Raw genomic sequence first — 72089 nt, forward strand, 5'->3', positions numbered from 1 at the left:
CTGCTCAGATCTCATCTGTACTTCTCTGATGCTGCTGGGGGAGACCTTCAAAACTCTTGAGGACCTTTTTATTTAAGTGAAAGCCCTCAAGTAGCTCTCCTGGACTGATCTGGCTGCCAGCTATTGTGCTGCTCAGTGTGTGAAATGGTCTAAAAATCAGAAGATGATACCCTTCTTGCACTAATGATAATTCTCTCGCACACCAGTTGTCCCTTTTTATTTAACAGTGTGGATGTAGTGGTGGTGAGAGATGTCCTTTTGATAGTGCTGTGGAAGAATATTAAGTAGAAAAAGTGACTGTCATACATAAGTGTGCAAGCATGCCCAAACATGTGAGAGGTGGAAGTTTAAGGAATTTTCTTAGAAACAGAAATGAGTTTAATCTCCATGGTCCATGTAGGTCTGGTCTCCACACAGTGTGCTAACTACTGCCAAGTGCAATGATGAGTTAGTTTTGAGACAGAGAAACATATTGCATCCACATGCCACCACTTGGCCTAAATGGAAATAGAATTAAACCCTCACTGGCAGATAAAACACACACCATTGGCTCTGAGGTGGTGAGCTGTGCTCTTGGGACAAAGCCAGTAACTTTTCAAAGAATGTTGAAGTTCTATACTTGAACATGGAATGCAAGAGGAAAGGTTACTTCTGTCATCCTTATTCAAGCATGGATCAATTTTCATAGTCACGGCTGCAGTTTCAGGAGAAAGCAGGATGTGTTCCATGTCTAGCTGTCCCAGGCTTCCATCACTCGAGCTGGCATAACTAAGGTAACAGGCTGGGGTTTCACACTCTCATTTTTGATGTGCCTGCAGAGAATATATCACTAAAGTTTGGTTCCAAGGTTAGGGATTCTGGTAGCCAGCAGGTTTTCCCGCACTGTGCCTTGAACAGTAGCTTCACTTTCTGGCAAGGTGTAGAGTGGTGGCTGGAGCAGTGCTTACACACAGGTTCGCAGCGTATACAGCTCTGTAGGTGTGGCCTGTTTGTTCTGAAAGTAACATGGCAAAAGTCTTTAGGCTGGAGGCTCGTTTCAGTCTCCAGTGTGCCTGAAGTGTCTTTGGGCAACATTTCATTTCTCTGAGTGGGAAAATGCGGGATACCATTGCAGAGGGAAATGCAAACCCCACTACCCCATTGCTGTAGGTGCCCTGAGCAGAGGTGCCAGAGGCCTTTCTAGAGGTCTGTAGTGGGCAGCAATACATGGCATCCTCCCCAGAGTGGAGGCAGTTATTTGGGGAAATAATTTCAAACATTTCTGAAAAATGTAGTTTTCTTCCATTAAGTATTATGACTACTGAACCCTATAAACAAGTACTGATGAGGGCACGTTACCCAGGGTGAGCTCTTAAATTCCATCTGAAAGGGGGGCACTCCGGTACACATCATTATTGTAGAAACATTATATTTTTAACTGGTCGCCTTTTGCTTCCCAGAGCTGAACAGCATGTCGCATTGACACTTTCTTTGTGCTTTACTTGCTTCTCTGAAACCCTGTAAAAATATATTTATTACATATCCTTTGGCAAAAGGTTGATTTCCTGTGGCTTGTCCTGCCTTACAAAGATGTGTATCATTGTCCTGGAGCACTGGTCCTGTCACTGGGTTTTAAGTAGTGAGGTCTCAAGATTATTTGTTATGGCCCTGTGACTTCTAAAAGGAAGTGGAAGCTAACGATTTTCTAAATAGCTTTTACTCCACCCTTTAGATCCACTTCCACAAAACAAACCCTAGAACCCATTTCATAAAATTATTTGAATTGCAGGGTTTAACCATGTTGCTTGTGTGCCAGAGAGAGGTGGGGACTGGGGAGAAAAGGGTAGAGTAGATGTCTTGGGAAAATAAGATTCATTCTCTATTTGGAACAGCAATTACTCTAGCTATGAGTACAGAATCCGACAGGGTGGGCTAAAACAAAATTGAATATCAGTTCTCCATGGAGCTGGGTGATTGTTAAACTCTAGGAGCAATTTCTGGACTGCAACCACAACTACCAATGCAGGCTGTGAGTGCCTGTAACAGAAAGGTAGTGAGAATATTATGCACATACTTGTTTTGTTTTTTATGGGATGAAAACTTGGCTAAACCTTGGTTTTCTTTTAAAAACTAACCAAACACTGAACGAACCCTCAGTATTCAGACTGTTCATCTCGAGGAATTAATAGATTGTAACTGGCGCACGCATACGTAGCTGCCAACTAATTTCTGCTCGGTGTGAGCATTTCTCTTTGACAGCTGGAGAGCAGCAGTGCTCTGGGTGGAGACTGGCTATTCCTGCTGCAGGGCACTCTTGCCATTCTCCATAGCTCTGTGCAGATGTTGGATGCTGTCCCTCAGCTGTGGGAGAGCTTCCTCTAGCAGCTCTTCAGTCTCCTGTGGAATCTATCCAGTCTGAATAGAAAAAGAATGTGCATGTCCCCAGGCCTTGGATAGTCACATGCAGGTAGTAAACAGCATTACAAGCAGTTGTCTATATGTATGCAGTTTCCTTGAAACCTTAGCCTTAATTAGACACAGCCAAGTTGAATCTAATCACAGTCTGTGGGGCGTTTTATGACTCCTTCACTTTTATCTACAATGGACAATTAGTTAGGCTGGAGTTTTCCCATTCGCAATTTAATCCTTCCAATTGATATTTTTCTGATATTTGAATTTTAAGAAGTTCAGGTTTTTGTTTTGTGTTGTTTTGTTTTGTTTTTTAATTAGGAAAGCTTCCTCTATACTCTGTGTAAATCTAGACAAGGGTGAAATTTGAATAACTGCCATCTAAATCTCCTTGAAAATGACCTGTTCTTACTGTATTTTGAGGTTGTATCTTGATGAGATAAAGATAACTGAAACTGGTGGAGTCTAGGCATGAAGATGAATGGGACAGATAGGTGTGTCTTGGGCTGCTTTGGGGAGCATGAAGGTGCTGAGGATCTCAGCAGTGCACACAAAGCAGAAGGCTAAGGGCTGGCACTCGCTGGAGGCTGGAATGAGATCCTGTTATTAACCACCTGTTTTAACTCTTCCTGAGCTCCAGCCCATGGCACCTAGTCTCTCACTTTTCTGTTGGGCACCTTAGCAAGGAGGAGAGAAAGTAACTCACTTTTCAGTTTTGTGATTTCTCTAACAATTTCCATAATGCAGACCATGAAATCATAGAATATCCTGAGTTGGAAGGGACCCGCAAAGATTAAGTGCAACTCTTAGACCTGCACGTGGCCATCCCCCAAGAATCACCCTCTGGGTGAAAAACCTCTTCCTGATATCCAACCCAAACCTCCCTTTCCTCAGCTTCATTTCCTGGAGTCCTGTCCCTGGTCACAAGAGTGAAGAGACTGTTCCTGCCCCTCCACTCCCCCTCTCTGAGGATGTTGAACTCCACAATGTGGTCTATTATGGTCTCCTCTTCTCCAGGCTAAACAGGCCAAATTACCTCAGTCACTCCTCATAAGGCTGCCCATCCAGACCCTTCATCATCCTTGTGGCACTCCTTTAGATGCTCTCTAATCATTTAATATCTTTTTTATATTGTGGCACCCAAAACTGCCCCCAGCACTTGGGATGAGGCTCCTCCAGTGCAGAGCAGAGCAGGACAATCCCCTCCCTTCCCCGGTGATGCTGTACCTGATGCCCCCAGGACATGCTTGGCCCTCCTGGCTGCCAGGGCACCGCTGAATCTTGTTCAACTTGTCATTGATGAGGACCCCCAGGTCCCTTTCTGTGGTGCTTCTTTCCAACATCTTGTTCCCCAGAATCTGACACAGGCCCTTTTAAAGCATACTGGAAAGAGTCACTGTAGCACATTGCCTAGGACTGCTGTAGTAGAGGCAAGAGATTTAGTCTTATATAAGGCATGAGAATTAGGTCTGTGACCAAATTATTCTTGTATTTTTATCCTGATTCTAATATTGCTCTTCAAAGAGCTGAGCCAATCCTTTTCACTGCCTCGGTTTTGTTAATTTTAAAATAGGTGGGAGTTTATTGACTTGTGGAGGATTATAATGGCTTCATACTTGGAAGATTGTTATGTCATGCTCGGATCTCCTGCATACACTTTGAGAATGACATTGAAAAAGTGGAGAGAGGGTTGCAAAGCATGACTGGGAAACTGTAAGATACATCTTCTAGTGAAGGACTTACAGAACTCCATTTGTTTAGCTTCATTGCACAGAAAGGTGACTTGATGAGTGAATTCTGCAAGTACTTTTATGAGAAGAAAATGCTGGGTTCTTAAAAAGTCCTTTTATCTTGTGGAAAAAAGCATAACAAGAAGCAATGGCTGGGAGATAAAGCCAGACAAAATCTATTTGAAAGAGAAACTGTTGAGTTTGGGGGACAATAAACGTGATTTTAACAGAGGGAGAGTGGTTAACTGTTGGGATAAACCAACAAGCCCTAGAAATTTTCAACAAAAAATGTGATGCCTTGCTGCAAGATATACTGTAGCAAAATGTAAAAGTCTGGGTTTCAGCAGGCTTCACAGGTTTTTATTGTACTGAAGTAAATTATCTAGTAGTCATTTCTGATTTTAAAATGCAGAATTCTGTGCACATAACACTTCTCTTCATCCATACGTATGCATGCAGCAATTTTAAAATAATAAATATTGAACTATATGCGTAGATTATACCTCTAAAATATTTAACATCTTTTCCAAAATACATAGTACTAAGCAGACACATGCAATTTTTATTGATTTAATTTACATATATAATATTTTTTTAAAAATCACTTTTTGGTATAAAGGTAATTGTCAAAATGTAAATGTGATATTACTCAAAAATACCTAGGTTTCCAGTACCTGAAGTTACTTTAATTGATGTTTTTGCTGTAATTTTTCTTTATCAAAAATTAGGCTTCTCATGATAAAGTAAAAAACGAAGCCAAGCAAAAAATTAGTCACAAGTCAAAACGTATTTGAGTTTGAAGAAAGGGCATTTTTTCAGTGTCTCAACATGAACTCTGAAGGGCAGAGAGTGTATTCATTTTGGATTATGTGTGGTTTTTTTCTTTCAATATCAAAACATAATCTGAAAGTGTAATAAACAAAAGAATTAGTCAAATAAGCCCTGTAGTTTTATGACTTTGAGGATAATCTTCCTCTGGTTCACTTGTGCTTTTAATTAGTGTGACAGTTACTTTATTTTGTTGTCTTAAAAAAACCAACAAAGTAAAGGATCAAGATGGAGCACCCAGAGTTTATTTGCAGATATTTGGTTTAAGCTAAGAAACTGGGATTATTAGGATTGCAATAACCTGGTTCTGCTTTTGTTGTTACCAATGTATACTGACCACAGTGCTGTTACCTGTTGCCCAAAGGTTTCTCCATTGGGCCTGTGCTGCAGACATTTACTACTTTTCTGGCAGCAGCCAGTTGGTTCCTCAGTGTCATGAATGCAGTATAACTACCCCAACTACTGGAAATGTACTCTCCAGAACTGCCCTGCTCTTCATCCTGTCTGCATTTTAGGGCACACCCCAAGCAGTGGCGTTTTTTGCAGTTCCCAAACAATGCAGACTGCATGTATGGAGCAGGTTTTTTCAATCTTTTTCACTAAAGCAAGCAAGGTGTTTGTGTGGAGGCTGCTTTGGATATTTAGAATTTGGGTGGAGGACTTTGTGATAAAATACAAAATGTGCTAGGTTATGTCTACAGTGAAAAATTTGGGAGAAACCTGGTACTTTCCATGTCAGCTTTATTGCCTTCTTTATAACAGAAGAGTAGTGAAGAGATGTCTCCATTAACAGCAGCTGACACGGACATTTCAAGCAAAGGCATAAATAAATAAAGGAGGGGGAGGGAGAATTGGCTATGAATAAACAGGAATCCAAGAACAGATGATTGTGGGTGCATTTGTGGATACACGTACATGTGCATGCACAAGCACAGAGGTCAGTACAGTTGATGTCTTCTGCAAAATAACTTTTTACAACTGAAAAAGCAAAGAATGCTGGCACATGGGGGAAACCAGAGGTGAAAACAGAACATTATTTTCATTGTTAATGCAGACTTTTTTGAAGAAGAAAGAGCAGCAGGGAAGGTTTTGGCTTTGCAAGCAGACCTAGAAATGTCTGTCAGCTCATAATGAACCTGCTTTCGCCTGAGTTGTCAGTGTTTGTGTTTCCCTTTTTCCTTCCTCTCTCTGAACTTCTTCCTTGATCAAAGCTCCTATTTTATTTTTAAACTTTTCATTCCTGTAAATGACTGGAAGCTGTCCAGCTGAGCTTGGCTAAATCCAGAGGGGACTGGAAGCAGAGAGCAAGGACAGATGTGAGGACAAATTACAGACACTTGAGGGACACTCCTTTAAAGTGGCAAGAAGCAGCTCTCCTTCCTCTCCTTGCATTTTAGCTCTTTCCAGTTTTTTGTAAGGAGCAGAGAATTTTATTTTACATCCCAATGCAGGAAGAGATGTCAAGGAGACAGGGAAAGACCTTGGCAGTGCAAACAGCTTAGATGTTTTTAAAGGATGTGAATACTTATTTTTGGAAAGTTAAAATAATTCATTCATTATGATATGGGCAGCTGCACATAAGATTTAGACTGAAATGACAGGTTTGAATGCAAAAACATTAGGATACAGCCAAAGGGCACTGTCACCTGAACAATTTATGCCTAAATAACCGAGGATAGCATCTCAATATCTACCTGGCAAGAAATAACAGGCAGTAGTAGTTTTTTGCTGTGCGTGACTGGATGCTAAGAAAGGCAGTCTGCCCTGTAACCAATTCAGGCCCCTCTTTGCTCTTACCTGAGGCGTGGAGTGTACCAGGCAGATGGAGAACAGAGTGGGGAGGCAGAGTTGGGCTGTTTTTGTTGCTGATGCTGGCCTTGCATGACCTATGTGTCCAAGATTCTCCCTCTGTGAGGGATCATGGATGAAGGATGAATGCAATAGTTCCTAGGGATGATGGCAAAAAACTAAGAGAGTCTTTTAACATTAAAGCAACAAAAAAGTATTTCCTCTTCTTCAGGCACATTTAAACAATAACTGTATCTTAGTAATTTGGTGTGCCTGATCAGTCATATTTTCTCTTGCTCTTAAGCCACTTTTTAATTTACTTTTTCAACATTATTTTCCTGTGTACCACCTGAACTATCTCAATTTAAAGAATATTTTACTAGTATTTCTGCCAATATATTGGCAAGAGAGAAGGAGACAGTCATACCAATGCTAGGTGGAAAGCAGCTCCTTTTCATCATACCACTGAGATGCCCTTTAAAATGTGCTCCAGCTTATAGGGTTGCTCTCCATTTTTGTATCAGCTTTATAAAGGGACCTGATAACCTTCTCACAAAGGCTGTCAAAGTCAAGCTAGGCCTGGCGTGAAGAAGAAGTTCACATATTTATAGGAACGTTGAAATTTATTAGACTGTAGGATTAACCAGCCTTAACTTAAGGAGACATTGTCAGCTTAAATCTCACCCATCGTTAACATCTTGTATAAATAAGCTGTTAAAAATACTATGCCTGATAGGGGAAAAAAAATCTTCTCTTTAAAAAATAAACAAATGCAGGCTTTTCCCTGAACTGTGTGAAAACCCAACACACAAAGGACTGACCCTATGTTGACAGTAAGTGTCAAATAAAAGTGAAATGAATTTTGTGTCTGTGCTGAAAGAAATGCAGTTAGTTTAAAAAAAATAAATAAAAAAGAGACTACTTCCTTTTGGTGAATACCAGGCCTTGAACATCTCCGTTACTCTGCAGTAGTTTCACAGTCCTGCCACTCTGTATGGGTGTCAGAGAATATCAGATACGGCAGTTTATTGATAAAAATCTGTTTCCTGAAGTGTCCTATCCGTGGTGTAGGCCTCTCCCATACCCTGTGGTTTCGATAAGCCGGGTGCTGTGCACAAGCATCAGCATCAGCATCCCACAGTCAGCCCTGGTCTTGTTTCATCCTTGATGCAAGGACAACAGCAGGCTGTTGTTGTTGCAGCAACCCTGTGCTTGTTGCTCTTAGATCTGTGTTCTGCTGAGCAGCTGTGCCTGGTCATGGGATGAGAAATGGACCACAGGGCAGTTCCTGGACTAGGTATCTGCACTCCAGGATCCAGGGCCAAGGAGGTCCTTTGAGGATACAGTGCATCCCTTAGTCACCACTTACTAAGGTGTCCCTGCTACCATCTTGTGTCCTCACATGTACCCAAGTTTCTGTTTTCCTAGCAAATTGTCCCATGTCTTTTAGGTGAATAAAGCTTTGAAAAACATCAAGACTATAATTTTTTCATCCAAAGAGCTGAGAGAGTACCATTTGTTAATGGTACTATATCTGTATTATTACTGTGAGGGATGGCTACTCTTGATATCCTAGTGCTGTGACCCTTTTTTCAATTTTTCCATTTCATCAGTGTCTGCCTTCACCTCCAACTGACATTCAAAACAAAACTCTCTTATTTGACTGCCTTGTCAAAGGTACTAGCCTTGTAACTTGTCTGTCAGCTTCCTTATTCTTCCTTGGCATTTCATACACAGGAAAGGACCAGAGGCTTTCCTAGCAAGAAAGGCATTCCCAAATATACATGTTTCTGCCCAAATATATGTGAACTCTTACATTCAGCCAAGATGTTTGCAGGATATTTGAGCTATGCTGTTTGGTCTGTGAATTGTTTTCCAACAGTGCTGCCATTATTTGAATATGCTTACTGTCTTCAAAGCTGGATCAGTGAGTGCATCACAGTGTGAAGGGAAGAGTTTCGAGTTACCAAACGTCCTCTGCTGCTAAAGTGCCTAAGACTCCTGTCACCCTGGCAGTTGTAGAGAGGACATGATTTGTCCTGGCCTGGAACTGAATCTCAATGTGATTCATAGCATAGATTGATCCACCAAAACTACATCAGTGAAACGCTTGTTCTTCATTAAGAGTTAGAAAAATTGATGTTCTGGGTTTTTCCTCAACAGCAAAAAAAAGATATTTTTATTTGCAGAGTTCAGTTCTCAGCCCTGTCACAGACTGGACAGATGATTAGCTTGCCTGTAAAATACAGACATTGCTCCTGAAGAAAATATCCCTGGTGAAGTAGCTTATCCCTTTGGTTAGCCTTAGATCACTGGTGTTGAAAACTAGTGACAGATGGGACTACACTGATAATACCTTAGAAAGCTCTTCTTCTTTCTTTCACAAGTTACAGATTTGGCCCTTTTAGGTCTGATTTTCATATCAGATAAGCTGTTTCCTCAAAAGCTTTGTGGCAGATCACATTTTAAAATTCAATTTTATTCTTCTCTTCCCAAAATGAGAAGCCCCTGTGGCACATATGATGGGCCTTTTGTGCAGCACTTAGCAAGTTTAGGGTCAAATTCCAATGGCCTTGTAGGAAGCATCCAACTGTGAGGCTTGGCTGTATGGCCTTCAGAGGCATTTGCCAACTCATCTGAGTTCCCTACGGAGAACAAAGAGAAGAGCCTGAGTGGGTTGCCTTCTTAATAGACTCCCGAGTATTTCTTCAAGATATGTTCTTCGATGGGCTTCACCATTTTATGCCAAGAGCTGTGCCCAAACTCATTTTTCTCCATTTGAAAGCAAACTTGTGTATTCCCAGAAAACAACTTATCATACACTGAAATGTATCAGAGATGCCCAACATTCACCATAAGATATAATCCAGAAATGTGCCATCTTCCTTCTGGATAAGCTCTCATTAGATAGACGTGTGGTTCTGTTCCATAGATATCTGGTGCTGTATGTCTTGGTTTCTTAAGTAGGTGAGTTAGACGGAAGAAAATCTGCTGTTATTTTTCCAGGTTTTCCTTAGGTGTAGACGGAGTAAATGTTGAAAGCTAATGCTCGAATACTTTTGCTGTCATGTGATACTGGTTCAGAGTGACTACTCCATGAGGCATTTTGTTTCCTGTGACTGCAAAATCTTTGAACATCTAATTTTTATACTGTTTTCTTTAAGGGAAATCCATAAAAGCAAAATGACTGTATGCTGGTATTTTCCATGTAGTCACATTTGGTAATGATTACTTTTGGTTATCGCATTCCCTGCTCTTCAGATTTGCTGTTTAAGTCACACTGTGGCATTGCATTCCCCTCTCAGCCTCCTTCTGCTAATGAAGGAGAAGAGAAGCAGTCAGGTTGTTTCAGAGAGGATGAGCATGAATTCTAATTTAATTCTAGTGTAGCTGGCTTCCTACATTTTTATCATTACAGTGTGACCTCTCCCCTCTGAATACAAGGAGTAGAGAATTCAGAAGAGTTTTGCCACCCAGGCTCAGACTTTTCTTTCCTTGGTCTGCAGCAAAATGGAAAGAGAAGCCAAAACCAGAATTTACAACCAGAAAAGTCAAATGAACATTTCAAATTATGTATTTTAATAGAAGTACCCTAGATCTTAATATGATAAAGGCTTATCTCTGCAGGCATGACTGATTTCAGAGTGTCACTAATGTGGAAAGCACAAAACCTTGCTGGGAGGCAAAACTAGAATCATTCTGAACAAGTTTTTGTCTGTGCTGTGATTTCTTAAAGTCACTATGGAAACTGAGCTCAGACTGTACTCCTTCCCCTCTCCCAGCCAAACCTATATCCCACAATTAGAAGGAGTGCTTTAAAACCATATTTGCTCTCCTGTTCTGTAAAACACTTTTTGGGTTAAAAAGCCCAAATGGGCAAAATCTGTATAGCAAAAGATTACAAATGCATACTAAACACTGTTGCATGCTGCAGCATGAAGCTGCTGTGAAATAGTCCCACTCAATGACTGGCTGTTGCACTTTAGGGTAGAAATTACTAAATTATCTGCAACATGGGTAATATGCTGGTAGAAATATTTATGATCCCAAATGATTTTTTGATGAGTGCCAGAGCCTTCAAGTTCTTTCTTATTTTCTCTCTCACAATTTAGTGATGTAGCTGTCTTACATCCATGTACACAAACCCCTGGAAAAGTCATACAGCATTTAAATAGGTTTGGTTTGGTTAATTTTTTGGGGTTTCATCTTGTTGTTGTCCATTTGGGTGGCTTTTTTTTTTTTTTTTACGAAGTCCATCACACCATTATAACCTCAACAAAATGGAGGTTTGGAGTTTATTTCATCACAGATTCTTTTTGCTTTCATCATATCCATAAGTTCCTAAGCTTATGAACTGCTTCTGCCATAACACATGTATTATGATCTGCTAGTATAGTGCTAAAATCACAGATTTCCAGGAAATCCTTGCTTGCTGTAGCCTAACTGTCTAATTCCTCCTTCAGTGCTGAGTTCATCTCCTCGATGTAAACTCTTTGTGAGCTCATGTGAGCCTGCAAGCCTGCATCATCCAGAGCTGCAGTGAGGACTGGCAATGCCTGTGGCATACACTTGTGCTTTCTCACTATCTGTTACACCTTCAGAGTTCCCCACTGTGCCCCCACAGCCCTTCTGGCAATGTACTGAATTTTTTGGACTTGGCATACATATCCATGTTGTACCCTCTAATCCTTATCCTTTCAAGGCCTTAAATAACATTTTAACAACGAGTGTGATTAAAATGCAGAAGCAAGGTAAGATAGGTAATTTCCTTGTACTGTGGGTAAGCCAGTGTCAGGCAATTTCTCGTGGCCTTAATGATAATTGGTCTCCTTCGGTTTCTGTCAAGGCTGATATTTTAACATCTTCTAGCAAGGTAGATTGTCTTACTTCCTGTGGTTTTCCTGATCGCCTGCAGCCTTCTTGGTATCATGCCCTGGACATTTTGCATGTATCCTGTTGTTGAGGAGTGATTTTTCCCCTGTTTGTTATATTTGGCGGGAGGCCCTGGTGATACTTTATTTTAGCTAAGATTTTTTCCACCTTGTTCATGAAACCTCAGAAACATAGCACAGCCTTGGTGTTTTTTCTGTGTCAGGCATTTAATGAATTTTCTCTTACCCCTATATTAAATTTTTGTGACTCAGTCACTCCTCTCATTACCAACATATTGAAAATATATTTTTCTTATTTGAAAATATTGAAACCTTTCTGCCTTTTTTTGGGATAGTAATATTTATAGCTACTAATGATAGCTGGGAATTTATAAAATATGTAGTCATAAGAGAAAGTTATCTTTTTCCAGTTTTGTGTGCTTTTATTTTCCCTAATGATCCCATTGAGAACTGTTGCCAGAAGCCCTGTAGGTGTACAGTTCTGCATTCCAATTTCTTGCCGGGGTATAATCTAGTAGATAATCATAACCACCTTGCTAGGTGAAAGAGTCTGGATGATAAGGCAGTTAGGTTGTCTGTGTGCTACATCTTTTGAGGGTGCTGGTTGCAAAATAGAAACAATTTGTGAGATGGGGTCCATCTGTTTGAATTTTGGTTATCTGTTTCTGCCCCCTGTATTCTTAAGCATAGCTGGAATCCATGCTGTGACTCATGTGCTTGGACAGGGACTATTGAGCAATTCATTTGTGCTGATTTAGAAGAGCCACTATGGTGAAAAGTGGGAAATTAACTCATTTGTCCCATAAGCACTAATCAATGTGAAGTCTCCTTCCCCACGTCATTGTCATTTCTTATGTCTGGATCTGTTGTTTCTATAGGAGATATTCTTCTAGATAAATGATCAGACATCTTGCTTTTAATTTGCCCTTCTCTTGTTTCATTTTTGTGTGGATTTTTTGTCTGTTTTTTTGGTTTTGGTTTTGTTTTGGTTGGTTGGTTTTTGTTTGTTTGTGGGATTTTTTTGTGGGGAGAGGCGGGGGTGTTTGCTAATGAATAGATGACAGCCAGAGCAGCTTTGATTGTATGCAGTTTGGGCTCATAAAAGCAGAACTGAAAATAGCCTAGCTGAAGTAGCCATGGACTTTAACTAAATCATTAAACTTTCATTTTTGTTTTTCAGTCATGTCTTCCTAATTGAATATTCTGCTTGGAATCCTTTTTGAAGTGATTTGAGCAGAGGATTGAGACGTGCCAGACGGTAGATTAGAGGCATTATATTTGGAATGACTGAAAAACGCATGTGATAGAAGGAGAAACTCACCTCTAGTAGGAAAAAGCCCTTGTTAAATGAATGCAATGAGAAAATTCTTCCTTAAATATGTAAGATAGAAATAGAAGAATAATATAGGCAAACAGTATCTTGTCCCACCTTAGCACAAAGCAAAGTCAGCTCAACAATTGAGTGCTTTAATTAGGATCCAAACCAGTGATATTTGACAACAGCTGAAAGGGAAAAAAATTACTCAAATGTTCCAAGAAATGAAGCGGGAGGAAAAGACACCCCATGCTGAGAATCATTAAGACCCAAAAGTAATTAATCACAGGCACAACTAACCTTATTACGGGAGAGTTGCATTGTCTTCATGGTGCAGGCATTGATTCCATGCTAGGAAATGAACATAAAGGCGCCTTTAGTGGTAAAACCAAAAATATTAAATTGCTCCTGAAGATTGTAGATGTGCTGTTTACTCCATTAAGGAAGGATAATGAGACTGTTGAGGGAAGTCCAGCCAGCCAGCTTAAAGAATGTATTTTGTTAAATACTAATTAAAGACTAATTTCAGCTGAACACTGTCCAAGCAGTGAATTATTTATTGAAAAAAGGAAGGCTTGTGAAAAAAAAAGCAAATTTTTTCAGCTGTCAGAAGCCACCCAAAATTTTTGTGAGTTACTGTCCAGGTTAACTGTTTATTTACCACAATTACTTGCCTAGTAGCATAAAAGAGAGCTCATCTTTCTTCCTGCTGGGCTCTCTTGTTTGCTGTTAGTCAAGGGCTTCATCCACTGCCATTCACAGACTAATGGATCTTGCTAGAATGTAGAGAAGCTAAGACAGCCCTGTGGCTCGTGGAGTTAGTCCAGGTCTAAGAGGGTCAATGCCCAGCTCAAACTGGCTTGAGCAAAAGGTGGCTTTGTGTACAGTGTTGTAAGTGTCCGTGCCACGTTTTTCTTGGTGTTTCACATTTCCCAGGCTCTCCAGGTATTTTTGCTGTATTGAAGTGAGGTAAAACTGGAAACATCATCATTCACCCCAGCTCTGATCATTAATTAGCAGTTTAGTTCACAGACAACTTGGCCTCAGTTTGCTAGATCATGGACATGTGAACCTGCTGGGTAGATTAAACTAAATTCTTATGCAGAGAACAACAGCTGTTCCAAGTGATATCATGACAAATACATTGACAAAAAGAGCCTCGGCATACACTGACTTGGCTGGGATGTTTCTTCAAAATATATGTGGAAAAAATTATGAGGAACTCAGCATTGAGATCTGATGGTGAGTATGGACAAGAATAAACGGGATTTCCAGATGAAACGAAGTGAAGGAGCAGTTTGTGGAGCAATGGGAGCGGGCCAGGTGTCCCTTAGGATTCTGGTAGTTCAAAATGTTTGGAGCACTCTTGTTAAAACTTTATTTGATTTAGGAAGTGAAGTTTGTAGAAGTCTGGGATTTGATTACTAACCTAAGTAGAGAGCTCTCTGTTCTCCCACCGGCCAAAGTGGTGGGATGAAGTAGCTTTGAAAGTCAGTAGACATGTTAGATGTACTGTCCTGGACTGTCTGCTACTGTACAAGTAGTGTTGAACACAGATCCTCAGACATCCTTTGTGGGATCAGGGGAGAGATCTTGAAGTATACATGGCACATCCTTTGCTTATACCACTAAGGTCTTTCAAGGGATAGCAGGGAGTGGGAGGAAAGGACGTGCATCCTGGTCTCATCCTGATGTCCTATGTGGATATGGGCAGAGAACGCCGCTTCGAAAGTCAAAACCTGCTGGAAATACCTAAGGAATGCTCCTTTACTACAATTTTGAGACAATCATTTAAAGTCCCTAGTAATTTTGTATGCCTAAAAGCCCGGGTCCCTAAAAAAAAATATTTCAGTGGATGATAAGCTGAAGTGAGAGGATTTTAATTGAAGTGGAGGTTGACATGTGGATACTGGAGTTACTGTGAAGTCCTTGATCCTGCTACATCATTAAGAACATCATGCAGACAAGGGTCTTGTTCAGAGTCAGAGCTGTGATTGCTTCAGTGAAATAGGTAGTAGAATACTTTAAAAGTCTGGGCTTCTTCAGTGTCAGGAGACAGGTCCACCTGCAGTTTGACTCTTTCAAGCCTGGTCAATGGGATAGAATTAGGAGAGAAATCTTTTAAATAACTTCCTTCTGGCCTTAGCAGCAACTTCCAGATGTTGAGGGAAAGGCTGGGGCCTGGCCTACCGGTGAAGTATCTGATTCATTATTTGGCCCTTCCAAGTTTCCACTGCTCGCTCTTTCCTTTGCATAAAAGAGCTGTTCATTTAACCCTGGAACGTTTTGCATGCAGGTGTGCATACTGCTTATCATCAATGCTCCTGTGGTGTAATTTAATTTCAGAATGAGAACTATACATTTTTTAAAAGAACTTTGGAAGTCAAACTGCCTGGCAGTAAGGTTAGTCCATGACAGAAAAGAAAACTGATAAGCAATCACTATGCTTGGATAAAGTGGCAAGCAAATTGGTTGATAAACTAGGCAAGGAGGTGAAGCTGTGTTTTTTTGCAGCATGAAAACTGAGCAGGATCATCCAGTTCAGTGCTGGAGAAGCACAGATCATAAGGGCAAGTTCCTTTCAAAAATACATCCCATCAGAGATAGAAGTTTAAGCATATTTCCCCACACGTAGCTCCCTATTGGTGTGGCAGTTTTGGGGACCAAGATTTGGTTTTGAATTTTGCTCTCCCCAAGCTAGTTCTCTTAGCACCAAAGTCTCCTGACTCTGATAAAGGCTCAGAAAGGAGGCAGTCATTCTTTCATCTTTCAGAAGTTTAATCAGATCAAATAGATTTCAGTTAATGCTTGCTTAGAGAGAATCTTTCATGAGAAACAGATCCTTTCCAAAGCTGCAAAAGGGATGTGATGGTCCAGCTACACATCTTTTGTATTACAGCCTAATTGGCTAGAACACACGCTGAGAGAATGTGTGCCCAGGATAAATTCCTTTCTCAGTCTGAAGGAGTTTTATCTTTTGTTACTCACCTCCAAGAGCAGAGGAAGTGCTGAGTGGCAACTGTTTTCCTAGCCTGAATCAGGCTGCCTTCCAGTAAACAGGGTTAGTATAAAAATTGAACATTTCTTTGATCAAAAGAGAGAGAGCACAAGGAAGGGCATTATTGCAGTGATTAAGGCCTTCTCTGTGGTTTGGGTTATGCTTTTGTTTGCTTCAGTGACTTTACAAAGGAAGAAGCAGAACTCATGACCACCAGCAAGGCTTAACAGGCTGATTGTCACCCTCTCCTCTGCACTCTGGCCCACAGTACCCAGAAAGGTTCTCCCATTTAGCCAAGCGTGTAAGGTGGGTCTTGAGGAGGCAGAAAATAAAAATTTGAATCCCATCAGGCTCAGTTAAGCATTGACCTCGGGTCTCCTATTTGCTGGCTTACTGTTTTAAGAAGGAAATCATTAAAGGTAGCTCTCACTCCTCCAAAGAAGATCCTTGCTCAATGTTATTCTCTTTTTTTCTCAACATGTAGCTATATCTCATGGAAGGAGAGGATTTGGGACTTTAGATTGAGGAAAGCATGCTCACAACTCTTAATCCTGTTGCCTAATTTCATTCTAATTAATACTTTAGATGCTTTTATGTATTTATTCCAATTAACTGAAATTTATTTTACTTGGTTTTCCATTTCCCAAGGGAGTCATCATTTTGCTCATCACTTTGTGTAAGTTAGCTCCTTCAGCTCTTTGCACAAACTGTAGTGTGTGGGGAAGAGGTCTGGTAAATTCAGAAAGCATTAGGAGATAAGGAGGCAGTTGAATTTTGGTGTTATGGTGAGCTAGCATTGGCTGGCAGTGAAATGTCCTTCCACCTGCTCTCTCATTGCCCCATCCTCAGCAAGCTGGGGAAAAAATAGGTGGAGAAAGTCAATGGGTCAAGGTAAAGACAGGGAGACTGCTTACCGATTACAGCTGGAGGTGAAACAGACTCAAGCTGGGGAAAATTACTTTGATTAATTCTCATTAAAACAGATTTGAGTAGTGAAAAAAACCAAAAAATATTAAAACAACAACTTCTCCCTTTTTTTCACAAGCTCAGTTTCAACAATGCATTTCTGACTGCTCTCACTCACTCAACCCTGAACGGTGCAGGGGGCATGAGAGGCAGGGCATTGTGTCCAATGTATAACACTTTGCCTGATGCTCCCTCCTCATTCTGGTCCCTGGCTCCAACACTGGTCTTTCCATGGGCTGCAATTCTTCAGGAGAAATGGCCATTGCTTGTGTGTGCTGCTGCTAACCAGGCCTAGGTGCTGCTCTCCTGTTGTAAACACCCATGTTCACTATGTATGTCATCTGGCTGCTTGAAAACCAGTCTTGATTAATTTATTTGATTGAAGTACGTCAGGAAATAATACTGTGAAGTCCATCCTTCAGTCAAGTTTTTGAACATTAAACAGAGAAAAAAAATGAATGTACATGTATTTTGCTGACATTCTGTTATTTCAGGAGGGACTGCTTTATAGTTTCAGACCCCACTAAAAGAATAAATATGTTGGAAGTTACATAAGTGGATTTAAATTTGATTTTTAAACTCTCTAGTTTTGTTTTTTTTTTTTTTTTTTTTTTTTTTTTTTTTTTTTTTTTTTTTTGTAGCTGTGCAAAAAATGTCTGCTTTTGTGGTTCAGAGAAAGGGTGACTCTGTGGACATTCTTCATATATATGAATTAGTTGTGGAAGGAAGTAACCTCACCACTGCTGCTATGGGAAAAATCTGGGGAACAGCAATGGTATGAGAACAGAACCAACAGAGAAAAGCACTAAAATGCATTAAAGGAAAGGAGGGAAGGAGACCTGGAGAAACTTGACATAAAATGTCACACTGCTGAATATTTTTAAGGATAACATATAAAAGTCTCCAGAATGTAACAGCTCCAACCTTAATCCACAAACCAGAAAGTGATTTCTAAATTAATCTCCTTTCACTAAAGCCCATTAAGAAAATTTTTTTCCATTTTTCACTTAGTAGAATTTTCTTAGGAGTTAAATGATGTGTTTTTGAGAGATGGTGTTTTATTGATCACAATTTGCATGTTTCTGTTTGGGAGCATGTATATGCAGGTCAGGCATCAGATTCCTTTGTCTTCAGTTTTCTTTTAGGATGCTATTTTCTTTCCAAAAATCGGCTGCATATATCATATACATGAAGACAAGAATAGATTCCTTGATACATGCATGATTTTTTTTTAAAGAAAACAACCAAAAAACTAAAAAAAAATCCAAAAGGAGAAAAGACAAAGAGAAAAATATAAAAATTATAAATATTATAAAACCAATCCAAGCTGTAGTTATTTCTGGAAAATAAGTAATTTTATAAAACCTGGACATCTCCTTGAAATAGAAGAAAACTAGAGGAACAGAAATGTAATTGTAGATCATAGAACCATAGAAGAGATTGGGTTGGAAGGGACTTTAAAGATCATCTAATTCTGAGCCCCCTTGCATGGGTAGGGAAACCTTTCACTAGACCAGGTTGTTCATAGCCATCCAAACCAGCCTTTCTTCTCACATCTCCAAGGGCACTGGAGATTTTAGGTTGTCATTCCACATCCCTTGGGACAGCTCTTTGGGACAGGCCTTTGTCAATATTGTGTTTCCAGTCCTAATCCTTGGCCAAGGTCCCTGGCTTACTGGGACATGGACTTAAAGCCACTCCAATGCATTCTGTGTGCTCAGGATGGCCTCCAGCCCCTCCAGGCCTGTCAGCTCTGGCTGCCCAAGGCTGACAAATGAGTTCACCTGCCAGATGAGAAAAGAGAGAGAGCGGGGTGTTCTGTAGGAGTTCTTCCTCAGGCCTTGAGGAAAAACTTCTTTACACTGAGGGTGGCAGAGTTCTGGAAGGGACTGCCCCAGGGGGTCGTAAAATCTCCCTCTCTGCAGACATTCCAAATCCACCTGGATGCTTTCCTGTGTAACCTATCCTGTCCCAGGCCATGCCATCCTGTCCCTGGCACTCAGCTGCCTGGGTTGGTCACTGAGCCACCAAGACCATGCCAGGGAGGAAAGCTGCTCCTCTGCCTCCTGCTGCTGCAGCTCCTTCCCCTCCAGGCTGTCCAGCTGCTTTGGCAGAGTAGATTTTCTCCATGGAGCCCTGCACCTGGGGTGTGCCTGGCCACCCTTCTCCAGCCTCTGTGGATCCTTCATCTTGCTGGACATGATGGTTTGGTGATTCCCAGCATCCTGGGAGCTCTGTGGGCAGGGGAGTGGTGGCAGCCTGTGCCATGGGGTGCTGAGACCTGGCCCTGGCTGTCCTGAGGAGCTGCATGTCCTTCCCCTTGGCCCACACACAGGAAAGAAAGAGGAGGAGGAGGAGACATGGGATAAAGGCCTTGGAGGTTTCTGCTCGTGCCTTGAGGGGTACTTGTCTCTGCTTCATCCTTTGCCTTTGGCTGTACCCCTGGACAGACCTCACACCTGGTTTGCTCCCTCACCATGTCTGGGGCTGCCAGTAGAGCCTGTTCAACATCTGGATCTGCCTGCTGCCCTCTGGCTGCTGTTGATGCTTCCTGTGCTGGAGTCACCCTTGGCTTAGAGAGTGGTCAAGTTTTCTGCTTCCTGACCTTCTGTCCTGATAGGTTTTTGCTTTCTCCTTTTTGTCTTTGCAATTAGTGATAATGATGTGTGGGTAGTAGCATTGCCTTCCTGTTTTGTTTGGAAATCAAAGGAGATGGTGGTGGGAATTAATTTTTGTGTGACTGCAGTCACAGGTTCACTAATTATTTTGTGAGACTGGGTAGGATGTGTAGAATTGCGATTTTAGATTGCTGTAAAATCCTAGTGTCAGACTGCATCCTGCTGTCATTGCCCCTTTGGGAGCCAGGCACTAGCAGATTGCAACCTCTAGTCCACGCTCACTCAAACCCTTTATCAGATCCAGCCTCCATATTATGGATGTGAATAGCTGTTCTGTCTAAGTTTCCAAAATGTTTTTCTCCTTGTCAGCATCTTCTGTCCTCAGCCAGCTCTCTGACTGAGAATCTAATTATGGCTAGTCAAGGGTAAATTTGATCAGAGATGTTACTCTGCCTCTGAGCTCCAAAGGCAGGCCTTGCTGCTCCAACACTATTGATGCTGCAATGTTCCTCTGGCTGTCAGGATTCCCTTCATCTTCCAGTGGTTCTGTGTCTTTGCTAAACAATGCAGCACTACAGACTCACAATAAATATACTGCTCTTATTTCCAGTCATCAGCAGTTTGGTTTCATAGAGATTTTCCAGGTTGTAGGAGGAGATTCTGTGATTTATTCTGTTATTTTCTGCAGCCTCACACTTACTCAGTTTCAGTTCTCTGGGGTTTTTCTTTCCTTTGCCGTGTCAACAGAGCACATTAAAAAAAGTTCCTGCAGTTTGCATTGGAATACTTGGAGAGGCTACATTGAAAACTCTCCCATACTAGGTTAATTCAGGTCCTGCAGCAATTCCTTAAGCACACCTCACAAAAACCTGCCTGCTCTAAAGAAACATTAGGCTGGCTTGTGTATTGTCTTTATTGTACCAAATAATCTTTGGCTTGTGCTTCTCCTGTCTCTAGCTAAAGCTGCTGCATGTTCGGGCCATGAGAGTATGCAAACGACTGAAGAACCCGTGTCTGCTTCAAAAGTGCTCTTGAAAATTTCACTGATAATTTCCAGTTGTTTAACTGCCTGACCTGTGCTTGAGCTGTGTGAATCTACCATTCCTTTCAACACAGCTTGTTTTTATCTGACCTTGCTCAGGCATAATCTGGCTAACAAGTCAAATTCACTTTGATTTCACTTTTCATAGCTAGGGGAAGTATTTTTGCTGCAATTTTTTATTACTTTAGCATTAATACATCCCCCAATCTACTAAACATTTAATCTTCTACATTCATCCCTTAAAAAAATTGCCACCAAACACCTACAACACAATTTGCATGTGTGAACTTTCCTTCTCAGCCTCCAGAGACAGCACTTTTGATTCCTATATATCAGAACCAAGTAGTAACTTTGATCTTTTACTTTTGGGTATTTTTGGCATTATGTCAACCTTTGTTTTAAGAAACATGTTGTTGCTTGAGTAAATTTTGATTTTTTTTTCTCTTAATAAAGACTTTTTATTTTCTGTAAAAGGAGTTGGATGGTGAGCATCTTAGACTTGCATATCTGACTTTAATTGTTCAGATGTTTAACTTTTGCCCAATGTGGGCACCTAAAAAAGACAGGGACAGATAGATCCAACCAGAAAGTATTTGAAATGTAACTGGGAAGCAGAACAAAGCAGAATTCTGTGAGAAAAGAGACATATCATCCCAGTGTCTGTTCATTTGCCAAACTAGTGAAAGCACGTTTTCAAAGCTAAACAAGTACCTTTGAGCTGCTCATTCTCATCTTTTTATAGGAAATGGAAATAAAAGGCAATTTCCAGAGTAAAATTCATCTCAGCCAAAGGTAAGTGCCCATTCCCACCCTTCTCCTTAGCAGTCATGAAGTTATAACAGGTATGGGTAACACCTTATTTGGTTCTTCTGGAATCCAGTGGAGTTTCCTGTCTGGCTGTCAGTGAAACTCAGCTAGCAGTAATACTGCCTGCAAAAGAGAGTAGATGTTGCTAAAGAATTAGCCATACCAAAAAACTCCAAGCCAAACAAAAAATTAATATTTAAATTTTCAGTCAGATTAACTTCTAAGCAGAGACCCTGAAAACTGAAGTCCTGGCATTAGTTTGTCAGGGGCATGCATGTTCCTCAGCCTGGGGTAGAACAGGGCTGGTCCTTCTGGGGCTGCAGTAGTTTTGGGTCAGTTTGGCTGTTTGGAGTTTATGTGGGCTCAGTCATGGTGTTTAAAAAGGCTTGCCTCAATGTGGATTGATTTAAAAGTAAAAATATTCCTGATGTTTTAGGAGGAACCATCTTCTGAATGACTTTTTTATCAGCTTGATACCTTTGACATCTACAGTCAAATATGCTGCATAATTGCTGGAAATCCATTCTTATTATGTTCAGTAGAATGTACCCTCAGCAACCTTATCTGACACCAGTAATTGCATTGAGGAAGAATTTTTATATTTCCTCAGAGCACTGTCTCCATTTCTGTCATCTGCTTTTTTGGAAAAGGTGGTTTGGTTATTTTTTTATTTGCTTCACTCAGCTGATCACTTGAGAAACCATTCAGTGATGAAATGGTAAAAGATTTAATTTCATTTCCCAGTCCCTAACCCCCTGGCTTTTTTCCATTTATGAAAGGATAATGTGTACTGGGGGCTGATGTTGGCTGGTTTCAGTAGCTGTTTTGACACTGCAATTATTGTCAAAATTATTACAACAAATAGCCATTTAAAACTTTAAAACATGCGTGTAGCAGGTTTGAGTTCCAGGGCTTTTGGATCAGTTAAGTGCACCAGAAAGCTTGCTGCATCATAGAGAGATGAGCAGAACTTGCCAAGTGAGCTGTAAAAGAAACAATCTCTAAATGGGACTTAAATGTTCTAAAGGGTCTGCCTTAAGGTTCTATTATACAATTGCTTTGGAATGCCAGGACCTAATGAAGTGCCCCATTCTGCCAACCAGCAGCAATAATCTCTGCTTGAAGGCAAGGGTTGATTCCTGCTCTCTTGCAAAAGAATTGCTCATTTGTCATGGCAGAAAGGACTTTGAGACTTTTATGCAGTCTCTGTAAAATTGCATGAATAGTTGGTGTTGCTACACTTTTTCTCCTATGTAAAAGCACATAGGCTGCCAGTCCCTCATGGATGTATTTTGTGGCCTGTGCCTTCACTTTACTAAAAAAAAGCAATTTCTGAGATTAAATAGATCTAATGAAACATAACTTTCTTTGTTTCCTGATCAGGGGGTCAAGACCTGCAACATTCTGCTTAAGAGCGCATGTAACCAGTGGCAAATACATGTTCAGCTGACTGCTTACAGCTGTGAAGGACATGTCTTCCTGATGCTCAAACCGTGGTCTTCTCTTTAGGTCTTGGTACTTCTTTCCAGCTCTCTTGAGTGTTCATTCTGCCTCTCAAAAGGTAGTGGCCATTGGAGGCATTTTTTATAGGCAGTGCTTGCTGGTCACTGTAGAATTGCAAGTAAAAGGAAGATCTGGGACTCTGAAGATCTGTTTTCACATTTCTGTGTTTAGCTATTTAAACGTAGAACAAAATGCTTTTGCATCACTGTAGAAATGCATAGTAGATAATAAGTGGTTGAATATCTTCGGTCTATTGGTTTGGGATTTTTAAAGTTGTTTCTTAAAAGTCCTTTTTCACAGACAGTGGAAAAGAAAACAAGGATGAAAAGGGAATTTTTGAAGAAATACGGTCAGTTCTCATGGATTCCTGTGGGAAGCATTTGCTATTGGTGGAACAGCTTAGCAACATTATGCCTAATTTGCTTTAGCTTTTTCAATTTTTTTTTTCTTGCCTGGTTAGAGCCATAATAATTGCGGTGTCCTAATGTATGCTCTTTGAAGTGGCAATTATAAATTGATCCAGGTGCCTGTGAGGAGAGCTGTTGTGAGTCCTCTTAATTTTGTTGTGAAACTACTTCAGTGTGTGGTATGGCACTGGGAAAGTCAGTGTCACAAATTTTCGACAGAGCATGTTGTGATGGAGAGACCCAGGGCTACCATCATTTTTTCGAAATTTTCTTCCTAAACCACATTCAATACAGAGTCTTCTCTTTCTGTTGATCCTTTGTCTGGGATTTGAACCTCTTGCTACTATTCAAACTGAGTTCCCTACCTTGGAGCAGTTTGCCTTTTAGAGCACTGGTAAGATGCCTTTGGGACTTTTGCACAGATTTGTGATGAGATTTTAGACAACTCACTTTATTTTTTGCTGCAAGCCTATTAAAATCGAACCAGTTTCTTAAGGTTTATAAAAAATTTTTATATTCACAAACATGTACAATCTTTAAAACCATATTTTCCAGGCCTCTGTAGGTGCTGAAGTGAAATATGATTCTCAGGTAATAGTCACGTACTGAAGGTAATAGGGAGGATGATTTAAAAATACTCAAAACCCATCATGAGGGTTGGATATACTATTTAATCAGCCTTGTTACTTAATTTGTTTCACTGAAGAATGTGAGTGGTACAGGTAGAAGACAAAATTTTCTAGGTAGAGAAAATGCAGTAGACATTGTCAGAGGCCTGCTTAATCTCATTAAAACATTGTGGTAAAGCTAGAAATAGTTTGATCCCAAGATTCCCTATTAGCATCAGATGCCCTGCTCTGTTTCTCTGAAATTGAACTCGTTTGGTTTTGAACTCATTTTCTCTGAAATTGAACTCGTTTCTGTTTTAGGTCTCATGTGGGTTGCAGTTGGCAGAGGAAGGACAGTGTGCAGTTAAGCAGATTGAGTGATATGAACTTGTGTAACTCATGAATGGGCTGTGGAGGACCACCAGGAAAATAAACATTTCAAAGGAGTGCGACTGAATGTCGCATATTCCTTATGTCTGTTCCTGGTTTCGAAGTATTTTGAAACTCATTAGAGGACATTATAAAGAAAAAAATAAAGAGAAAAACAATCTTTGTAGCAACATGCAAGTTAAGGATTTTATTTCCTTACAAATCTTCCCTTTGAGACTAAGGCATACTTGGACTTGTGCTCTAATGAATAAGAAAAAAATATTCTAGTGATAGGGTTAAAGAGCAGTCTTCCTAACTGTTGAAATTTCTATTTAAAGCACTAGACATTGCTTGAATGTTTTCAGCTGAGCATTCTTATTCTATTTTTCCTCCTTCACCTGGACTCTGAAGCACTTTATGTGAAAACATTTTAAAAGAAACAGCCTTACAAAAACTGACTTTCATCATGATAAGATCAATGTAATTTGCTTTGAGCAACTGGCTGCTATCATCATAGTGGAGACCTTGAAGCAGAGCTGGAAAAAAATAGTTGGAAGATGGAAATCTTTTGGAAGAAAATGGAAATCTTTTGATGGAAACCTTTTGAAGGAAATCTTTTGAGATGCTGTGAAGTAGTAGCACAGGAAGAATCCTTCTGTTCATGGTCTTTGTTTCTGGGTGGTGCCATCACTGTCTGATCTTCACAAAGTAAGGTGGTTCAGTGGTTGTTCTCAGAAGTTTTATGCCATTCTTTCAGTCACTTACTGTTTATGTCTTCTGCCTTTAGATAGCTGAAAACTACATGGCAACAAAGCCACTAACTACGCTCACCTGCATTTACTGTCATTGGAGAAAAACCCGGCAGCTCCAGGGAGGTGTTCCTCTAACCTGCTTTAGAAAGTAGTTTCAGGATGAAATTACCTGCCTTCTTTAGATCCCTTTTTATCTACTTTGACTTTAAGGTGTGGCTTGGAAAGAGCTCATGCCTACATGCCCTTTAGCTGCCTGTGTTAGATGGACTGAATCTCTCTGCCTCAGAAGAAACTGAATGCAGTTACTTCTTGTTTCTGAAGAAACTTACCATCGCTTTCCAGTAAGGATGGGTTAGAGAAAAGGCCTATCAGAGCGAAGTGCTGTGCTTGTAAGACTCTCACAGCTGTGACCAAGAACAGAGATAATTTCTGGTTTGGAACAGCCTGGCTTCTAGATCATAAATTGGGCTGATTTATGTCACAGTGCTGTCTCCAAATAATGTCATTCTTCATTGCTTAATAAACATTAAAAGTCTGTTTCTAACCCCCAGAAAACACCACAAATAAAAAATAGTTGCACTGGAATTACTCTGCTTTGGCAGCAGAGAACAAACCCAGCCCATTCCCTCAAAAAGACCCACATTAAAAGTGAGGGCACTCTACAGCCAGGGGAGAAAATTATCTTTGGTTTGCCAATACAACACAGTCCTCAAAGCACTGTGCTATTTTTTTTTTTGTGTTGTGCTGAATCCCCTACTGCTAGTGTACAATCTGAGATTTTCTCTCAAGGAAAAAAAAAGAAAAAACAAAAAAAGTAAGACTGTGCTAATCCATTGGGTTATTTACTTGCCTTTGAGGTGCTTTGGAGCTACTTTCTATACAGACATTCCTTTCTATGTTTCCTATGTGTGAAGATTACCTAAGAAATCAGTACTATTTCACTTTGAAATTGCACCTGTGAGTTGGGTAATAGTTCAGCAGTTAGCATCCAAGGAAGATGTGAGCCTGAGCAGGGGTGTACAAGATCCTCTGAAATATGAGGAGCTGAAACAAAATCATACAGTGGTGGCAAGACACACTCAAGCAAGTGAGTCAGTTATGAACATTGTGGACAGCTTAGGGATTGTTACTGACATGTTATTCTAGATGAATTTAACTTATACCTAAATTTATTTGGCTGATGTTTTTTAAAAATATGTTGAACATTTCAACTTTATTGACTAAAGACATTAGGACTAATAAAAGGAGATGGATTGATTTGCTTGGAAATCAAAGTCTTTGACCAGCTAAGTAGTGATTGCATAGATGAAGCTCCGTTTCTAGATGGCAGCAAATCATCAGAACGACACATGGGCTGCATGTAGTGTTTGTGAATAAATGGGGCCAATGTAGATTTTGCTCCTGCAATTGTAATCCCAAAGTTTTTTTCCATCCTTTTGCATCTCTGGCTCCAAAACACTGTTCTGATTAAGGCATAAAAAAGTCTACCAATAGTTTCAATTTTTTTTTTCAATTTTTGCTTTTGTGAATGAATTGTTTCACACATGAAAGCAATGATGATTGTATTGAAGCTGGGTACTGTCACTCTTTACTCTGGATTCCTTATTTATTTTTATCAATTTTTGCATTGCTTTCTGCTTCACTCATTTTGATGACCTCTAATAAAATCCATTAGTTTAAGGAAGTGGCTTTGTTGGTGACTCAGACACCATCTCTTATTTTACTTTCAGTTTATTGGGGCTTTAATTTTTAATTTAGTAAGTTCTGCAAGTATCTGCTGCTTTATTTAGAGTGGAATGTGTATTGCCTTTCAATCATGTTGTCAAACTGTGGTAGTTTAATGCCCTAAAATACCTTGATTTTTGTCATGTAATGGTGCATGATTAAACTAGATGTTTTTGCAGTCCCTTTCCATCTTCAAAATCTCTGAATCTGTCTGGTTTTTGTGTTTCAGTTACCTTATAATGCTGCTGATCATGAACACAACATTTCTGATTGTAGCACTCACATACCAGTTTGTAATTATGCAACATGAAGTACAAAAAAAATTTGTACTTTTGTAAAATTTTGAAAGTCCTATTGAATTGCCTGGCTTTTAAATATATGATATATGTGCATAAAACACTTCATAGCCTGGATGTGACTGGAGAGAGATCTGATTAATGCTTTCTCTAACAATCATTCTTCATAGATAATGTGTATTAAATGTGCAATATTTTATTCTCTCATACCTCATACAGGAACAAACAATTTGTACATTTTCATACTTTTCCCCTGGTTCTATTGCCATGACGTACAGTAGGAACAATTTTTGCCAGGAACACTTGTTGTGAGACTAATTTTGAAGTGGCTTTTCATTTTCCTGTTTTGTTTGAGGTTGAATCCCAGAATCACAGTATGTTTTCAAGAAGTGTCCCTCCTACCTCCTTTCAGTTGTGTAACATTGCCAGTGACTGGGGGGGCTTGGCTTAGGCTAACACAAATTATTTAGCTGTTTACCCTGCTGACTTATAAAGATATTATGCTTAGGGCATAATTAGTAAAAGCCTTTGGATTGTAAGATAGGAGATTTTAGAGGTGCAAGGTATGTATGCAATTTTGTTTCACTTCATTTTCAGATGTTACTGATTTCAAGTATTTTTGAATCATTCTAGTAAAGAAATGTGAAGTTTTCATTCTTGGTTCTCTGGTGTGTTCGTTTGAGTGCATTAGGGCAGACACCAGTTCAGATCATAAAGGAATAATTACCTCAAGAAGCAAATCCTACTGAAATAGAATTTGATAATTTTGTTTTCTGAACTGACCTGTCTAATCACTTTTTTCTTGCAAGGCAAACTAATTCCTCTCTGTTTGTGACACAGTGAAGGTTCTGAGATCAAGCCAACCAACCAGACAGAAAGGTCCACTTCTTGCAGTAGACAAGAACTGAGTGCTCTTTCTGACTGGAACTCAGGGGAAAAAGGAGGGTTTATAATCCTTCAAAGAAGGGGCAGGCAACTCAGGGAGGAATACAAGGATGTTGTGAAGTAATGTAGGGAGAAAATTAGAAGGGCTAAAGCCCTACTAGAACAAGAATCTGGCTACTGCTGTAAAAGACAAGAAAAATATTTCTGTAAACACATCAACAACAAAATGAGGTCTAAAGAGAATCTCCATCCTTTAATGGATGTGGTGGGAAACATAGTGACAAAAGCTGGGGAATTTAATGCCTTCTTTACATTAATAATAAACCTTTAATAATAAGACCAACTGTTCTCTGGGTAACCAGCCCTCTTGAGATGGAAGACAGAAACAGGGAGCAGAATGGAGCCCTCATAATCCAAAGGGAAATGCCAGCATGTACCCAGGTGTCCAAGAAGGCCAGTGGCATCCTGGCCTGTATCCGAGAGAGTCAGGACCAGGGCCCTTGTTGTGGGCCTGTACTTAGCAGTGATAAGGCTGCACCTGGAATCCTGTGTTCAGTTTTGGGTCCCTCAATACAAGAAAGACATTGAGGTACTTCAGTGAAGGGCATGGAGCCCAGATGTGGTGAAGGCTGTGGAGCACAAGTCTGCTGAGGAGCAGCTGATGGAGCTGGGGTGGTTTACCCTGGAGAGAAGGAAGCCCAGGGGGACCTTATCGCTCCCTACAACTCCCTGAAAGGAGGCTGTACCCAGATGGTGGTCACTCTCTTCTCCAAAATGAAATGTGATAGGACAAGAGAACATAGCCTCAGGTTGTGCCAAGGGGGGTTTAGCTAGGATACTAGGAACATTCTTCATGGAAAGGGTTACGAAGCTCTGGCACAGGTTGCCCAGGGAAGTATAGACAGGGTACTTGGTGACATGGTTTAGAAGTGAACTTGCCAGTGCTGGGTTAACAGCTGGACTGAAGGGTCCTAAAAACCTTTTCCAGCCTAGGCAATTCTATGATTCTGTGTTCATTGTCAGCACTTACTGTGTTTGACGAATGAGAGGAAATGAACACATGTGTTTGGCAAGCCAAGCCTGGATCGAATGTTGCACACAGATTTGGATGTTAGGCTGCTCATTCTGAGGCTGGTACCTTCCATAGGTTGTGTCCTTGTGCTGAAAAGGTGGTTACAGCAATCTTTTGGCTTTTATGGAATTTCCCTGCTGTTTGCAGGCAGGTTGCCAGTGTAGGTCATTCTGTTGAAGTAGATTGCCAATAACAGCACCCTTGTTAGACTATGCAGTGAATTGGTTTATTCTAGTCAGTTAGCTGCATAATCAGGGTGGAAATGAGAGTAATAAATATACTTAAGTGTTTGGAAATGTCTTTCTTCCTGATAATTTTTCAGTGAGTGAAAATTAGGATTAATTCTAAAGGAGGACTGACTTTAAAAACTCCATTACAATTGACCTTAGAGCCAACAATCTTTCAGTTACTGAGAAACATTCTCTAAAACTTAATTGAAAAGATCATTGAAACTTGACCCATGTTATAACAATACTGATATTTTTTTGCTCATAATGTCACTTCATTTATACAGATGTGTTAAAACCAGAACAATGTCTATCACTTCCGTAAGGGAAGTGACGAGAATCCAAGAGCCAAAATTTATGTGTTAGTATTTACCATTTCTTTTTTCCATGTTTTGTTTCCTTACTTCACTTGTCTAAAATACTCAGAGTGGCATGTTGATTTAGAGGTACAAAACACACATAATGAACCTCTTTTCTGTTTTGTCAAATCTGCAGGAAGTCCCGCTTATGCAGTTTGCAGTTTAGAATTTTTAACTGTTTTACTACATATTTTCTTTTTTTTTATCAGACAAAAGGACATCAAATTAGCCTTTGAGTGGTTCAAAATCTTGAAAGCTTATTCATCGTACAACAACTCAAATTCAGCATAATCTCCTCTTGATGTTTGTAATTTTTTTATTGTTTGGATTCCCACTAAACTGTGTCCTAGGTATCATTTTTTCTTGCACAAGTCCTGAAAACCTCTTATCTTGAAAGGTTTCTCATGTAAAAAGTTTCCCTGCAGTGAGGAGTTTATGGAACAGGGTTCAACTTAAAACATAACTTAAAATTTAATTCCATATCCACTTTACCTTCATTAAAGCTCAGTCTGGCTGTGTATTTTCATGCTTTTAAGTGCCTACAGTGTAGGTAAATGTTATTTTAAACAATGTCAACTTGTCTTCTCCCATGGCAAAATAAAGGCCAGTGCATGCTGTTGCCATACAAGTGAACTACGAATAGCTGAAAAGTAGAAAATAAGTTTTCAAACCTTATATCCAAAAATCAGAACTGTACTGGGAGAGCCAGTGAGGTTTATATTGTCCTGTTCTGCTTGAACAAAATGCTTTCCTCACCACAGTGGGTTTGTCTCAATGTCTGAGTATGCTTTTTCATAATTTCGTGCCCTGAACAGTAAATGGTACCTTATTCTAGGTCCGTAATATTTTAGGGAGCAGCAGCTGCAGAAACAACTAAGAGTTGCTTCTGTGCAAGTGCTTTAAGCTTGTTGACTGGGGGGAAAAAATGGACTGCAAGCCAGGCTTCCTGCCCCGTCTCCCAAGCTCCACCCTGTAGGGATTTTTCTCTGCAGTCATTTCACTGAAAAAACACAGAAATCAGGAAGCTTTGTTAAAACTGATGTGGTGCCCTTTGCTTGGGGTATGATGTAGGAGTCATGGACTAAGTGGCATGACAAGAGTTCACACACATTTGTGGCCTGTTAACAGAGACTATTAAATCCCTTGTTACCAGAGATAGTTAAGGCCCAATATTCTTTTTGTTTATAGCAGTATCAGCTCTGTGTTTCATAGAGTTGTTACTTCTTTCCTTGGTAAATTTTTCTAGCTTATTCCCAGTTACATTTTTGTGACATATACATTGTGTAAGTTTATCTGCCTGTGTAGAAACACACACATGCAAATATGCATGTGTCTCTATATAGGGCACACATAGGCACCCCGAAATCCAGTGGCATTTTTTCATGTCTTGGTTAACAGATGTTCCTTTGGAGGAAACAGTAATGCATAGTAATATGTAATATATAAAGGTATTCCACTGATAGCACAGATAGTCAGTTGCTTCCAGAGTAAATCATAAATGTTATTTTACAGTGAACAACAACAGTTAAGGACAGGAAATTAAAAAGAAGGCAAAAGATACTTGAAAATATTGGGAAGATATCTGTGAAGAAGTTGCTAGTTGCTAATTATACTGAAGTCTGGACAGGCCAACTAGTTGAACTCCCTCGTCTGGGGACATGGCAGCAAACTCTTCTGTTTCTGAAGTATTTACGCTTACAGAAAAACACTTCAAATGTAGTTTTTTTCTTTGAGTGCCTTATTAAATTATTCATATACTTTCACTTTTGCTTAATGGATCAGTGGAAGTGCAGTATTTCTACGCTTAAGTATTTGTTCTTCTATTCTTCGAGATGGACAAGAAAGGTGGTTTGGGGCTCACATATATAGGAATAAACATGAGCTCTAGAGTGCAATATATATGGCATACAAATTAATCTAAAAGTCCTCATACAGACTCTTCTTGAGTGTGGACAAACATTCCCAAACTAGCCCTAGATCCACTGGGTCTTCTACTAATTTTTGGGATTTGCAGAAACCCGGAGGAGAGCACTCAGTAAGTCAGTGTCTGAGAACCTTAACTCTCAAATTGTAGCTGAGAGGGCTGGGCAGTGCCTGGCCTGAGGCTCATCACTTGTCTCTGGAGCCATCAGGGGCTCAGCTGGAGGAAACAGGTGCTTGTAGTTAGCAGACCTGAGAAAAGATGAGAGGAGATTGGTGACCTAGCCTGCCTGGGGTAGAGACAGGATACTTCTTGGACTGATGATCCTGACGTGTCCCTTCCAACTCAGAATATTTTATGATTCTACTTTATGAAGGCTAAAACTACAACTGAAAGGAAAGCCCTTCTGCCTGGCTGAGGGAAGGCATTGCAAGTGGAGGTGTTACAGTTCTTTAAAGCCATTCAGGTATGTGGATGGATGGAATGTAGGATAATAGAGATAGCGATGAAGGTAATCTCACCCCTAAGGAGTTACAGCTGCACTAATTACCAATAATTGGGAACAGGCCTGCCCTTAATAGGCCACAGCTAGGTCCAATTAGGATGGGTGCTGTAAAAGAGTAGGTTGGCTGGTAGAGAAGTCAGATGGAGTTTGTTGGCTGTGTTGTCAGGAGTTGGTATTGTGAGAAGCTGCCCATAAGAAATCACCAAGAAGGCATGGAGCTTTTGCAATAAGATGACAACACAGGTATTATTCCTTATTATCTGCAAGATGTTCTTTTGCATTCTCTAAGGTAGGACCTTAGTTTTGGATGATGTGCTTTTGGGCTCTGCTGCTGTACAGTGCTGTGGATTAGGAGGTACAGAACAGGCAAAACATTTGGGAGACTCTTTGTTTGCCCTAGCACATAACCTTGATGTTCTAGAAGTGATAAATGGTCTCCCTCTCTTGTGACTTAAGGTGCCTGTTCCATTTGTTACTTCACTGCTGCCAGCAATTGACAGCAAGCTGGGAGAAGCTAAGAAACTGGGAACTGTTCATATCAAGGCACTTCACTGATTTTGACTATGCTCAAGAAGACATGGTAGGACTTGGTACTGGGTTTTCACAGCTAGCCTGCTTTGTTTTTAGAAGTAGCAAGAGAAGCATGAGCAATATTCTTGGTTTGTATAGCAAGGGAGCAGGCTGAAATGTAAAGTTAAGAGGCCCAGTGGTCTGACTGTTTGCAGCTGTTGAAGAAAAAGAAGATAGTGGCAATAATTTCCTGTGTGTTTAAGCTCTGCTTTTACAGTCTCTGAACTTTGATGCTGTAATATAGAACTTATCCTTTAACCTGTTTTTTCTTCCTTCAGATTTCCCATGGCAAGATCAGGCTTTTTTAAAAAAAGTGTGTATTTTCATGACTGCTGCCAAACCATGATGTTCTCACTGGCAAGCAGAATCAGAGATAGGAAGGATATATGGAAGGCATGACTAAACCTAACAGTTATGGTTGATCCATTTTCTGTTTTGTGTGATATCATGTTTGGGACTCTGAGCCCAAAGAAAAACATGGAGAATCCAGGGCATGTTCAGCAAATGAGACCTGAGAGATTTTCCTCTCAAGACCATGTTTAATCAGGAGACTGGTGTATGAAAATGACGATAAGAAGAAGGAACTGTTTTTTCTCTGTTTGTGCTGGGCATTTCAAGAAATAATGGGATCACATTGTAGCACAAGAGATTTTTCTAAGTTTAGGTGAGAAAAGTAACCACAAAGAGAGTTCAGTGGTGGATTAGGATGCCTAGGAAAGGTGTGACTGCCTCATTGGAGGTATATAAGAGGAGATGAGGCAAAACTGTAATGAATGTTTTGTGTCTAGTGGTCTTCCCTGAGGCAGGGGATTAGGCTTGGGTAAGCTTCCAGACTTTTTTTTTTTTGCTGGGTCTCTGAATATTCAAGAAGTCCTGTGTTGTTCTAATGCCTAGAGGAAGCAAGGCAGCAGACAAACTGCTAGACCAGAAAAAGCAATGTAGGTTAGAGGACTGATGCATTGCTAGCCTGTGGGGAGAGATGGGAGCAGAGAGCTCTGGTGTTGCTGCTGCAGAACACTGCCTGCACGCCCCTTGTTTATGCGACGTATTGAACCACATCACTCCACTGTTGCATCTGGGGCAGTAGCTTAGCAGCCTTCAACAGAGAGAGAGAGGAGGATATGAAGGGCAATGAGAAGAAGCAAATGAGCTGTGCTTTACCCTTTGCTGTTTTCTCTGTACCCACAGGATAAAAGACACCACAAGTAATCAAATAAATGCAAAGTTAATTGTTACAATATTTACCAACTCTGCGTCTGTGTCCCCACTTGGTATGGTTCCCTCTCAGGAATCTATTGAAGGATTAAAAAATCCCCAACCAAATAAACAACCAACTAATTCCAGTGATTTCGCTAGTGAAAGCTTCTGTAATTTATATTACTCAGAGGAGCTTCTGTTAAGTTTCTCCATAAGCTGGAGTTTTTCAGGCTTTGCAAAATTTCATAATGTGTATGCTTTTTCCATTGCTCTATTCTGCTTGATATTGAGCCCATCTGAAAGAAAAAATGTGCAGAAAGGCAAAGTTTAATGGGTGAAGTTGTCTTGTTGTGTGTGAAGGTGAATTAAGGTGTGTTTAAGAAACTCTGAGTGCACTAGAAGACCTCCCCCAAACTCTCCTTGGCAAGTCTGTGGTAAGGGAGGAAATAATCCTAATTCTGTCAAGTGGGGCTTTGCTACAAAGAGCTTGTACAAGAGAGCAGAGTAACATAATATAGATGTGGTTGTTGTGCTCTCCTAAATAGATGGATGTATGAAGACAGAATTCATCAGGGTTTTTTTGCATGATGTGAGCAGTCCATGGCTAACATGACTAAGGCTCTGGACTTTCCTGGGATGTGGGCTAATTCTGGGGAAGCTGTGCAAGATGGATGCCCCTGAGTGGAGTACTTTAATAGCTGAGTCAGTTGTGCATGAACTGCAGTGTAGGTGTGCCAACCTAGTGCCTTCCTCCCTTCTGAGATGGTCTTGGAGGATTGTTTTGTGCTTTAGATAAGCCATGCAATTCTACTGGCGTGATATGATTGTCAGTGTATCTAAAAAAAAATGCATCTGTGATGCAAGCTGTCTTTTTTTTAAGGTAGAAATGGGTTTTACTACTCTGCAGATTACTGTGGGAAGACGGGTTTTAGCCATTTCTGGCGATCTTTGAATATCAGAAGTTTGTTGTCAAGTTTTTTCTTTGGAAAAAATAAGAACTTGATGACAATTATGATGGAAACTTCTGTCAACAGTGTTGGTGGCTATAAGTATTTGAAAGCCTTGAGCTCAATAGACTGGGCTGAAATCACAAGATTTTAAAAACATCAGGTTCTTATTTGCCTTTTTGTTCCCTCTTTTGAATAACGAAATGTATCTTTGTTGTGGCTTTGAACCTTTATTAATCAGTATAAAGTTTGGTGCTGTTTATATAATTATTTCAAACAAATAGAAGGAAATAAAAGCTTCTCCTTAATGTGTGAATCTTGATATTGTAATTTTGAGCAAATTGAACCTAGCGTCTCTGAGAAGTTGCTGGCTGGTGTCATGGCCATGCATTGCAAGATGCTCGAGAGGTGTGGGCTGAGTGCTGTTGCATGTGCAGATAATGTTTCCAACTTAATGTGCCTGCAAATTCCCAAGAGCAATATGGGTCTGTCTTTTCCCCTGTCTTTTCTGTGTGATGGCTAGACCTAATTAAGATCAAGAAGTGCTATTGCATGTTTCTTTATTAAGGAATTGCTTAAAGCTTTTGTAGATGGGAGCATACATGTTTCTGTACTCCTCGTCTAGCTGTCTTCTCTCTCAAGTCTCTAAGGCAGCATTATGAATTATTTCAAGCTTTCCTAAGCTTGTGTGGAATGAGTGTGAGGCTCAGAAAGTTGGGAAGTTGCTCTCCTGGGAATGTGAGTAGTGCCAGCTCCAGAGAATTTTAACTGAAGATGAGGGATTTGCCTTACCCCTTGGCTCTTGGAGCTGAGCAGAGGCAGACATATTGTGAAGTTCATCCTATAGCAACAGAAATGCAGCTCCAGTGGGTGAGGCTGGGCGTGTTCTCCACGCCAGTGGACTCAGCAGTTATACCCTCATTATGCTGAGTTATACCCTCATTGTGCTGATGTGCTCTGTATCCATAACCTCATTTTAGCAGCTGTGTATCTTGCCATACCCTTGACTGCTTGCCAGGGCACGAGATGTTTCTCAAAGCCTGGAGGAGGGTATACCATCCATAGCTGTCATGCCATTTCCTGGAATAACTGTTATATTTTGTATCTTTATTGATTTTCCAAGGGAATGATTTGTGTTCAAACCTTCTACTATTGGCATCAGGAGACTGGTTTACTTTGTCTGTTATTCTTAGCAGATCTTATGTTCTGCTGGAAGTCAGAGAACACGTTGGCTTAGCTCTCAGGTCGTGTGAGCCCTTCATTGTGTGATCAGTTCTCGAAAGGATTAAAACAAATGGTTCTAAAAAAAAAAACAGAAGTATATTTACCCCTTCACCCCCACCAAAAGGAGATAACTTTTGTCAATATATTTATGGTTTCCTGCTGAAACTAAGTTCCTCACTTTGGGATTTCAGTATTATCTGAATATTGCCAAGAAAATTCATCCAGTTGTTAGTTCTATTGACTGTTCAGAATAAACCCCTATTCCCACTCTACCAAATTTAAGAATGTTTGCTTTATAGAGCGAATTTCAGATTTTACTTCTTTCTACCTTATCCATTGAGAGATGAGCCATTGGCACATGTACTATACTGGATTTTTAGAATAAATTGTTAAAGTACCATTAATATTCACTTTTATGCTAGTGCTTTGGAATTTGTAACATTCTAGCCAGAATGTGAGGTTCAGTAAATTGATAATTCATGTATCTACTGCTAACAGTGGGGATCAGTGAAAAATAGCAGCACTCTTGAAATTTTTCCTGGAGTTTTTCAGTAAACTTTGAACTGGTTTTTACTCAGGAAAAATATCTAAAACAAAGTGAAAATGAAGGTAGCTAGGCCAAAAGATTTTTTTTTTTTTTCTGCTGGAATTGCTATCGTGGTGCTTTCTTATTAGCCAGGTTTGCTTATGCTTGTATTGAGCGCTGACTTGGCTTCCTGATGAGGCTGATACATCCCATGCTGTACCAGTCCTGAAGCTTGCTTTTGTGTTTTCCTTATTAGCTTAACTCATGTCATGGGTGGATGTGGGAATGTCCGCTGTGTCTACTCCTCAAGTCTTTATATAATACAACTTGCATTCAAAGAGCAGCCAAAAACCTAGCACAGGAAATTGCTTTACTTACACAGGTATTCCCTGGGTAGGAGAAGGATAAGTTTTTTTTGTCTGGTATTGCAGGAATAGGATTTTGCATTCAAGATTTTTGTATATGTAAACTCTTTTTTTTTGTCACATGCTCCTGTGTGTGTTTAATCTGCAGAGGTTATGCTGACAGACTGTTGTGGAAATCTCTCACTAGTTTGTACACTAGGATACTGGCAATGGGAGGAAAACTTTGTAATGGCCAGGGGGATGGATGTTCATCATCATCAGTAGTCTTCTGCTCTCTTGAAGATTTGAAAAGTCCTAAGGTGCTCTTCAGAAAACAAGCAATGGCTTTCGGTCCAGACAGCTGTTTCCAGCAGATGTAATAGCAACGCTGAGTGTTGAAAACATGGTCATTCCAGTCTATGAGGCTGACAGATGTTGTGGAATGGGTTGTTAAGGTTGTTCTTTGGGGAGCAACTGAAGATGTGTTAGAGCTTGGATAAGATATTCAACCAGATTCTCATGACAGAAGGTAATAATGCAATATAAATGCAGCCAAAGCCCTCTACAACAGACTGGAATTGTGGCAGCTGCCCTGTGTCTGCAGTAACACAAATCATGTATTGCATGCCTTCTTTCCAGATCTGATATTTTTGAACTAGTACAGATATGTGGCAAAAAATTTTAGTAGGCAGGAGGCTGTGAATTACAATTTAAATATGGTGTGGCCAATAGCAACATTTTTTAAAATCAGAGAATAATCAGAGTAGTAGCAAAAATGCTTTTAGTCTTCTTGCATGGAAGAAGTGTTCCATTTCTATTTTCTTGACTAAGATCCTTGACTTTAATCAGAGGGAAAATTATTTCTGCTGGATGCTTTGGGTCAGGTGTGATGCTTTTCAAAACACGGAAGTGTCTGCTTTTCCTTCCTGCTTTACATGTATTTTAAAGCAAGCTGTAGAAATACACTAAGATGTAGGGCTCCTTTGTCCTTAGGCTTTATTTCCAAGGTTACATGTTCCACCTTCAGAAGTAGGAGGATATCTGAAGCCCAAAAAAAGTCATAGAGCAGCTGAAGATTGAGGAAAAGAAACAAGAAGAGTGGTGTGACAAACCACTCTTTTATATATATAAAAGACATATATATTGGAGCAGTAAACAAGATTCGTTTATTTATTTAACCCTCTGAGCCACCTAACACTTCTTTAATCTAAATCTGGGCTATAAAAAGGTACTCATTGCAGTAATTCAAAAACTGTGTTGTGAGCAACATATGGCATTAAATCCTGTATGGCTTAGCAAAGCTCAAGAAGTGCTTGTAGCTCTTCTCTGCTGACCTCACAGGTAGTGCCACCTCACCCTCCAGTCTGTAGAATGCAGTAAGAGGCATCAAGGAAATGTTCTTTAGTTACAATTCTTATTCAGTAATAGAAAAAAAAAAAAGATAATTAAAAGGATATAATCTGTTATGTGTTTTTCCTTTGTATGTATGTAAAATATATTTATTTGGATAAGGATTGGCAACTAGCTGACAAGGGAAGAGAGTGAGAACTCTTGACTCCTTTTCATTATTTCTCTCAACATCTGCTCTTTTAGACACTTTGAATCTTTGCTGCTGTTGTGTGCAAAGCCTCATGCAATATATTCATTCTGTGTTATTTAGTAAGCTACAGGAAATCAATGAAAGGCCTCGTCATTAATAGAACCTAGCATTCATGGTTACAAGAAATACCTCGAGTCTCCTCAGTCACCTTTGAATGCCACTGATTGGTAGAAATCATGGATTAGAGAAGAAAAAAGTCACGCATTCCTCTTAACTTTTAGAGGACAGAAAAACCCGCAAATGCTTTAAAAAGGTGCAAACATTAGCTATATATCAGGTTTGAATATTTAGCAATCGTAATCTGTGCCTATTGGGTTGTATGTGTGTATATGCATATAATGACTTTGCTGACAGAAAAATAAAACAGAAAAAGAGAGATTTTTTTCTGTGTATACTGTCTGCAGGTGGCTCCTTGCCATTTTGTTAGACTGAAGCCAACTCCATTTTTTTTTTTTTGTCTTGTTGTCAGCCTCTTTGCATTCTTGGTGTGTGGTTACTTTGAAGATAGTTATAATTGTGAGTATCCTCTGAGGTCAGCCTAAATCTTGTAGCATTGTGCTTCCTGAGTACATTTATATTTATGCAGCTCATCAGTTCTCTGCAGATGTAACATGTGAAGTCTTAGAAGCAATTTGGTGTTGTAAGCACAGCATTACTTTGAGCTAATAAACTTTGCCTCTCAACAAAGCTAATTGCCTTAGATAAAGCAGTGAGCTGATAAGATTCCATGGTTTCTGGTGCCTGAGCAAGCCTAGTCCCTCTTAATGCCAGTATCTGTACTTCCACTGTAGTACAGTTAATACAGGAATAACATCTATGAGGGCCACAGCATTTAGCATTTGCCAGTTCTCAGCTGAATAAATTCACTGGAGTGCTGAAATGAAAAGCTTGGCTCTTATGTCAAGGAGGTGTATTTTTTTCCTGCCCACCAGCATTCTTGAACAAGCCCTGTTTTTTTGCTGCAAAATGCAAGATGAGAAATATCAGACTGAACCTACTGAATAAACAGAGGTGTTTTTCAGGCTACAGGATACTTATCTGTATCTATAGATATGTTTAAATGTGGGGGAGCACTTTGGAGGACAAAATTATTCCAGAGTCGCTGATTTGTTTAGTAACTAAAGATAATGTACCTTTAGTGCTAGGGTACACCATAAAAAGGTTAATTTATTTACACTCTTAGAAGCAAATTTGGCCATGTACTACTTCTTGCTGTCCTGCAGCAACAGGAAAATGACAATGTTTTTGTTTTGCCAGGCCTTTTTGGATGGATGCACTAGGAATATTTGTTGCTGTCTCACTTTGCACTGCCTTATCTGCTCTGACATCTAAAGATCTTCACTGGTACCTAGTTTGTAATTTACACTTAGGAGAACTTAAAGGCTCCTGTACTTACTGCAGGTTGTGTAGGGTACTCTGCTGTCAGCTCCTTATGCATCGTGTTGCTCTCTGAGAATGTGTGATTCCAGTCATAGTAACCATCTGTATGAAATGTCTGACTTGCTGCCTTCAGTGTTTGTCATTGCTGTGGCTTCTTCATAATGTTGAGAACGACTAAGGAATCTTTTGATTTTATTTGTTCCTTTTTTCCTATGGGATGAGTGAATAGAGTCCCCTTTTCCAACACATTCATTAGTCACACAAATAAGTTGTCAAGTAAATTTCACAATTCTTTGATTCAGCAAAGAGTAAAGTCCCAATTTTTGTCAATGGGTAGCATTTTAGTCATTCAGCTGCCTAAATTGACTATCATACCTCAGGCATAACAATCAAACTGTGGTGCGGATAACCATATTCATGTTATGCCATCTCCAAATAGCCTACTCTTTCTATTTTTATTTTGTTTTGCCAGTTGCAATGGCCAAGGATAAACTCAATTCTTCTTGCATCACTAAATGTCATCTGGCTGTCCTTTATTCACTATTTTATTGATGAATTTACAGAGCTATTTTAGACTGATCAAGCACAATTTTTCTTGTTAGAGGTTGCTCTTGGTTGCACCCCATCTTACTGGAACCTGAGGTATGGTGGTGCTAAAGTTGCAGAAGGCATTGGTATGAGAGACATAACCCGATGTTTTGGAATGAGGTGTTTGTATGCAAGGAACATCAGTCTGAGAGGAAGATGCTCAAGCAGAAAAGCTCAGAGGTTGTTTTTTTTGAAAACCCCTCAGTTTTCAGGAATGTATGTGACTTATTTTTCTACTTTTAATTACAAGTATTTAGTTCTTAAACCTAAGGCATTTGCTAACTCAGTTTCTTCTCTCCTGGCTACTTACTGAACGGCGTTTAAGTACAATGTTTTAATAAGCAGGCTTGCATTGTCTAATGGAGAAAGAGAAGAAGAATATATTTCTTGAATTTTTTTCAAAGCTGATATGTTCTCATGATCCATTATAGAGGCTGCAGAAAGATATTAACAGTGGAAGAGTTATATTCACTATTTGCGCTGATATTCAAATGATTTTGACTTAGATGGTAGGGAAAAATTCATTTCCTTACTCTGACATTTGTAGTTTCAGAAGAATGAAGTGTTCAGGAATCTTCATGGAATTTTTTCCCTTCTGTAACACTTGAGGAAACAGTGGGTTTTTAAAAAGCCTGATGTATGTATTAGTATTTGTCTTTCCTATTGAAGGTATGACTTGCAGCAGATTCTGTTAGTAAAGATTGTTTTACAAAAGCAAGGAGAGTAGGAAGTCTTACTTTCCAGTTCATTATGATATTTATTTTAAAAAATTCACTATCAATTATATGACAAAAACCTATGAGTCAGCACCTCTGATACTGACTTTCAAATATTCTTAAACCAAACTGGAAGACTGCATACAGATAATATGCTTAAAAATTAGATTTCAATATCAGTGCTGTCCTATTGTTGTGTTCTGAATGCTTTAAGAATATCGAAGTTGTCACTTCTTTGTATATCTCTGGGTGATATCTTTCAAATAAAAGCATTTAACACCCCAGCATACCACTGAAGCGCACGCTGTGAGGAGAGAGCACAGATCTGGAGCAGTGTGTGCAGAGCTGTGATCCTAATCATGGAGAGAACCTGAAGAGTCCCAGATGAGTTTTCATTTTCTTTCCTCCCCACCTTGCTGCTAGCCTCTCAGCAGATCAGCAGGATCTTTAACCTTCCTTCTGCATTTTTTCCTTGCTGCTTGTTTATCTTTGCAGGACTAGGCTGAGCTTTCCCTTCTCCCTCAAAGTACTGCCAGGCACTTCTCCACTACTTCTCTCTGGTGATGGTTTGAATTTGACCTCCTCCCGTCCTCTGTGGAGATGGAAATAGCTTTGTGCACTGTTATTTCCCAGGCATTTTTGTAGGCCTTCATACATTTTTGTGGGCATTTGTAAAACAGCTTGCACACGAGGCAAAGTAGCTGTCCCTGAGCAGCTGGGTATTTATGACCCATTAACATGTGCTGAGTTTTGAGACTTTGTCAAATGATGATACAGAGCTAGAGTACTGATCATGAGGGAGGTATTTGCTGCCTCAGTGCTTAGCACTTCAATGCAATTTTTTATTGCTTTGATGTTATATTTAGTGGTGTGTTGGGAAGTGTTTTGTGCTTACAGAATCAGCTCTTTGGGCTGCTATTTTATGCAGTATGTCTGGCTGGAAATTCTCTTCTTTGTTAGCTGATTCTCCATCAAAGAAAACTTGTGACTATGTTTTCTTTGTTTCAGAAAACAAGCTGGTCGCAGCTGTGTTACTCAGGGTAACTGTCTGTAACCAGAACCTCTGACAGCTTGAAGTTCTAGTCTGCACTGCTACCAAATAGGGAGGGAGGAAAAGAGTACAGCATCTGCAGATGAAAGAACTGAAGGGGTAGAGTCGCTCACATGATGTTTCCAAGGGTAGAAAGGTGATGACCTAATGCCAACATAGACATTACTTTTTATATAAACTGGTCAAGTCAAAATATTTTTTTTAATGCTTATCTCAACTATTTAGTTTCAAATGGCAATTTTTCTTCATGTTATGAACTCATATGTAAAGTCACCCTGTCTATTTTCTGCTGACCTGTATAGTTTTTTCTTAAGTAAATATTTTAAAATGTTGTTTGGGGTTGAGGAGGTGAACGTAAAGGTTTGAGGTTGAGGGGGAAGAAATAAAAATGTGTTCATCAAACATCTAATTTTGAAAAAGTAGAATTGCATTTGTTTTAAATGACAGCTCTGTAAGATTTTGCTTCTTTCTGTTGCCTGTCAAATTTGTGCGACTTCTCATTTATCCAGGGTGCAACTTTTCAGAGAGCAGTAATTGGGAGTTATTTAGATTTGGAGCTGAGAAAGGCAGACAGGTGTTGGGAAGAATTCAGGTCAGACAGATATGTTAATAAAACCTAGATGCTTTTTAGCCTAGTAAGGAGGAGGAGGAACAGATGGAGATCCTGGAGTTAAAATGTCAGAGCACAAAGGTAAAATGAGTGTGTCAGACTAGAATCTAAAAGAAAATGACTGCCATTGTCTGTACACCTGTGTGAGAAGCTAGAAAGCGAGAAAAGATTAACTCCTTTGTCCATTGTTACTGAGGCATGGCAGAATGATAGGAATTGATGGACATCTGTGCTTCCTTACTGCTGAGTGCACACAGGATGAATTGGACCATAGATCTGAGTGGGAGTGTTCAATGATTCTGTAGAACCAAGAAAGGAGATGTGACTAGCTTACTGCTCTGACTGCATTTTAATGCACTCTCATATGGTCATTCTGCTTCGTGATGTGCACATCCAGAGAAGCAGGGTTAACTTTTCAGCCTTGGTTTTGCACCTTTTGAATTTGGCAGTGCTGGCTTCATATTCAGTTCATATAGATTTGCTGGTTTTCAGTAGGTTTGTAATGAATGTGTTGTGCAGACAGCTATGTGGGAAAGCCTGAGCAGAAGTACAGATTATATGCAAGATTTTCTGCTCTTTTGTGGGTAATCTGTTCTGTTATGTAAGCAGGTTGTTGACAGTTTGCTTAATCAGTATTCAATTTTTACAGGGAGGTGCTCTACTTCTGCCCTGGAGTTTAATAAAGATGTTTTTGTTGTGAGACTTTTGTCACCCTAGCAGGACAGAGTTTTCCTTTTACTGGATGAATTTGGAAAAAGTAGTGATGGTAAAAGATGCCCCAGGGCAGGAGATGGTAATTAAGGGGAGATGCTGCCTTGTACTTTTTTCTTCAGAAGCATCACATACTTTGTTTCATAACAGAGACATACAAAACCAGTTGATTTTGGCCCATACCCTGTTGCATGAGGCATTTTGTAAAAGTGTTTGTATCTTGTATAGCAGATCAAAAAAAACTTTTTACCATAAGAAACACAGTAAAAAAGGAGAAGAATCTGATCCCTCCAGATGCTTGAGAAAACCATATTATGCTGTTTCCCTCTGATACATGAGGTTGGTGGTTTCTTAGGGCTAATTAATATTCATATCTTCAGTTCTTAAAAAACAATTAAAAAAAAGGTCCCTAAATAATGCTTGGCTGGAACTATAGATAAGTCTGTCTATCACCATCTGAAACAGTCTAGTATCCTCACAGACATTTGAATAGTCTCCAAACACTGTAACTGCACAGGGGAGAAAGGTCCTGCTGAGCACTATCACTCCTTGTTTATCTCTCCAGTTGGAAATAATTCATGTGTAGTCTGTAGCTAACCTAACAGCGTGTTTCTGGCAGACTGGGGAGGGAGCCTGACATTATATAATTGAAAAACTGTGAACAGGGATGGTAGTTTTCAGATAGCTGTTCTCTGTTGATTTCCTAAAACTGAGGGGTAAAAATGGGAGTTGTGGGATCCAAGTCACTAAAGAAGCAGATCACTGGAGCAATTATTTAGTGCCTATCTTGTAGACCCACAACTTCCTCAGATTGGGTGACCGGGAAGAACAAGAGTAATTCTTTTGGTAATCAGAAGAAGTGCAAATAAAAGTACAGTTTATTTAGAGGCTGCAGGAAATGTGTTAGGGCAGAGGATCATCACTCTCCATGGATTCCTCAGTGAAACAAATTGAAATACAGCACTGGAAATGGATGGGAAGGAGGAAGAAAAAGAAACCAGGTAGAAGTTGTTGTCTGTCTCATGATCATCCATGCCATCTAAGAATAAGTATTTTTGGAAGTAAAATCTAATAGGAACTAGTATTGGCTTGTGCTAGGCAGCTTGTGATGAGATGCATCATCACAAGCCGTGTATGTTGAGAGTGGATCCTGCAGAGAAATTTCGTGGGCAGCTTGGCACAGCAAAGACAGTGTGCAGCCACATCCATCTTTTCCTAAACACTCAGTAATAAGAAGTGATCCACATAGAAAAATGTCAGTATTGATGCTTGTGTGATACTTGACATCATGCTGGTATCTTACCGACATGAGTTCTGGACTCTGCTGTAAGGTGGTCTTTTCTCTGTGCATGTGTGTGAAAATGGGTCTGCTACACAACACATAGAATCCACCACACTATACACTGCTTTCTTAATCTCTGAAATTCAAATAAAGGTAGAGACTTGATGGCAAAAAAAAAAAAAAAAGGCAAAACCAGATAATCTTTTATTATTGCATTATTCATATACACATTAAACTGTAAAGGGTGATTTGCTGAACACTAACTCAGTTTCTGGGTATTGAGCCACTGGCAAAGAGGTTGATGCCTCCAGGTAGCTATTAAAGTACAAAATGGGACCTTAAACAATTGTGAGTTTTTTTATTGAAGTAATTGAAATATCATTATCTAAACAGCTTTTCATTTGAACATCAACAAGAATGTTTAAAATCAAGTGGGATCTCTTTGACTATTAAGCAGCCCTGATAGCAATATTAAGGCTAAATAATAACATTTAACAAACTCATCTGTTTGAATGTGTTCATGAGAAAACAAAAGCACTAATAATTTTGAATTGCTATTTTAACTTACTGATAGTGATTATAAAACTTATGTGGCTCTAAACAAAACATGTTAGGTACTAATGCAGTTTTCCTGTCTTCAAATCCCTGAGAAATCCTTTGCATCAGTAACACGAATGAGGGTATTTTTCATTCGTATATTAGCGCATGACTTGACATGAATTTTAAGAAAAATAAAATGTTTTTGCAGGTCTGTCCAGTATACTGGGTAGTACTCCTGACAGACACAAGGAAGGAAATACAAACAGGATCTTTAGCAAGAACTAGGCTGTCTTCTGAAATTGAATTACATTTGCCTTTCAGTAGGATATAAGTCGACTTCTGTGGCTACCTGAGAAAAACTTGTGCACAGCGAATGGCCATTGATGCCTTCAGAAAGGTGGGTGTTGGTTACCTGTGTGTGAAACAAGAAAGAATGGCTTTGCAACGTGTGTAAAGGATACTGAATAGGTCTTCCAGAGATGGAAATAGCCCACACTTATCCAAAAACAAGAGCAAGGGACAGTGTGTACACTATGGAAAAGAGAGGTGTAGCATTTTAGAAGCAGAGTTTGTATGTTGATAGGACCCTGTCAAGATGGTGGCCTCAGATATCCCGAGAAAAAGAAAGGGAAAACTCATCAGTTTTCATGTAGAGATCATTGCAGCACGATCACTCTGCTTAAATGAAAGGATTTAAAACTGCTTCATGCTCTTTCCTTTAATATTGTTAGTGCTTTGTGCATGTAAATGTGATATCAGATAATGCAATTCAATATCTGCTTTAGTGTATCAGTTATTTTTTGGAAGAGAGTTATTCCCTTAAGAATGTCAGAGAAGCTCCCAAAAGGGAGGTTTTATTGTTCATTAAACAGATCCCTTTTGATCCATGTGTGGTTGGGTTTTTTTGTTTTTTTTTTTTTTTTTTTAGTTGTGCAGGCAACCCATGCTAGAAAGTAAGGCTCTGGCAGGTATCAATGTTCCTTCTAAAGGCCAGTGTAGTTAGAAAAGGCTGAGAATACGAGTTCATTAACTTCCTGTTTCAGTGAACAAGAGGTCTGTGGCCACCTCTGGATGTATGCTGTTTGGACCAGTGGTGGTGACCAAAACATTGCAATTACAGTGAGGCTGAAGCTCTTGTCCTGTTTTCTATGCTCTGCCATGATGTGCTCTCTGCAACTTTTAATCTAACACAAGAGGAGAGGAGGAGGAAGGGTGTGAGCAATGCTGATAAGTGCCTGCAATTACTTTTTCAGTTTAAATCCCATCTGGAACTTGATTAATATGCCCCTTCTAGTGTAGCGTGAAGTGGGGCTTGTTCACAGTGTTATCTTTTCACACAGTTTTTCATTAACATGTTGTGTCTGACTCCTAACAAACAGGATGTTTTAATGACAGATTCCTGAACGCATAGGCAGAAAGAGGTTATTTCGAATAGAGTGTAGCAAGCATGAAATTAATTTTGATAGTTTGTAGTTTTAGGTAAGTGCAACCTAACCAAATAAGAGAACTGAAGTGCCTTAGTATTTTGATTCAGAGAAGTCTGATGATGTATCCTGTGTTGAATAAATTGACTGACTGGATTCCACAGAAGGCCATGGTATCAGGATTGGATTGTCTGACAAAAAACTGGCAACTCAAGTTTTGGCTGGACTTTGCGATTAAAGGGAAAAGTCAATACTGTATTTGGTTACACTTGGGAGAGAAACATTAAGGTAAGTCCACAGGTTTTTAGGGTGTTGAAATGTGGTTTTAGTAAGTACCTGAGACTTGAGATGTTTGTTTAACTGTGCATCTCTTTATTTGATACCTGACTATCAATAGCTTGTCATCTGATGCTTAGAAATACATTACTGCAAGTGGAACACAAGTGAGTCTTCTCATTTTCAGTACAGATGAAATTCTCATTGCATGAAATTGCGTAGCAGTGCCTAGAATGCACAAAACATAGGTTCTCACGCTTTTCTGTAACAGGAAGCCAAGAGGGAGGATTTTTTGTTGAAAATCTTAATTTAAAGAAAAGTTTGAGCTGGTATCATCAGAGGTACTCTGACGATTTTTTTCTTTACTTTGATTTTTGGAAGCTGTGCATTTCTGTTGATGTTGAATGTACTTCCAAACTTATTTTCTAAATTTCAGCAGCTCCTCAGCCTCTTAATATTTGACAGGTTGATTAAACTTTCTCTATTTTCATAGCTCTATTTGTTGCAAGTTTGTTCTGTATGTCCCTTAAGTGTATTAGAAAACTTTCTTCCTACCTAATTGAAGTGTGTGTTTCTGCAGTTGTGAAATGTTTTGCTTTTGGGTAATGAAGGCTTTTGCAACCAGCTCTAGAAGCATGAGAGAATTACAGTGCTGCAGTTGTACTGTAGTATTGGAGAGGCCCATCGTCAGGCATGAGTCATTCAGATCTGCCACAGATCACTGAATCCTTGTGAGGAGTCCATATACGAGTTCCTCAAGGCTATTCAGCATTTGGGCTAAGATGGTCCTAATAAATATTTTTTAAACATAAAAGTAACAGCTTTTTCTGGAGAATGCAGTTGGTTGTTCTTAGGATTTAAAAAAAAATGTCTGGGGGCTTCATCCTGCCTCATATCTGGGTGGTTGGTTGTGGGAAGGCAGCTGTCGTGTCAGTGCGATTTGTAGTTGCCTGTGTGTATTTGAGCAGTGTCACTAATGGGCTTTTACTGCTTCCGCAAGCAGAGACTGAGGCACTTCATGAACAAACTTCCAAGCTTTGGGAGATGTTTCTTCCTCTGCAATACTAGATGTGGTTGAGTATAGACTTTATTTTTTAGAAGTTGTTTTCTGAGGGCTGAACTAGTGAATTAGTACATTGCCCTTCTTGGACTGTAGCTGCTGATTGTTACTTTGTCTGGGTGCTTTGGGGTTGATATGTCTAGGATTGCTGATGTGATCCGTCTAAATGCACTTTTTGTTTTAACTTTTCATTATTAAGTGGACATTGTCATTCTCAGTTTCTGATTTGATACCTCAGCTTTCTTGAGGATTGATATGATTTTATTTTAATCAATAACTACATGTTCCATAAAGGTGCTGCTTGTGAATCATTTGCCATTCTGGGTGTGAGGTACAGGGTGTAGATGATGTTGATCCCTGTGCAGAGGGGCCAGCAAATCAAATTTCTGTTTGAATTTATAACAAAAACTTAATCTCTAAATCATGCATCTGCAATCCTGATGAGCTTACTTCAGAAGTGCCAGCAAAAAATTGTTCCTTAAAGTCCTCAATGGCTTCCGAGCTTCCTTGCAAGGTCACCTCCATCAGTCCTGGGCCAGTGCCTTTCTAGCCTACAGATGCCTCTGATGGGTGTTTCTGCTTGCAACATTTCAGATCTCCTTCTTGCTTTCTCTCTTTTATAGCTCTGTCTCTGTAAAATCTGATGGAAGAAGCTTTCCCCTTCCAGGCTCAGTCTTTAAGCAGTCCCTTGGCTGAGGCTGGCCCGAAGCAGCTGGGAGCTACAGCTGTAAGGCAGCAGAACTGCTCGATCAGCAGACACACATGGGATGCAGATGGTACTATTATGGTGCTTGTAACTCCTAACAAACTATAGTGGAAACAGTCTTTTTTTCTCCACCTGTCAACTTATCTAAGGTGATGTTTGGGTAGCTGGGATCACAGCCACAAATGCAGACCATCCCTACTGAATCTCAAGATGGCTTCTTGAGAGCATCAGAGTGCTGGATCTTCTAGCAAACTATGTTCTTGGTTTTTTTGTTAACAGAAATAAAACCTACTGTACCCTGGCCTGCCTTCACAAGACATGACCTGTTTTGGCTAAAATTTCCATTAAACAAAATAAAAATGTTGAACTCTGCCATGGAAAACTTCAGCTTGAACAGCTTGTCAAAGCTGCAAGTAACTGAAAGCAGGGAGTTCTCATGGAAATGCCTGGCAGTTTTAATAGTTGGCAGCACTGCCAGTCACACCTATTGTCAAGTGCTTCCTGATTTATTATGTGCCATTGGGATGGTGACCTGTTTAGCCAAACACTTTAATAAATAACTCTTGGGCAATTGACATAGAAGACCAATACCGTGACATTTTGGAACACTTCTGAATAACAGATTTATAGTGAAACAGGGCTGGTGATTATGTGGGTAATAGAAAAGAAAAAGTACACATTGATGGATTGTGTTCAAACTGTATTTTAGAGAGTGCCCTTGGGCTCAGCACTCTAAGTTATTTTATTTGCTTTGACCTTTGTGTAGATGTTAGAACTGTTGACTAACCTCCTCGTGCTGACAGTGTCATTAGGTATTTTGAGGAGACTTCTGCAAATGCAGACATATTCTTACATTATTCAAAATGCCTTGAAAGTTTACAGACTTTTGTGGAATATCAACATGATGACCTTTGCTTCTGATAGCAAAAGAAATCTCATTACAGACACTGCAGTATAACTTTGGTATTACTCACTGTTGTGTTTCTTTCTAAAAAAAAGTCAAAAACCAACCTGCACAAAATGTAATTCAGCCCATAAGGCTAAGGTATTTTATCCTATGGTTTTATGATAGTTTTCTTATTCCTGTGAGAAGTGTGTTTCAGGGAATGTAGAAAGCATTTGTAACAGCTTTTGGAAGGAGGACTAAAAATACTTCCAGTTCTGTAGGCGTCCTTTTGTTCCCTGTGTGGTTGGTAATTGCTAACCTAACATAAATTAGCATGGATATATTGCTAGGTATTGCTAACCTGGCATAGAAAAGCTGACCTAAAGCCAGAAAGCATAATTAGTCACCTCCACTGCCTGTGAAGCCTGTTCTCAGGACTTGCTCTGATGTTATGCCCTGGGCCACGGATGTGCCAGCTGCTCAGGAGCCCTTCTGTGGTTGTAAGATCACTGATAGACTGAAACATTATGTTGACTCCTGTCTGGATATTTGACCAGATCTGTCATTTTTTAAAATTATCAGCACCTCCAAAATCATCAAAGGTTTTTAGACTCTGGGTATATTTTGGAGTATAATAAAGGTTGTTTGATTGTGGAGCTGAGGACACTGGGGGTCGGTCTATGAGCAGCACCACAGTTTTAGAAGCCCTTATTTTCAGCCACTGAGAGTCCTGTACTGTTAATGAGGAGGTGGCCTTTGGATTGTGTTGCTTGTAGCCCCAGAAAGTGCCGTTGAGGTTGTGGTCTCAGTTTCTGGTGCTTGCATCACAGGCCACATTTGATAAGGCACCACGGGATACAAATCACAAGAGTCCCTTCATTTTCCCTGTGTCTGTTTGACTTTTTGTGCTCTTGGGAGCAAAAAAAATGGCATAAATGCTAAAGAAACAAAAGTACAGGTTGTCTTTTCCAGCTACCAAACCTTTTTTTATTGAGCTGCTATGTAGAGTGCACTTTATCCTGCGCCCACCACTGCAAGGCCTCCTCTCTTACTGTTTTTGAAACCTGCTGGGGTGGTTCAGATACTCTGAAATATCAAATACAGCAGTAGTGCCAATAGACTGTTATTTCAATAACATTTTATCACTTCCCAGTAATTATTTCATAGTTCACTGTGCCAGCCAAAAGAGAACCTGCTTCTTGCCATAAATATGTGTTTAAACAATGTGCAGCTCTGTCAGAGTGACAAGAGTGGTCTCTCTGATATGCTGGGGAGGAAGGAAGAAACAGACTAACCTGGGAGGGCTGTAGATTTTAGAATTAAATGGCCTTTTTAACCAAGAGTTCTTTGGAAGAATTTGATGCATGTGACAAAAAAACCCAAACCAGCAATCACAAAACCAACAACAACAAAAATCCAAACAAAAAAAAAATAAAATCCAAACCTCCAAAAAATCCTGGAATGCTCTAACATTTTGAAAGGATATTTAGGCATTTGATATTATTCCCTTCTTTGTGTTCTCTTTATACAGGTGTATTTCTAGAAAAAACAGCTTGGAATCAGTCATATCCCATGGATGTGTCTGGGAGCCAGGTGAAACTGTCTTATACGTTGACCCATTATCCTTCTTTCTGAGGAACTTCTGGCTTCCCCTGGTTCCCTGGGGTTAAATTCCATTTTGAAATAAATGAATGCAATTTGAATAGGTTGTAAACTGCATTCTGTTTTCCTTGCTTCTCTACAGCAGTCAAGCAGAAGTGATAGTCTGCTTCCTGATAGCTTCTGTTGGGAGAGATACAGGGATTTTCAGCTCTGAAAAGCATTATATTTTTCTGATGATATTCCCAATTGCAGGGAGGAATACCTCATATCCCCCCAGTATGAGGCAGTCTGGAGGAGGAATATTTTGAATTTTTTCTAATTAATTTTTGCCTTTGTGTTGGTAAAGCAAACTCTATGAATACCAGAAAGCTTAATTAGGTGTATTCATACCCTTAAGATCTGCTTAAATGGGAATAAAATGAAATGCTTTTATTTTAGTAGCTACCAGTAAAAGGAATTTCTTTTGAAGATGCTTGAAAGCACATTGAGAAATTAGTTCCTAAAATGTTTTCCCACTAACATTTATGTAGGCACTGATTAACAGTTGAGGAGACTAAGCTGAAACTCATCTGTTTTGCCTTGTTTCTTCTCTCTCAGAAGACACCTGACAGAAGAGGTAGATCTTAAACTCTTACAAACATGTCAGTGGATTCTTGGCCTTTGGGTGAATTGGCTAGAAAAAAAAAAACAAACCCAAAACAATCTGAGACCAGAGGGAAGAGGAAGTGCTGTGTTGCAGGAAGCAGCTGCAACAATCGCTGTTTCTGGCTCAGATGGAATGTCCCAGCCACTGTAAAGTCATGTCTCAGGATCTTCTGTGACCTCAGTATCTGGCAAGCTGCTGTTGATTTTTTTTTTAACCTACAAAGAGGATGGGGGAGTGACACACTTTTTCTGTCAGGACTGGCAGTGCTTGGACAGTTTGTTCTCTTGTCTGGCAAGCCCAGTGGCTGCCAACATCCACTGTGCTGCTGCTTAGCTGCTCTGCACTAAGGGCAATAAGAAGGCTTTTATCCTCTTCCAACTCATTCTTCTCATCATAGTATTTTTAGTACCTTCACGTAGTTACAGACTGATTGATCTTTATCTCTGTCTCACCCTTACTGCTTCACTTCTGTGCAGCCCTGGTCTACAGAGGTCTTCTCAAAGAAGAAAAATGGCCTTTTTTTCTTCTTTGTGTTCAGTTCTTAGTCTCTGTGGACAGAGAACCAAATGAAAATTAGTGTTACTTACTTGTTCCAATAACACTGATCTTGGAGACAGTTAACACTATTTCTGCTGGACTGGATTAAAGGTAAGTGACATTGTATGAGAGAACTTTGTTGGACACATTTATGTAGCAGCCAGTGTGGGCCCTAGGCTGTTGCTACTGCTTGAGTTTTGAGCCCATGATTGGGCTTTAATGGAACTAACCTCATGCTGTGAAAGTGTTTTAAGGGTGCTGAAATATTTTAGATCTGAGTATGAGATTGTTATTGTGTAGCTGGTTTTTGGATCAAAATGAAAGAGGAGTAGTTTTGTACTGTCACCTGTTACTGGATGTTGGCTCTCCAAGACACTGCTTGACTGAGCTCTTGTGCAAAGTCAGGGTTTATGCATGAGTGTGGGTAAAAGTCAAGGGATGTTGTCAGAAAATATTGTAACACCCTGGGGACCCTGGATGTGCACAACTTAAAATCAGGTAGATATGTGTGAAGCTGTTAATCTGAAATAATTCTGCTATGCTGCTTGGCTGATGAGTTCATTGACACAGAGGCACCAAACCAGAGACAGTGGGGAGCACTGAACTTTTGCAACTATCCTTGAGAAAAAACAGCAATTAGAACTGGGACAATTCCATTTTGCCCTCTGTTTTTAGTGAGAGAAATGTAGGAGGAAATTCACCTTTCCTGAGGAGAACAAAAGATTAGAGATCATAAGCATACAAAAATAACAGAGAGAATAAAAAGGTTGACCTTGCCTGGAAAGTCCAGGGCAGACCAACAAGAAGAGGCAAGCAAGCTGTCAGAGAAGCATGGCAGCTTCACTTTACCCTCTGACCCTGGTGGGCCTGAATAGGAGTGAGGTGGGAATTATAATCTGCTCAGAGAATCCTGGGCTGCCATCAGAAAGGAATTGACACAAGACCAAAGTGACAAGTGGCCCAAAAAATGAGAGAAGAGAATGCACAAGGAGTGTATTCTCCTTCTTCTTGACCTGTATTTCTCATGTGAACTAAAAAGCAGCCTTAGTTATGGAACTAATGAGTAGAGTCATCTTGAGTAAATACTCAAAACGTAACTCCAGGCTTGAATTGCCATGCAGCATACCTAGATAATAGTCAGAGAATAACAAGTGCTAGATTGGAGAGGCAGCACTTGTCCTGCAAGGTCAAGGCTGTTGGGCAAAAGCCTTCATGAAAAACTACGTGCCTGTCAAAATCAAGGGAGTAAAATACAAGTTCTCAAAGCTAATTTTATATTTTCAAGCTTAGTCAAGTAATTCTACATTTTCTGTGTTCAAGATGTCTGTTTACTTGACTGGGCTGAACCTCTTTGAATTTTTTCAGATAAATGGTAATTTGATAAGTATTGTCATAAACTGGCAGCAGAGCATATTTGACAGTGGAGCTGTTTTATGCTGGAAGCAGATTGGTTTGGAAAATGCAAGTTCATTTAAGCTTACTGTCAGCAGTTAAGAGGTTTTTGCAAAGGAGCTTTGTCAGGAAAGTTTCTTCATTCCTAAGGGAAATATCTTGTCAAAAACATAGGAAAAAAAAAATAGAGTTCTGTGAAAAAGGAAAGGCTTTTCAGAAAGAAAAAAAATCTTCAGTTATAATATTGGAACAGAAATCTGAAAAATGGGTTGTATTTTCAATTCTGCAACTGAATTTTTGTCGTCTTGGGCAGATCACAAGTGCTTTCTTGTTTAGAACTATCAATGAAATCTGAGCAGTTTTATTTTTGGTTAATTGTTTAAGAGCAATAGACTGTGCTATTCAGTGTTTTAAAACTGGGTGATTGACACTGGGTGTCATGTGTAAAGTACTTAGGAGACAAGTTCATGAACACTTAAAGGAAATATATAGGCCTAAATCTCTTCTGGTTTTCCTGATATGAAATGCAAACTAGTGCTGATTTGTAGCTAGAGTTAGCAATTTGTGAGAAATTCCAGGAACGGAAAAGAGAGGCTGAAGTTGGTGACTAAGTACAAACTCCTACAAAATTTGAATTGTAGAAGCTCTGATATGTTTCATTTTAATGTTTAACACTCTTACATTTTACTAGAAAAGACTGTGCAATTAGAAAGGCTGGACCCATATTGTCTAAGTATTCTGCCGTTTTGTTCTTGCTCTGATGACAATTCTTGGGGTCTGTTATTAAGTGATAATATGTGGAGGCAAGTCCAAGAATTCACTTATCAGAAAGCTTCTCAGTTTCAAAAGAACCAAGGGTTAGAAGAGCACAGAACTGGTTTGTAGTCGCTCAATTTTTCTTGCATGTGGGAAAAACATAGTTTGCTGCAGCCCTTCCGAAGGGAGAGATGTGACTGAAGTATCAAATGAACTTAATGTTATTAATGACCTCCATGGAAAAGCTTTACTGAATTACCATCTGTTAGCCCCTCGCTGCCAAAATGGCACAATACTGGTGTGGCTGAATGTAAGGAGGCAGCACATCCAGAATTTTGTTACAGCCTGCAAAGGCTGGTAGCACTGACTTTGGGAGTGACCCAGCTGGGGTGTATATACCTTGTAGACTTGTATGGCTTTAATAATGAAGTGCTATCAATATCAGGCTGGCCTAAATAAGAAGTAGTAAGATTTACAGGAATTACTGAAGTGTCCCAGTTTTAGAGGTATTTACACCTTGAGCTATGCAACTGATTAAGTAAGTAGGGAAGCTATTGTTAATCCAGAGAATTTAACAAACATAGTTCCGTATCTTTCTTCAGCACAGAAAATGAAGGAGCAGAAAATTTACAAGGTTCACAATGCTAGTGCTAACAAGTTTTTCTTTAAATAAAATTCATTGCTGCATAATGTAACTATGATTTTTCTTTCCCCTGTTGGCTGAAGACTTGCTTTTCTATTTTTTTAATGAGTTGCTGTTAGCTCAGCTCTTCATTGTTTTTTTGTGAAAATGATAGCTCAGACCAGTAACTAGTTTAGGTAGCCTATCCCTTCTTCTGTGGCAGAAACCTTCTGTGTGTGGATAGGATGGATTGTGGTGTCAACCACCTGAAAATCTGCCCCTGGTATGCCAGAAGTTGCTTCAGTGGGTCACTGTGAAAGACACAAAATATTTTACTTACTTTTTTTTTTCAGTGTGGAACTAGTGGAGAGAGCAGGCTGTTGGAGTAATATCTTTTCTTTGACAAGTGGGAAACAACGAAATTTGCTGTCATTTTGAGTCATCATTGTTCCATGGTTCATAGGTGACATGAGAATTGACACTAGGACTATAGAAGCATAACCTTAGATGGCGGTTTGGTCTTTTGGCTAGCCAGAGATTATAACAGCAGTTCTTTGTTAGGGTCATTCATCATCTTCATGACATTAAACCTCAGGGAAGCTACTCCCCATTCACCTTCTACCCTCTCAGCCTGTAATGACTCTGTGTAAAGCACTTATCCTCTGGATGTTCTCATTGCTCATTTAATTGCTGAGAGGCAACAGGTATAAATTAATACAGATGAGATTCCATCTGATGGAAGAAGAAATTTTTTCCCCTGAGGGTGGTAAAAATTGGAACAGGTTTCCCAGAGAATTGCAGTGTGCCTATCTGTGGAGACATTTAAAACCCAACCAGACATGGTCCTGGACAGCCTTCTCTAGCTGAGCCTGCTTGAGCAGTGGAATTGTACTCAACAGCACAGAGGTTCCTTCTGATCCTCCTTCTGCCATTCTGCTTCTGACTCATCTGCATCCTTGAGATGAGAACTGTATGCAGTACACAAGAGGTGAGCATACAGGAATGTTACACTATGGAAGAATAGCTTCTTATGCCTTTTTTTCACTTCAGTTTTCTCTCTTGTCAGGTTTTTTGTCTGCTCAGTTGGCTCCCTGAACTCCTTTTGAAGTTTCTTTCCTTTAGCATAGCATTCAGCTGCTTGCAAGTGTTTAGTAGCATTCCCAAACCAAGGTCACTGGTGAAGATATGGAGTAGAAAAGGTCTCAACTCTTATTCCCTAAAGACTCCACTGCTTACTCTTCATCCTGAAAATTGATTGTCAGTCTCAAAGGCTCATGGAATAATTTATTAAGGAACCTTTATTATCCACTCATACTCTTTCTGGAAATTACTCTTCAGTTGTCCCCATAATGCTCTTTAGAGCCCTTTTTGGACTCCTTTGACAGTCTTGTAGCAAAGCAGCTTTTTGTGTTTATCACCTACGAAGCTTAGCCAGAAGTTCCACAGTTCCACACCTGAGTTTCCCCAGAGCTGTCAAGTGAATGCCATCCACTCCTGGTGATGCAATGACCTCCAATTTTCTGTTTGGTCTAATAGTGCCTGAGTCCTTGCTTTAGACTGATACAGCTTCTCTGAGCTATCTGCTGCAATGAATGCATAAGGTGTGGGATCTCTCCAATACCTTCTATAGCAGCAACTGGCCAAAAGAGTGCACTGAGCTTCTTGGCTTCATCCTTCCTGAGTGCCTGTTCTGTAACACAGTCATCAAGAAGTCCTTTCACCTTCCTTGCTGGACTTCTAGGGCAGCTAAGATATATTGTAGTGGCTAGTATTGAGTGTATGGAAGGCACTCCCCAAATTCTCAGTCCCTCTGTTTTCTGTGCTATTTCATGAAGCCTTCTGTTCTAGTTTGGATAGGCTTAGTATTTTTTTACATTGTACATTCATTGGAAATTATGCCCTAAAAAAGTCTCTTGTTTATTGTTACAGTCATAGACAATAAGGTTTGTTGAAATCCTGGACCACTCAGAATCAGGTGAGACCCTTTTTGGCACCTCCCCAACACACACTTCTGTTATTATTGCCTTTGATTTGAGTAGCTAAAGTGCCAGTGCTCAGTGTGCTACTTGGGTGCAGCACGTCTGTGCTGGCTCTGGAATGAACAGCTGTTACTGTTGTGGCTGGTTACAAAATGAGCTTGTCATAATGAAATGGCTCACTGCAGTTATGTTCACAGCATATCATAAGAGATGAATCCCTGGGAGCTGGGAAGCAGAGAAAATCTGAGAACAGAGGATTGAAAAGTATTTCAGTAATTAAGTAATTTTGTGTAAGTCCTGGACATCAAGTTAATACATCACACTGTCTCTCACCCTCTTCAGTTTTGTGGGCCCAAGTGGGCTAAAAACACCACCTGGCAAAACTGGAGTCTTTTGTGCTTCAACAGGTCAACAGTAATGGCTCTGTAATAAAACTTAGGGCCAGCATGTATGAAGAATCATTAAGTGTCCAAATCCTGACTTTTTGATGGGGCTGTCCAGATTTTATCTGCAGTGATGAACCCTGACTTCCCTAATGTCACAACTGAGAACGTATGAAGCCAAGCTGAAACCCCTGATATTCTCTGATAAAAAGAAATGTAAATGACTTGGATAGAGATCTGTGTGAGAAGAGAGCTGTGATAGAATCAAAGCTGGTTTTCAAGTCGAGTAGCTGTTGACCAAATGGAGACCTCAAGTTAGCCTTCAGTTGTTTTACTTTCCAATTGAGTGTTTTTCTCTATGCTGTGTTACTGAAATACTTACACATCTACCATTTAGTGCATGTATATAAGAGAATACTATTTTAAACAGAAATGTTGAGAGTAAAAATATGTATCAACTCCAAAGGCAAAATAGATCAGTCTTTCTGGAGAAAGTATTTAAGTTGGTGCAAGTAGGCTGACTCCTTCCTTCACAAGATATATCAGGACCTGACCTTGTTAGGAGAAATAAACACTGTTATCCAACAGTTTATCTTGAATGCTCACCATCACCAGGTGTTCTTGAGGAAATCAAGCATCAAACTAAAGAGTAGTTTGAGTCTGGGATTGGTTCTGACTTTGTGTGGTGACCAGCAAACTTGTCCAAGTTTTGTGGGCAACTGCTGCTATTTGGTAGGATTTTATAAACCTCAGTTTCAATGAACAGTTTTTAGAGAAACCTCATCTGGTGATATTTGTTGTAGCCATTCAGACATTGTTCTGTGTTTGAAGTGTCTGTGTGTGCCACGTGTGGCTTACTTTGGAGTAGTGCTCAATGACAGCAACTTTGAGTACTGATTGATTAGGCACCAGCCATCTGGGTCCATCTGAGCTACATTTCTTGCCATATTACTTTCTTGAGGAGCTAATGAATGGATGGATTCTTCTGGCCTCCTTTCCAGAAAAAAATAAATTACACTTCCAGCCCCTCTTCTAGGTTCATGTAGCCTGTGAAAGATGGGGAGTGTGCTGGAAAAGTTTAAAAACGTGTTCAGAATTTGAAATGCAATGTGTGTCAGGGTCAGAGGGTTAATTGTGGTCTTTTTAAAAATCTGCCATGTATGCATACACTTCAGAATAAAGCCTGCATTTTTCTTGGACATGAAACTGGGGAAGCAGCTTTTTATCAGCCCTTACATCTGTTGGTGCCCCAGGCTATACAGACAGTAACTATTGCCAGGAAACCCAGAATGTGACAAAGTACTGGCAAATTGTGTTTTATCCAATTTGTTTGTTTGACACTGTGGTAGGAGTATCAATTAGCAGAACGACTGTATTCTAGCCAAATGAAGGAAGAATTATGGTAAGCCAATGCTTGCAACTCTCTTTGCTTGTTTGAATGTGTCTGCCCTGCAGTAAGGTGGTATGTCTGTTTGGTACATAACATTTTAGAGCCTTATGTTTGCTCCTTACAGCATGAGGAAAGCATGTTTCTCCCAAAATAGTGGATGGGAAAAATCCTCAGGGCTGTTGATACATAACTGTCAAGCACTGAGTGGCTCCTGGCTGTTTCTGAAGAGCTTTGAAACAGTGACAAAGCTGCTTCACGAAAAGGTGGAACCCTTCACTGCAAAGGTGTCACTCCTCAAGACGAGTCTTTTCCTTCAAATCCTCTGCTTCATTACCCTGCATAGGTGGTGTGAGGGGAGGGGGCAGACCTGGGAATGCCCAAGTACAGTGTGTTTGTTTGCCCTGCAAGCAGATGTGAGGGTGGCTGTCGGCACTGCAGCAATGCTGACGGACTGAAGGACCAGGATAGTCTGCGTGTCGGTGTGGTAGTTTCCAGAAGTCATCGTACAGACATTGGTGTGTGTGAATGAAAAAGTAGCAAGGGTTTGATTTCTTTTTTTCTCAAGTGCTTGGAACTGTCTGCTTTAGAAACAAAAGCATTGTTGAGGATGTGGAAGTAGTACTTATGATTCAATTGAAAGAGCACAGATAGAATCAGATTGGAGGATGTGCATTGGGGCAGATAAAGGAGTGGGTACTGGGCTTAAAACATCTTATTCTGATACAATAAAATAAAATTGTCTCCCAAATCCCATTAGTTATCCTGTATTTACAGCAGGTGGGGAATGTATGGAATGAAAGTATAATCTTGTTTTGGTTTTTTTTTATGACAAAATACATCATAAACTTCTTCTATGTTTGTTACTCAAACACCATTTTTTAATACTTGGTTTTTGCCTGACAGATTCCCCTCTCTGCAGTAACCCCCCAAGATTTCCCTATCTGCACTTCGTGGAATGAAAAGATGATTTTCTTGTACTTGTTCAATAGTTGAAAGTCCCTAGACAGATCTTTGAAAAATGGGTGTTAATTTTCCCACACCTTGCCCCCTTTCCCCACCAGGGACAAATACAATCACCATTACTGCAAATCCTGCAGTCAGGTTTCTTGCATTTGGTGAAAGTAGGTCTAAAGGAAATGAGCTGAGCATAGGTATCATATGTGTTTTCTATCACCTGTCACAACTCAGGGTTAGAAGAGTTTAATTATGGACAGCTATCAGATTGTCATTCTGTCTCTGAGGCATGTAGCATTTTCCTTCCAAGCAGTAGAGTCATGACCAAGTCTCTTAGCACTACTAGTTCCCTCAGTCTTAAAATACAGAACCAGCCATATTTTAAAATTATTATAATGGTAGTGAAGTGCAAGAAGAAAGCACTAGCCAATAGTTACACACCTGCAAAATAACAGAGATGTCACTTGGCAAAGAATGGCCTTACAGTAGTTAGGGTCAGCCTATTGCTCTTGGGCTATTCATCCTCTGTCAGGACTATCCTCATGGTTTATTCCTGGCTACCAGTGTTTCCAAAGGTACAGTTATACCAAAGGTGTAATTTTCAGCTCATAAAAGGCCCTTCAGGAGAAAGTCTGTCCTACTGCACAGGTACAGACTAACAGTGTGTATATTGTGGGTTTTGTGATGGGAGCAAAGCAGTGTCATCTGCCAAACTGGAAACCTTGGATGCTGACCCTGGGAAGAGTTTACCATTCTCAGAGCAGGAGAAGCAGTAAGCTTTGGAGAGTGTGTTTCCAGAAGGAGATGGAGGTTCACAGTGCTTTTAGTTAGGAGTTGCAGGATGTACTAGCTACAGTGGAGTAGAGACTCATGACTGAATACTTAAAAATCAACAAGCATGAAGGCTTAATGTATGTTTTCTCACTTTTCCTGTTAAGTGATAGTGAGTAAGAAGATATCACCAACTTGCCAGCAGTTTTTAAGTAACACGTATTGCTGGTAATATATCCTTCCCTGAGTATCCTCTTGGTGTTGCTTGAAAATCTGAATGGCCTTAGGAAGAACCAGGCATTCAGAGGTTTCACAGAATTTCACAACATTCATTTTAAGATGTGGTAATGTAAAACCAGATAAAAATCAATGACTTGTGTAGGAAGGGAAACAGAGCAAAGAAAGACCTTTAGAAAAAATCAGCAGGAAAACAGCAGCACTAATCATCTTTAAAAATGTGCGTGTAAACCTATGGTTTCTGTTTTTTCAGTGTCACTTTTACTGTGGTAACTTTTCTAATGTGTATGGAAAAATCTGGAATTCATGACCATTTAAATATAAAATTAAATTAGTGTTCTTAGTCTCAAAATAAAACCTGAATTACCTGGCATCTGTCATTTGAAGAGGGAAAACAAAGCATTACATTACTGCAAGAGTGTAAATCTTGATTACTTAGATTCTCTTACAGAGTTTTGTATTGATTTATCCTTTCTTGATAGAGATTTAATGGTAGTACTTGTTCTTATGTCAAAACTGGTGAGTATTTAATTGAATGAATTCTCTAGGTAGTTTTCAGGCATGAATATGCATGGACCATGCTCCTTTACATAACAGGTATTTTAATCCTATTTTGTCAAAACATAACTTAGATCAAAGCCCATTGAAACATCATGGTCAGATATGAAGCTTTTGCCTAATGCCAGAAAAAAAAAGAGGAAAGGAAGAGATGGAAAAAGATTAAATTTGCTTGGAGCCAAAGCAATCACTCAGTGTACAAGTTTTGCTTCCCCAGTGGCTGGTCTAATTTACTTTTGTGAGAACCATATTTTCCTGTTTTATCTTGGAAGAAAAAAAGCGACATGGAAATTCAGTTTAGATAGCTGTTCAGAGGTTGAAAAAGCTGTTCAGTCTAGATCAGTCTGGAGAGCTAAGATCTGCTGTTGACAGATTCAGCTATAGTGGAGGTGTCATTTATATCACAGGCAGGCTCATTCCATTTTCTTGGAACCAGTTATTCTGTAACTGATGTCAGTTGAGAAACATGATGGACATGAGTTTTGTGTCTTGTGGGAGGGCGAATCAGTCCAGGAAATGACTCCAGCACATCAACATAAGAGGTCCAGATACGAGGTTTGCAGTCCTGACTGGGTTGGGTGTCTCACCTGATGCTCCTTAGGTGTTCCTGGGGGTCTCTTTTAGGCCCCTCCTGTAATGAGTGCAGGTGCCCTCCCTTCTGGGGTCAGGCAGTGCATTCCCAATCCCAATTCAGGCTCCTGTGGCACCCAGCCATTTACTGTTTCCATCTCTTTTGCTCACACTCTGCCACTCTCAAAGACTCTAGCTCTGTCAGCAAGGGACAGGCTTACAGCCTTACTGCCCCAGGTTTCTTCTTTCCTCACTGCTGCAGGTTCCATTTTCTTTCATGTTGTCTCAAAACTGGTCTCTGGTTTATTGGGCTGAAGGCAGGTTGGTGTGCAGAATGGTGACAGCCAGCCTGGCTTGCATGGCCACAAGGAAAGCAAGAGCTCTGTTAAATGTCATTTTTACCATATGCTGTGTGTTTTCAAATGTAAATGTGTTTGAACAATAGGATCCTTCACAGAAAGAGCAAGAAAACTGCAAATTGAGAGACAGCTGCTCTTCAGGCACTGCACTTCCTCATGGTCAGTAAATAGAGATAATGATAATTGCTCTGTGTGGACAAAACACCCTAAGCAAGACTGAAATTTCTTAACAGACATGCAAGTTCTCGTAATTTTCTCATGATAGTTTATACTAAAATCTCGTAGTTGTATGTGAAGAAACAATCCCAATCAGTGCTGGCCCAGTGAAGTTTATCCCCAGGTTTCTATCAGTGACTCCTTTATTATAATAATATTGTTTTCCCTCTTCTGATAGGAGTGAAGGAGTAATGGCAGAGTTTTTCCAAGTTCTCATTGGCAAACCATCATATCATGTGAGTTTCTGGCCCAAAAGCTCTATCTGGTCCACTCTCATGCTGGCAGTTATTTAGCTGCAGATTTGTGATGATTACAAGTGGGTAGGTGGAGTCGATGGGTTTCTCAGAATACAAGTCCACCCTATTGTGCTGGCTGAGCTTCTAAACATCTGTGCCCAAAGCAGGTATGCCCTGGCTGCTGCAGGGAAATTTTACTGAAGATGGCAGCACTTTCTTGTGTTCTCCCATTGCTACTGTTTTACTTTTTTTCTAAGCGTAAAAATTAAAAGACATTTCTGAACAAAAGTAGTTTTCCTTACAGTGGTGGAACGTGTGTAGGCATCTGAGCAATTCTATTGTTTCCCAAAAGAAGAGGTGTTGCCCAAGGTCTCGTTTAAAGTACTATTCTGGGAAACTTACACCAGAAATCATCTAGTGGCTCCTCTGGTTATATTTTAAAATCCTGTAACTTGAGCTCCCACAGGAGAAAGAATCAGTATTTCCTTTTCTCTTTTGTATGACTTTCTCTGAACCTGTATTGAATGTAGGAAAGGTTGAGATCTTGCTTTGGAATTTGAAAGTGAACTTGTGATGGGAATTGTTTTGAAAGAGAGTATTCCACAGTGTGATTTTTTATCTTTTTTTTTTTTTTATCTGAAGCAACAGTGTGTTACTAAATGCTTTGTTGTTTTATCAGTTTTATAATTCTAGTTTTCTGAATATGGTCTACAACACATCTAGTGTGTTTTTCAGTCTATGGCTAAATCTCATGGTCATGCCTTTAATATAGTCAGATAATTCCTCTTATTTCACAGATATGAGAAGAGAAAGCTGAACATCCAAGATTTTCTCAAATCTTGCAGGTAGAGAACCCAAGTCTCTTGGAGTTTTTGTTGGGTATTTTGGAGTGTGAGGGTGTTTGTTTTATTGTTTGTTTGTTTTCATTTTTGGGGAAGTATTTAGGTCATTTCTTGGCAAAGAGTCTTTCAAAGATGCTGCTATTTTTCTCTGTTGCTTTAATAGGACAGTCCTACTTTTTGAGACATAACAAAACCTTTTACAATACAAGAAATTACAGAATAGGAAAAAACAGCCATTTGACATCTGAATGATTTCTCTGTTGTTGCATGCTCAGTATAAGGTACCTGCAACAAATCTGTGGTATCTTTGACATATACAGTAAGGATTGAAGTTTATTCCATCAGAATAAACCACCAGGTTCTGTCACCTGTAGTGGCCTGTGTTTGATTGCCATTGGTTTTGTGAGCCAGTGTTGCAGCAGGCAGATGGAATACACTTCATCTTTCCAATTGCAAAAGGAATAGAAATTCAACCAGTGAATACCTGGATAAGTTGTGTAAAATTGAAATTCAAATAAATTTTGGAGCTCTAGCTTCTGATTTTTTGCAGTTGTAAGCATTCATGATTGTTGTATGGAAGGTGCAGGCAGATGTTTGGGCTTTGTCTTAATGCTGGGTGGGCAGATCTGGAGTTGGAGATCTAATTTCCTTTTCAGTTCTGTTTGTCTTTGTCTCAGTCTTCTCGGTGGACTATAAGGATGAGATAGATGAGCGAGTTACTTGCTCAAATCTCACCTGGCTTCTGAAACACTGACATTTGGGCTAGTCTGTGTTCAGGTTTTTCCAGCCACCTCTCAATTTTTTTTTTTTGCCAATACATTTTGCTCAGTTGTTGCGGACTGTAGATATTTCACCAATGCAGATGAAGCCTGGCCAGGGCACCTGCATGCTTTCATGCTGTTGTTGTTGCCTACTCTCTTTTGCTGTATTCTCTGTGGTGATCAGTGACAGGACCTGAGGAAATGGCTGAAGTAGTGTCGGGGAGATTTAGGTTGGATATTAGTAAAATGTTCTTCACCCAGAGGGTGGCTGGGCACTGGAACAGCTCCCCAGGAGAGTCTGACAGAGTTCAAGAAGTGTTTGGACAATGCTCTCAGGCACATGGTGTGATTCTTGGGGTCAGTCCCTTGAAGGGCCAGGATGGACCCGTCAGCCTTTGTGGGTCTCTTCCAACTCAGCATATTCTGTGAAAACAGATGCATTTCTGTCCAGGAAACCTGAAGGTAGTCTCACAGCCTAAAGATCTATCTAGCGCTTTGCTTTATCTTTATGAGATCTTTACTCATTCAAAACTTGGTTGTCAAATCTGAATTTGCAATTTAATACAGTTATTTATGCTATGGATCTAACCAAGTGGATATCAGGAACAGAGGATTTCTTTGCTCTTTGAAGCAATAATTGATAAACATAAAAAGTATTACTATGTCATCCAGCAAAAAAAATTGCCTTTTTCTTCTGAGTAGTAAGTGATTGTCTTCACAATCACTCTCACTTCCACACTTGTCTTTCTTACAGATCTAAGGCATAAATATCTTTTGTCTCTTGTAATGAAAAATTTAAAAAAGCTCGAGAGATGTCTTTCACTGAAAAAAAACTGAGTTACTACATTAATTGCATTACTTATCTTTTAGATGAAGTAGACAAGATGATTCTAGTGTAAGCTGAATGTTGTGTGCTTATATCCCTATATGTATATGGGAAACCATGCATACTTTTCAAAGATTTGAGATGTTTTTTGAAGAAGCAAAGCATCTCCCACCATTTTCATCTGTGCTACAATTAAGTTGCTTTTGCTCCCTTTTCTTTTGGAATGGGAACAGTCTTCTCAACTGCAACTTTTTTTTTCCTCTCAAACTATGAACAGTCAGATGTCATTGACTTTGCAGTAGATCCAGTGTGATGGACAGGATGTCTTCCTTGTGAGACTGAGCAACATAAAGGACACTCCCAAATATAAATGACACTCCCACTATAGCTGAATCTGTCAACTCCCCTGTGATACCAGTAACAAAAGTTTGTATTTCCATGAGAAATATGTGAGCAAGTGAGAAAGTTCATAGAGAATCATGAAGTTCTCATTCAGAGTTGTACAGATAACCACCTCTCTTGTTTCATCTTATGGAGACAAGCATAAGTCAAGCCTGATTCTGTGCACCCACCAGCTGTCTGTCTGAACAGGTTTGTGAGCGTTATGACAGTGTCCCTATGTGAAGACAGAGGTGGCCTGGGGGACAAATGTATGTCCAAAACTACTGATAAGCCAATTGCTCTTCTGAACCTGGTGCTTCTAGTGCTGGCATAATTAAGATCTATTGGAAAGTGTTTTGCAGTGCTGTGTGAGATTCAATTGATAAAGGTGTTATAGCTGGTTTTATGTGTTTCCTGTGTTAAAACTTTACAAGGTAAAACTAAAACCAAACATAATGAAAACTGAAACAAAGAAAATAAATTACTCCCTTTCCTATACCTGAAGAGGTGGGTTTTTTGTTTGTTTTCCTGTATCAGTGTTGGTCAGTTTTCTACCCTGAATATTAAAGAAACTGACTAAGAACACATTTGCTTCTGTTTGTGTTCTGCAATCTGACTGACACTACTGCAAATGTGTATATATGTTTATCTGAAAATGAATCAGATATAGATAGGAAGTGAAGTTCTCCTAATACCTTATTTATTCAGATATATTCTCTCTGTGTAGAATAACCACATATTCAATTTATCTTTGATAAACCCAAAAATCCTGCCAAATATCTCTATATAAATCCCAGCAATCTATTCTCATTTTATTTATTTTAAAAAATGAGAGAAGGTGTTTCATCTTGTAAATGGGGTGTATGGGTTAAGTTCTGGGAGCAATGAATATTCCAGAGAAAGAGACAAACAGATTTCATCTTTATCCATGCACACCATCTTAACTGTACAGAAGTAACTCTTTGAGGATTGAGAAAGGGCTGTGAGCCACAGTGAATTCTAGAAGAAATCATGAAAACTGTGTCACCAGTTATATTTGTATCAACAGGTACAAAGGGTTCAAAGGCAGGTGGTTAAAAGAGCAGTGAGATCTTGGATGAAAAGTGAAAAATTGCCAAGGAAACAATATTAAAGGACTGGTACTGTAAAACACATGGAGTTTTTAAGCTCAGGTAATACAAATATAATTTGTACTTCACTGTGAATGACAGCTGCCTCAGCATCCAGATCTGGAGGAAGTTTGGTAGTGACTGACAGAAGACACAATTCCCTATGAGTATGGAATCATCAGCTCACAGCTGTGTCACCTTGTTTTCACAGGGGCCTCTGAGACACACCCTCCCTAGCTTGTGATATTTTGGCAAAAATTCAGAAGGGACTGTGCAGCACTTGGAAAGGTGTGGCTGTTTCTCTTAGTGACTCAGCTGCGTTTGTGTCCCAAAGGACACTGGCTCTGATCAAGGGTTTCACACACCACAGAACAATCCTGCCCCACTGAATTATCTTATGCTCAGCAGTCTCTTCTAGCACTCAGGATCTTTACCCATGCAATTGCTCCTTCTTTTCAATTTCTTTATTGGTATCCTTTCTCCTCTGCTGCCAGAATACAGCTTTGAATTCAGATTTACATCATGTCTGGCTAAAAAAATATTGGGGAACTCCCCTTACTACTGTTCCCTTTCTGTTTCCCTTGTTCTACTAAGCAATTTGAATTCAGTCTGAGGGAGAGAGGAAAAAAAATCCTGCTGCCTTCCTTGTACTGGCTATATCTCATCAGAATAAGTCCATAGCTGATGTAAACTAGCACACTGCTGATGTCACCTGTATGCGTGTTGCTTGCACTGAGTTTGGTTGGAAGGTTGTCACTGGGCATTTGTGACTTGGTAGCACAAGCTGACCAGCCAAGTCAAACAAATTGGTATGGAGCTTTGTTGCCAAAAGATGCAGTTGCAAAAAACCATCTGTGTACTTGGGTGAGACTTGGAAACAGTCTCATCTTCAGTAAAGATGACAACAGTGATGAAATGAGGCGGTGAAGTGTCTGTCTCTGGAGATTTTCAAGGGGGGGTTGTCCAAAATGATCTCTAGAGGTTTTAAGAACCACAGAATATCCTGAGCTGGAGAGGACTCACAAGGATTACTGAGCCCACTCCTTCCCTTTTACAGGACTATCCCCAAGAGTTACACCATGTGCCTGAAAGTGTTGTCCCAACACTTCTTTAACTACATCCTTCCAACACAAACCACCCTGTGATTCTGTGGTTTTTCTAACTGATATTTTGTTATAGGAAGCCCTAGTAAGCATAATTAAAAGAATGGAAAAAACAATCTCAAATGAAATAAAATGTCATATTTCAAACACAACCAAATTTTTTTCAATTTTTTAGATCAGTTGCAAATGAAAAACACTTATTTTGGGTTATTCTGAAACTGATTTCTATGCACACACTCTTGCATTTCAACTACTGAAAAAATAAATCAATTTGTTTTGTAGGTCGAGTGTTGAATATTCTGGAATTCACTTGCTTTCCTTAATTCAAGGATTAAGCCTTTTAAAACACACTTTTGAAAAATTATTGAATGTTGTTTTATTAAGCGTTGCTTGTGAGAGAACTTTAGATTATAATAATACACTGGTTGGCTGAAATCTTTCTATTGACATAGAAAAATAAATGGAAACTGCTTTCAGTTTGGTTTTTTTTTTTTTTTTAACAGTACCAGGTTCAATTTGTATATACAGAAAGTGCTGTAAGCTTGGCTGGCTATCTGTTTTTACAAATTGCTACCTTCTTTTGAGACCATTGAATTATGTTCTGGAAGTCCAGTGAGTCAACTCTTGCTTAGGGCGGTAAGAGGGCAGTGCTGTGTCTACACCTAAGGCACTACAGACTTTGTTATGTATCTGCTGGATCACAGGTCACCCCACACAGTAAAACTACTGACTAGTGTTTGGGAGTGAAGGACTCTGGAGTTGTTTGTGTTGTTGATCTTAATTGCAGCAACATCTTCCCAGATAAGAATTGAATCAATGCAGCTTCATGGTCTTTAAGTGCGTGTTTCTGTGAAACCGAGCATCTTCTTTCTGCTGTTGTAATTGATTCTGAAGAGATCATGACTCCTAGCAAGATGAAAAAATAAAATCCCCAGGAGTTTGCTTGTTGGGCTCTTGTTTAATAATAGAGGGGGGAGCAGAAGAGACAGACTTGTATTTTTTTTGCCTTTTTTTAAACCATTTGCCTGTTTTGAGTGTGTGTCAGGAATCCAGCTGACAAAACTGTGTACTATTGAAATCTAGAGTGACAGAATGAGGACATGAGGATATTACTTTCTTAGGAATATGAGACTGAAGTCATACAAGGTGCCAAATTAAGTAGTAGCTTGTATAGACTTGGTCTGAATCTTGCTGATTTGGTATCTAGAGACAGAGTTGAGAGCTGACATGTTTTAAGTTCTCACTGTGGCTTCATCCTTAAAGGCTGGTGCTTTACAGTTGTAGCCCTTTCTGCTTAAGCTCTTTGTTGAATAAAGATGGTATTCACTTTACTCTGAAAAGGAGCTACTCTGAAAACTGTAATGAGAAAATGAATCTGCTGTTCTTAAACTTCTTTGATGATCCTCAGGAAGAATCTTTGCTTTAAAGGATTTGTTTTGCTGACCTGTGGGTTGAATTTGGAATCTATTTTATCTTAAATTCTCTAATGTGTAAAGATGAGAAGTGGTGACATCTGTAATCTCTGCAGCAGCTGTCACTTTTGCTGACCCAGTGTTCCCAGCTGGCACCAGGCATCTTGCTGTGAAATGCAGGCACCTTCTTGTGCTGGTTCAGGCTGTACTGTCAGTGGCCGTGTATTTGTGCTTTTCTGTCTGCTTAGAGCCCATCGATCCCATGATTTTGCAAGGTGCTGGGTCAGAGCACTGAATGAAAACCACTGTGTGACAAATCTTTTCAAGGAGAAGCAACTTCATGGAAATGGTTGGGTTTTTTTGGTTTTTTTTTTTTTTTTTTGTGTGTGTGTTTTGTTTGTTTTTTTTTTCATTTTCATAGCAAAGGTCACAGCACAGAACAAAACCTTAGGGATTCTGAGCTTGCTATTTTCACAAGCTGCATGGTACATAGATCAATGGTAATTTTCTTATGCTGAAAAGCATTAATACTGACTATGAGAATAAAATATTAATTTAAAACTAATAACAGAAATATTAAATATTAAGTTTGCATCTAGCAAAGGGAAGTGAGGCAAGGTAAGAAGTGGAGCAGGGGAAGAAAGAAGACTTGAGAAAGAAAATGGCAAAGAGAAGGTCTGAAGCTTCAACTGTTCTCAAGCATAATTCCACATTTCTTCATATTCATGTTTTCAGGTTTGTTGTAGGACATGATCCTTTCCTGAGAAGAGCCATCAGAGCAGCTCTATCATTATGGCTGCTTTTGAGAATGCTATGAGGCCACAATTCATGGGGGAGATGACGTGAATCTAACAGTTCATGGAGATGATTATGCATATCTTGATGAGAAAATGATTGCTAAAGATCCAGTCAACCTTATTATTGTGCTAGCTGCTTTTCCAAAATGTCTACCTGTAGGATATTCCTACCACATGTTCAGCAGGTTTTTTTAACTTTACATTGTCATCAGAATGTGTTTCTGGAGAGTTTGCTATGTATGATGCTTTCAAAATAGAAAAAATTGAGTTTACAATAGGTGTCCAATAGAAGTATCTTGGATTACAAGGTAGCATTGAACAAGCTACCTATTGTGAAGCTGGGAAACCACTCTCAATTACACTATCCTGCATCTTAGTTTCTGCTGCATCTTGAAGATATTTTCCTTATTTAGAATGAATATGTTGTTGATATTAGTGAGAAGAGCAGGTGAAATATTGATGCTGTATCCTATCATACACTGTGTACAATATTGATATTGTCACATTCTGCTACTTCTTTTTCTTTATCCCTCTGCAATTAGGATTTTTACATCTGTAAAAGATGGCTTTTATACGTGGGTATACTTGGCTTTTGGACACTGATGGTGGAATGCATATTTCATTAGAGTCCTTCCAACTAGTTTATATATTCTTCTTCATAGTTCTGGTCATTATTTAGCTAGATGTGCAAAGTTTACATAAAAATTTAAGAGATTAAATTAATTTACCCTTTCTTGTTGGATATAGTACAATTTTTGTACGATACAAATTTCATGTTCTGGATTGATTCCCATGAGGAGAGTAAGAAGTATAAAAATGATACTGAGGAGCTCCAGAGGCTTTATTATGGTTCTGACATCCCATGATGCATGTCAGTGATCCCTTCTCTTTCTGTAACACAGAGCAATACAGGGGTATGGAGAACAACCACAAAACTGTTTCCCCTGTTTCTGGAGTCCTGTGAAGAAACTCTGTGCAAACACCAGAGAAGGATGTTGAGACACCTAAATAAATTGCCTTTGTGAACCTGGGACCGTCATGTTATAAGGCTGCTTGTATGTTTGTATGAGGGCTTGGACACCCTGGGCCTTTTATCTCTCTGTGGTAATAATGAAAATGGATGTGACTGCCACATGCTATCCTCTAAACTGAGGAAATCTAGCTTGGACCAGTTAAAGTAGCTTCAGGGCACCTTTCCTCTGAAAATGCTTCTTCTGCACTTGCCATGCTTTGTTGTCTCAACATATAAAGTCAAACTGGGCAAGATCTTGTAGAGCACTGGGAGCAGTGATGGTCCACTGAGAGTCTTGCACATTCAGCATCTTTCTTCTTCTAAGTAATTGACAGGGGGTTGGGCTCTGGAAATTGGTCCTGCTGTTAGATGAAGCCCCAGTTCAAACAAGCTTGAGATCTTCTGGTCTAGGTATATTTACTGTTTTTTCCCATGAAGTGATTTTTGTCTCAAGTTTCACATGAGGTTCTGAGTTTTTACCAGTCTCCTTTCTTAGATTGTTCAATGTCTGCAGTAGTTTTTTTCTACCTCTCCTACTTTTAGGCTATCTCAGCTTTTTGTTATTTTTTTACTGCATTTATGTATTATCTCCTTCAATTTTCTTCTATCTTTTTGAAGCATGCTGAATTTTAATGGTATGTAAATTAACATTAGCCTTTCCTGTGTAGGAAGCTGGCCTGCTGCAGTTCCCTTCATGCCCTCTTGACATTTTAAGCTTTACATCCAGATGGTGCTGGCTAGAAAAAGGAATTTCTCTCCTATGCAATTTTCCTAGGGAGGAAAATATTCTTCCTAGCTTGTGGGGTGGGAAAGGTTGGAACAAGGAATTTTTTTGTACCAAATTGGATCAAATGCTTAAAAAAATAGTAATTTTAATGTAGTTCAAATATTTGTGAGGAGAAACCCAGTGAACAAGTCAACAAAAAGATTGTTTTGTTTAAAGCCATTCCCTAGGCAGCTGACTTCCTAGGCCATCAGGGTGTTCAAGGTTATAGGAAT

The sequence above is a fragment of the Pyrgilauda ruficollis genome, unplaced genomic scaffold (genome assembly GCF_017590135.1).
Source record: "Pyrgilauda ruficollis isolate IOZ18807 unplaced genomic scaffold, ASM1759013v1 scaffold37, whole genome shotgun sequence".
Lineage (NCBI taxonomy): Eukaryota > Metazoa > Chordata > Aves > Passeriformes > Passeridae > Pyrgilauda > Pyrgilauda ruficollis.